Source organism: Ahaetulla prasina, chromosome 12 (genome assembly GCF_028640845.1).
Source record: "Ahaetulla prasina isolate Xishuangbanna chromosome 12, ASM2864084v1, whole genome shotgun sequence".
Lineage (NCBI taxonomy): Eukaryota > Metazoa > Chordata > Lepidosauria > Squamata > Colubridae > Ahaetulla > Ahaetulla prasina.
In genome coordinates this window covers 4,928,853-4,999,317 of record NC_080550.1, presented here as the reverse complement: position 1 = coordinate 4,999,317, position 70,465 = coordinate 4,928,853, and the positions used below count along the sequence as shown (strand labels likewise).

At 45.9% G+C, this 70,465-nt stretch overlaps 2 protein-coding genes and 1 long non-coding RNA gene across 7 annotated transcripts; 2 read left to right on the top strand and 1 right to left on the bottom strand.

Annotated features, from left to right (window-relative positions):
• Positions 1–10,709: 10,709 nt before the first annotated feature.
• LOC131184262 (uncharacterized) lies at positions 10,710–42,460 on the bottom strand. 4 transcript variants are annotated; one of them, XR_009151943.1, is made up of 8 exons: positions 42,110–42,460; positions 40,422–40,476; positions 31,440–31,842; positions 27,499–28,985; positions 26,013–26,072; positions 24,701–24,813; positions 15,011–15,096; positions 10,710–11,813 (listed from the first exon to the last, which is right to left on the bottom strand). It is a non-coding gene; the product is annotated as an uncharacterized LOC131184262 (long non-coding RNA). The 4 variants fall into 4 exon arrangements; XR_009151941.1 differs by lacking the exons at positions 10,710–11,813; positions 15,011–15,096 and adding exons at positions 13,903–14,954; positions 26,251–26,297; XR_009151944.1 differs by lacking the exons at positions 10,710–11,813; positions 15,011–15,096; positions 27,499–28,985 and adding an exon at positions 13,903–14,954.
• A 7,983-nt stretch (positions 42,461–50,443) lies between these two features.
• LOC131184109 (iroquois-class homeodomain protein IRX-5-like) lies at positions 50,444–51,575 on the top strand. The gene has a single exon (XM_058155078.1). The coding sequence runs from the start codon at positions 50,786–50,788 to the stop codon at positions 51,221–51,223; it is 438 nt and encodes a 145-aa protein (XP_058011061.1). The 5' UTR covers positions 50,444–50,785; the 3' UTR covers positions 51,224–51,575.
• Positions 51,576–53,408: 1,833 nt separating this feature from the next.
• IRX5 (iroquois homeobox 5) lies at positions 53,409–58,710 on the top strand. 2 transcript variants are annotated; one of them, XM_058155436.1, is made up of 3 exons: positions 53,409–53,962; positions 56,111–56,516; positions 57,026–58,707. In XM_058155436.1, the coding sequence occupies exons 1-3, from the start codon at positions 53,711–53,713 to the stop codon at positions 57,823–57,825; spliced, it is 1,458 nt and encodes a 485-aa protein (XP_058011419.1). In that variant the 5' UTR covers positions 53,409–53,710; the 3' UTR covers positions 57,826–58,707. The 2 variants fall into 2 exon arrangements, with proteins under 2 accessions (XP_058011419.1, XP_058011420.1); XM_058155437.1 differs by lacking the exon at positions 53,409–53,962 and adding an exon at positions 55,173–55,487 and having other exon boundaries at positions 57,026–58,710.
• Positions 58,711–70,465: the final 11,755 nt, after the last annotated feature.

The following is a 70,465-nucleotide window of genomic DNA, read 5'->3' as shown; positions in this document are numbered from 1 at the left end:
AAGAGAAGAAAGAAAGAAAGGAAGGAAGGAAGGGGAAAAGGGAGGGAGGAAGGAGTAGAGGGAGGGAGGGAGGGAAGGAGGAAGGGAAGGCAAGAGGAAGGAAAGAAGGAGGAAGGAAAGATTACACAGAGAAAGCGAAGGATGAAAGGAAAGGAAGGGGAGGGAAGGGGAGGGAGGGAGGAGTACAGAGAGAAAGGGAAGGATGAAGGGAAAGGAAGGGGAGGTGTACAGGGAGGAAGGGAAGGATGAAAGGAAGGGAAGGAGAAAGGGAAGGTGGGAGGAAGGAAGGAGTACAGAGAGAATGGGAAGGATGAAGGGAAAGAAAGGGAAGGGAAGGAGGGAAGGAGGGAGAGAAGGCAGGAAGGCAGGCAGGCAGGAAGGAAGGGAAACCAAAAGCAACAGATGAGCCTGTGCAACCCACACCCAAAAGAGCAACCTGAAGACCCACAAACAGTTCACGGGATGTATTTGTTTGTTTGTTTATTCATTTGATTCCTCCAGCCCTCCCCTCCCCCTCCCCCGCCCCACCAGCCCTTGGCGGTGATGGGAATACGAAACCGAGAGCACGCTTTAGCATTCTCAACTTTTCTCTCCAGCAAAAGAAAACCATCTAAAGCTCTTAAAATGAATGTATAAATAACATGCAAGTGTCTAGACAGGGTAGGTCAGTTACAAAGACACCGGGTCAGGCGAAATTGTCCATCAGCCAGACAAGCAGAACTGATTCTGATGCTAAGTAACAGTTTGGATATTCAGTATTCTATATATGCGAAAGGCTTCAGTGAGCATCGAATCTTCTCAACCCACTCCTTAAAAACACAGCTTTATGAAGCCAGGGGAAAAGCCATCCCCGCTATTTAGACATTAAAATTAATGCTCAAGGAAGGGGCAGCGACGCTTCCTAACAAGGGGTTAGAACCAACCTGTGTAATTGGCTTCTGGTCAAGCAACAAATAACAATTACACAGCGCCTGCTAAACAGCTAACCTAACCCGTACAACACTGACAGAATCTTAAACAGAAGCCAACACAACCGCAAGAGGAAACACAGGGCAGGGTTTCCTGCCCCTCTCCTCCTCTCTTTCTCCCCCCCATCCCAAACATCTCCCTCCTTTTTAAGACCCCGTTTGAGGGTGCTTTAAGGGTGTCCCGTTCCTGAGCTACTAGCTGAGGAAGAAGGAAAGGTTGCGATCTTTCTAAATATAGAAAACTCACAAGATTCGTTTTTCTCGCCGTAAACATGTATACACCCGAACTAGACTGAGCTGTGTCTCTGTGTTATATTAATATAGATGGGTATGTACATAATTTTTTATTTATTTGTATCTTACATAGTGTAACATTTAAGAGCTGTATGCACCGAAATTTCATTTTTAATGTATGCCAATTAGTGTACATTCAAAGTGACAATAAAGTATTCTATTCTATTCTATTCTATTCTATTCTATTCTATTCTATTCTATTCTATTCTATTCTATAAAATATGGGGAATATGAAAAGGGTTTAGAATAGGAGAAGGATTATGGGGCATTGGAGGTCATAACCCCTAGAAAGCCCCACATGGTATGTCAGTGAAAATTACTAGCAAATGATCCAATCCTAAAGGTAAAGGTAAAGGTTCCCCTCACACATATGTGCTAGTTGTTCCTGACTCTAGGGGGCGGTGCTCAACTCCATTTCAAAGCCGAAGAGCCAGCGCTGTCCGAAGACGTCTCCGTGGTCATGTGGCCGGCATGACTCAATGCCAAAGGCGCACGGAACGCTGTTCCCTTCCCACCAAAGGTGGTCCCTAATTTTCTACTTGCTTTCTTTACGTGCTTTCGAACTGCTAGGTTGGCAGAAGCTGGGACAAGTAACGGGAGCTCACCCTGTTACGCGGCACTAGGGATTCAAACCGCTGAACAGCCGACCTTTCGATCGACAAACTCAGCGTCTTAGCCACTGAGCTACCACATCCTAGGGATGCAATTTTTTTGGCGGCCTTTTAAGCAAATTGAAAAATTAACTCAGCTTGCTTAGGGCCTTTAATGCACCAACTTTTCATTTTAAAAAAAAATGCTATTTTTTCCCAATTTCAAACTTTTGTTTAGTTTATCCTTAAGAGGCTGAAGGAATATCCTCTGTCTGTTAACAACACAATTTTTTTTTTTTTTAGAAGAATAAAACAGCTTGTAAAGAGACTGAAGATTTTCTTTTCCCCTTTCCCAGACTGATTTTGATAGCCTAATTGGGAGAAATCACAATGTTCCCTTGGGCAATCTTGAACGACAATTTCGCATGGACCGTGGATACAAACAGTGAATTTCTCCTTTCCCGGCCAAACCTCTTAGAGAAATATTAAATCAAGCTTTGATAAATGATCCCGACAGGCGGATTTAATACTTTTACTTTTGAGCTGTGTTTTAAAACAGTTGCGTAAGTGTTAACATGTTTCCCTTTTTCTGGGCAAACGAACAGAATGCTTGCTTTTTTTTTTTTTTATGCTTTTCCACCGTGGCAAACGTCATCCTAATTGGTGATGCCGTGTTTATGTGGCTGATTTAATAGCCCTTGGGAGGTTTCTGGGAGAGAGCATCCAGGATATGCTATTCCAGCAATAGGAACTTTGGAAGACGCTAGGATGAAATTTTATCGACAGCGATTTGGCTAAACCTCTCAAACGTTCAACGGCGTTGCAGGCAGCTGAAGGAGTTCTCCAGTAAATGTCTATCGAGACTCTCAGTCATCCAAGTCATGGTTGTCCCCAAAATGTGTTTTTTTTTTTTCAAAAGTCAACTGGACTTTGTTTTCTTTGAAGATGTTTTGCTTCTCATCCCAGAAGCTTCGTCAGTTCTGACTGAATGGTGGAGAATGGAAGGATTTATATATTGTGCAGTCATTTGGTCATTAGTACTCTCTCTGAGAATCATTGAAGCCACTTTTTTTTTTTAATTTGCATTTATATCCGCCCTTCTCCGAAGACTCAGGGCGGCTTACACTATGTCAAGCAATAGTCTTCATCCTATTTGTATATTATATACAAAGTCAACTTTATTGCCCTCAACAATCTGGGTCCTCATTTTACCTACCCTATAAAGGATGGAAGGCTGAGTCAACCTTGGGCCTGGTGGGACTTGAACCTGCAGTAATTGCAAGCAGCTGCTGTTAATAACAGACTGTCTTACTGTCTTACCAGTCTAAGCCACCAGAGTTTTAGAGCAGGGTGTCAAACTTGGTCCCTTTAAGATTTGTGGACTTCAACTCCCAGAGTTCCTCAGCCAGCTTTGCTGGCTGAAGGACTCTGGGAGTTGAAGTCCACAAGTCTTAAAGGGACCAAGTTTGGACACCCCTGCCTTAGAGCTTTATCTGCCACCAGTCTGAGCCACCAGAGGCACTTGAAGGTTTATCTGAGTCTCCTGAGTCAGAATGCAAATGGATGTGGTGACCAAGGCCCAAGTATTGATTACTAAACACAATTCAGTCCTCAACAAACTTATTGTATTAAAACAGCTGAGAATTAATTCATTCATTCTCAGCTTCATCCAAAACAAAATTCTTAATAACAAGTCCATCGGCCTTATCACCAAACTTTGATGTCTTTGGCAACCTGCCAAAGGCTTTTCTTGGCAAAACCCCCACAAAGACCAAAAGACCCTGACAAGAAGCATGGGAATCAACGTTGCTTTTCTACAAAGAACCCAACGGCTCGTTGCTGTTCTTTTAAGCCTTATGGGAGTGGCCAATCATCTCCTGGCCTTACTCCTGAGTTGTCCTTTTTTCTTCAGCTCCTCTTGCCTTCTGGCAGATCTTCACATGCATGCACTAGGAACAGGCTCCTCCTATTCCTCTGCCTCTCTGCTGTCCGTCTCTGGAGGCTCCAGAGTCCATGCATCGCTCCCAGATGGCCCTGCCCCCATCTCTACCTCCAATGCAGAACCCTCGTCCGGGCCTTCCCCTGACTCCAGGACTGACCCATTGTCCTCCCTCACTGTCCGACTGCTGGTGGACCACAACAATGGGAGTGGAACCTTTTTGGAGCTGCTGAAAGGACTGGAGGAGTGTAAAGGAATATAAAACCGAAGAAGCCTCTTTGATGAGAAGTGAAACGTCTTCAAGGAAAAACAAAGGAAGTCCAACTGCCTTTTGAAAAAGCAGCTTTGAGAGTTGCAGGTACTCCTCAACTTATGACCACAACTGAGCCCACGATTTCTGTTGCTAAGCGAGATAGTTGTGGATTTGCTCCGTTTTACGACTTTTCTTTGCCACAGTCGTTAAGGAATCACTGCAGTTGTTAAATTAATCAAAGTGTTGTTAAGTCTTCCCCATTGACTAGGCTTGTCAGAAGGTCACAAAAGGGGATCACATGATGTTGCAGCCGTCATAAATATGAATCAATTGCCAAGCATCTGAATTTTGATCATGTGACCATACGGGGATGCTGCGAAGGTTGTAACTATGGAAAACGGGCATAAGTCACTTTTTTTTTTATGCTTTTCCACCGTGGCAAACGTCATCCTAATTGGTGATGCCGTGTTTATGTGGCTGATTTAATAGCCCTTGGGAGGTTTCTGGGAGAGAGCATCCAGGATATGCTATTCCAGCAATAGGAACTTTGGAAGACGCTAGGATGAAATTTTATCGACAGCGATTTGGCTAAACCTCTCAAACGTTCAACGGCGTTGCAGGCAGCTGAAGGAGTTCTCCAGTAAATGTCTATCGAGACTCTCAGTCATCCAAGTCATGGTTGTCCCCAAAATGTGTTTTTTTTTTTTCAAAAGTCAACTGGACTTTGTTTTCTTTGAAGATGTTTTGCTTCTCATCCCAGAAGCTTCGTCAGTTCTGACTGAATGGTGGAGAATGGAAGGATTTATATATTGTGCAGTCATTTGGTCATTAGTACTCTCTCTGAGAATCATTGAAGCCACTTTTTTTTTTAATTTGCATTTATATCCCGCCCTTCTCCGAAGACTCAGGGCGGCTTACACTATGTCAAGCAATAGTCTTCATCCTATTTGTATATTATATACAAAGTCAACTTTTATTGCCCTCAACAATCTGGGTCCTCATTTTACCTACCCTATAAAGGATGGAAGGCTGAGTCAACCTTGGGCCTGGTGGGACTTGAACCTGCAGTAATTGCAAGCAGCTGCTGTTAATAACAGACTGTCTTACTGTCTTACCAGTCTAAGCCACCAGAGCCCTTAGAGCAGGGGTGTCCAAACTTGGTCCCTTTAAGACTTGTGGACTTCAACTCCCAGAGTTCCTCAGCCAGCTTTGCTGGCTGAAGGACTCTGGGAGTTGAAGTCCACAAGTCTTAAAGGGACCAAGTTTGGACACCCCTGCCTTAGAGCTTTATCTGCCACCAGTCTGAGCCACCAGAGGCACTTGAAGGTTTATCTGAGTCTCCTGAGTCAGAATGCAAATGGATGTGGTGACCAAGGCCCAAGTATTGATTACTAAACACAATTCAGTCCTCAACAAACTTATTGTATTAAAACAGCTGAGAATTAATTCATTCATTCTCAGCTTCATCCAAAACAAAATTCTTAATAACAAGTCCATCGGCCTTATCACCAAACTTTGATGTCTTTGGCAACCTGCCAAAGGCTTTTCTTAACAAAACCCCACAAAGACCAAAAGACCCTGACAAGAAGCATGGGAATCAACGTTGCTTTTCTACAAAGAACCCAACGGCTCGTTGCTGTTCTTTTAAGCCTTATGGGAGTGGCCAATCATCTCCTGGCCTTACTCCTGAGTTGTCCTTTTTTCTTCAGCTCCTCTTGCCTTCTGGCAGATCTTCACATGCATGCACTAGGAACAGGCTCCTCCTATTCCTCTGCCTCTCTGCTGTCCGTCTCTGGAGGCTCCAGAGTCCATGCATCGCTCCCAGATGGCCCTGCCCCCATCTCTACCTCCAATGCAGAACCCTCGTCCGGGCCTTCCCCTGACTCCAGGACTGACCCATTGTCCTCCCTCACTGTCCGACTGCTGGTGGACCACAACAATGGGAGTGGAACCTTTTTGGAGCTGCTGAAAGGACTGGAGGAGTGTAAAGGAATATAAAACCGAAGAAGCCTCTTTGATGAGAAGTGAAACGTCTTCAAGGAAAAACAAAGGAAGTCCAACTGCCTTTTGAAAAAGCAGCTTTGAGAGTTGCAGGTACTCCTCAACTTATGACCACAACTGAGCCCACGATTTCTGTTGCTAAGCGAGATAGTTGTGGATTTGCTCCGTTTTACGACTTTTCTTTGCCACAGTCGTTAAGGAATCACTGCAGTTGTTAAATTAATCAAAGTGTTGTTAAGTCTTCCCCATTGACTAGGCTTGTCAGAAGGTCACAAAAGGGGATCACATGATGTTGCAGCCGTCATAAATATGAATCAATTGCCAAGCATCTGAATTTTGATCATGTGACCATACGGGGATGCTGCGAAGGTTGTAACTATGGAAAACGGGCATAAGTCACTTTTTTTTTTCCAACGTTGTAACTTTGAACTGTTGTAAGTCGAGGACTACCTGCGTAGCCTTTCAAAGCTTCATTTTCTCCCCCTACAATCCTGTAATGGTCCAGGAAATGCCTTAGGAAGAGGCAGAAAAATCCTGCAATGGACATGTTTTGTCTTGTCCTCGTAATCTTGACAATGCCAGCTATTTTTCCCCCCCTCCTCTTAGGACCTTTGCAAAACTTCTTAGTAAGTAACAAAGTCACATTCAAAGAAGGAGTGTGTGTGTGTGTGTGTGTGTGTGTGTTTAAAAAAAATGTTCCCTGCACCCAGTAGGTATCTGTAACAGCAGGTTTAATTTAAAATGAATATCGCTTTCTGGCTTTACCCAACTTCAAAGCGAGTTTCATAATGCCTCTCATTTTCTGTGTCTGTTTTATATCAGTCACAATTTCGTATCACCATTTCACTTCTCCTTGATACATATCATAAATTTTTTTGTAACTGGAAAGCACACTTAGGATATGGATCAAATTAAGGGTGGTTTTTCAACAGAACGCGGGGAGGGAAAGGACTAGAAGAAAGATAGTGGACATTGAGATTATTAACTCTCTCTCCCTCTCTTTTTCCTCATGTATTTGATGATATGTTGTTAAGGGCATGTTAAAGTGCTGCAGGATAATCCACACCACATACATCAATGAGAGTCTTTTTGAAAAATAAGAAAAATGGAGAGGCCTCAAATGAATTAAGGAAAGGAAGGAAGGAAGGAAGGAAGGAAGGAAGGAAGGAAGGAAGGAAGGAAGGAAGGAAGGAATTAATGTTAAAAATAGATTAAAACTGTGGTAACTCTCTTTTAACCCAGTCCCAAATCTTGCAAATAGAGACAAAGAACAACTGATACACAAAGTATTTTCACAAGAAACATTTAAATTATTTTAGTTCTTCATATTCCTAATCTGCTCAAAATAACTGGCATTTAGGCATCAAACAGATATTTCTACTATGGCAGAATCTATCTACGTCTAAGGAACGATCGTCAACCCTTCTTCATTATACTGGTAAACAACAAATCAACATTGTCTTTATTCTTCAGCCAATGATACAAAACACATCCCCTTAAATGTAGGAGTCCGAAACTCCACCCTGGCATGTGTCCTCAACACGTTCAATGTCTTCTGGAAAACCATGGCTGATGTGAGAAGTTTGTGCCATATTTCTTTCTGTCTCATTTCATGCCATTCATTTCACCCTTACCTTAGCTGAAGTGAGCCTGAAAAATACAACTGGGCATGAAGAACATACTGGTAGAACATCCATCATTTTTGTAGGTGACCCTCCCAAGTAACTTCTCACAGAATTGAGAGGAGCAGATCCTTCTTAGTACTCACACAAAACTTCCAGAGGTTGCTTTCCAGTGAAGAATTGAAAAGGCTCCCTTTTGGTACTTTATTTGGAGAGAGGTTAAGGCTGAGAACCCAGAGCCATGATGGAGAACCTACAGCACGTGTGCCCAAAGTGGCACGTGGAAACATCTTGCCTGGCATGCACAGCATCGCCCGGTTCTCTTCTGGGTTTCTGGCACACATGCACCCGTGATGATCAGCTGGCCTTTTTGCATGTGGCAGTGCTGGAAACTAGAAGAGCTGGTCTTCCATTTTCCAGCGTGAGCATGCGCGCTAGCCAGCTGATCGTCGCATGCGCATGTGCGCCAGAAACCCAGAAGAGTAGCTGGCTGAAACCAGAAGTTCAGTAGTGCACATGCACCCTGGGCAGCTCCTCTTCTGGGTTCTGGCCCAGATGCATGCAAGCTCCTTTTTTGGGACTCGGTGCTGAAAAGGTTCTCCATCACTGACCTAGAGACTACCAGTGGGTGACCTAAGACAATCAAAGAAGGGCTTAGCTTAAGCCCTTAAACTAAGACAATTCAAGAACATCTTCTAGTTATCCTAGATTAGTGATGGCTAAACGTTTTGCTGTCATGTGCCAAAAGCATAATTCAATGCCCCCCCCCGAAACCCCACCCACCTGTGCATGCACCCTCCCCCAAGCTCTCCCCACATTTGGCACATGATGGCATGGTGGGCCCAGTAAGCCCATTTTTTGCCCTCCCCAGGCTCCAGAGGCTTTCATGGAACCTGGGGCGGGCGAAAACAACCTTCCTCACTCCCTGGAGGCCCTCCAGAGGCCAGAAACAGCCCATTTCCTGATTACCATTGGGTCCAAAAGGCCTGAAAATCACGTGGCCGGTGTGCGCATGCACACTGGAGCTGAGCTAGGGCAACACTCATATGCCCACATGTGTCATAAGTTCGCCATCATGGTCCTGGATGCTGGCTACCTGTAGGCCATCAGGAGGTTGAGGTGTGCCTTCTGATTGATAAACTGACATGGCATTTCTCTCCTCTTTCTCCTACTTGAGGTGCCAACTTCTTCACACCTGCTTGCAGTTGTATTTGTAATACTGGTCTGTGGTCAGAACTTCAAATGTTTTGACATGAGTCTTCATGTTGAAGGTGATCCAGGGTGTCAACCTCTCGGTCTGAAAAGAAAACATCTTCCATCTGTAGAGACATTTGCTGTTGGCAACGTGTGCAAGCCATTCCATGCTCAAGTCACTGTAATCTGGGCACTCTGGTCATTAGCCATGCATAAAAGACAGTACGAGGGAGGAGGGGCATTCTGCACACTGCCTGCAACCCGGCACCAAGAAAAGGAACATTAAATTAGAGTGAGAGGTTATAAGTCTGACAGAAACTTGATCTGTATTCCCTAATTATAGTCTCCCTTTCACAAAACTGACACATGCAAAAATGTTAAGCCAAATTAGATGTTGTCTAATTAACCATCATATACAAGGCTTCAAAAAGAAAAAGAGAGAGAGAGAGAAAGAAAAGAAAAAGAAAGAAACGAGGGGGGATGGGAAGGAGAGATGGGAAAATTGAGAGGGAGGGGAGTTGTTACATGTTATTTAGCACAATTGTTCTTCCGACTTCCAAATCGTCGTTTAGCAAGGATTTCCCTCTTCTTCTTGGCCATATCCATCATCATCGGACGTTGGCGATCATATTGACGATCCTATTTTTATCAACACCCGCATGAAAAAGTGCTGCTGAGTTTTGTCCCAAACCGCTCCCTTAGATTTTGAAGCCATGATGTTCTTCTTTCCCTCTTGGTTAACTTTATACAAACTTAAGCAGCTCTAATTCCAAAATATGAATCTTTTAAAAGAAGATTTCTTCTCAAGTTCAATAACAAGAGATGCTTGTTAAATTTTTCATGCTCCGATGAGCAATGGTGGGTTTCAATTTTTTTTACTACCGGTTCTGTGGGTGTGGCTTGGGCGTGGCATGGCTTGGTGGGTGTGGCAGGAGAAGGATACTGTAAAATCTCCATTCCCACCCCACTCCAGGGGAAGGTTACTGCAAAATCCCCATTTTCTCCCGATCAGCTGGGACTCGGGAGGCAGAGAATAAATGGGGGTGGGGCCAATCAGACAGGGTATTTATTGGTTCTCTGAACTACTCAAAATTTCCGCTACCGGTTCTCCAGAACCTGGTCAGAACCTGCTGAATACCACCTCTGCCGATGAGGTGGGAGAACTTCTGGATCCACAAGGTGCTTTTTCAAGAGGCAACTAGACATTCTTGTTTTTCTTTGAAAATGTTTTGCTCCTCATCCAAGAAGCTTCTTCAGCTCTCAATATCTGAAGAAGAGCTGAAGAAGCTTCTTGGATGGGAAGAGAAACGTCTTCCAAGAAAAACCAGAAAGTCCATTTGCCTCCTGAAAAAGCACCTTTGGGACAACCATGACCTGGAGGACTGAGAATCTTCATAGGCAAGGGACAACTGGACTTCCTTTGTTTTTCTTTGAAGACATTTCGCTTTTCATCCAAGAAGCTTCTTCTGTTCAGTTCAGTCCAGGTGCCTCTTGAAAAAGCACCTAGGGACAGTCATGACCTGGATGACCTGGATGACTGACCAAAGGAGTTTTTTGCAAGTCATAGATCAGTGGAGAAAATCAAAGGAAATAGAGCTCAATATGTTTTCTTGCTTTCAAACTACCCTTTTTCCCCTAAAATAAGAGATCCCCTGATAATAAACCCAATCGGACTTTTGAGCGCATGTGCTAAAATAAGCCCCCCCTGAAAATAAGCCCTTCCCAAAAATATTTAAATGCATGCGCAGCTGGTCCCAGCCATTTCCTCTGGTTAGGGAGACAGAGCTGGAAATCAGGTAAGATGGCAAGAGGAGCCCCGTCTTGCTCCACGTGCCCCAAAATAATAAGACATCCCTGAAAATAAGGCCAAGCGTTTATTTCGGGGTTCAAAAAAAATATATAAAACAGGGTCTTATTTTCAGGAAAACATGGCATTGGCAATTGCACCTTGGTAGAACTCCATCTGAGTAATTAGTGCATGATTTCTCAACCTTGGCACGTTTAAGACAGATGAACCAACTCTCAGAATTCCACAGCCAGCCAGACTGAAAGTTACTAAGGTTGAGAAACAATCAATTAGTGAGTTCCTTTTCTGTTGGCCACAACTGCTGGGGTTGAGACATCACCTGGACCAGAAGTAGGCAAGTAGGAAGCGAAAGAGCTTGCCAATCCCAAGGCCTTGCCCAGTTTGTTCTTCACCCTTCTCATAAGACAGGTGTCCTCTTCGTGAATGAGTTCGCAGAAGATGTTGTGACCTATGCCCAAGCAGTTATTACCAGACACAATGAGTCCTAAACAAACATATTTTATTAGAACAGCTGAGAATGATTTCATTCTCAGCTTAGTCCAAATTACGTCAAAAACAAAGTCCTTCAGAAAAAGTCCTTCGGGCCTTATCACAAACCTTTGTCTTCTTTGGCACCCTGCCAAAGGCTTTTCTTGGCAAGAACCCCATGAAGTTCAGAAACAGGAGATGCCGACAAGAAACAATTGTAGCAATGTTGCTTTCCTACAAATAACCCAAGAGCCATTGCTGCTCTCTTAAGCCTTTTGGGAGTGGCCAATCATCTCCTGGCCTTTCTCCCGAGTCGTCCTTTTTGCTTTAGATGCTCTTGCCTACTGGCAGCTCTTTGCACTAGGAACAGGCTCCTCCTGTTCCTCTGCCTCTCTGCTGTCCGCCTCTGGAGGCTCTGGAGTCCATGCATCACTTCCAGATGGCCCTGGGCCCATCTCTGTCTCCAATGCAGAACCCTCATCCGGGCCTTCCTCTGACTCCAGGACTGGCCCATTGTCCTCCCCAGCCTCCTCACTGTCTGATTCCGCTGCCAGGTCCACAGGCTGCTGGCGGACCACAACAAAAGTCCCAAAAGTCATAGATCACCAATTGTGGTCTTCTGAAATTGCTGTCCCCAGACAAGATCATTGTGATAAGCTGATAGAATTCAGGATTCCCTAGAGCACAGAGGGATAAAAACCAGGGTTCAGGAATGAAAATGGTTCTCCTTTTAATGAAAATTGGGATAAGCTTGGTACCGAATGGAAGAAGACACTGTGCAACACAAGGAGCCCATTCAAAGAGCTGGTGGCTGGAGAAACATCCATGCTGAGCTGCTTATATTACTCCTGGATCCTAGATCATGGTTATTATACATTTCAAAAAGAAAACTCAAAAGAGAAATCAGTACTTCGCTGGCACTATTTGGTTCGATCCTCTTCCGTGTATCTTTCATCAGTTAGAAACATTTGTCACCGATGGTTTTTAGGAAGCAGAATATACTTTGGTTGTGAACTTTTCACAGCCCCGAAGCCTCTCACAATGGCATGAATCTTTGCAATCTGACACAAGGATCCCTGCTGGAAGCTCACTTTGGGATTTAACTGGACCCTGAGAAGCCAGGAAAGATGCAAATCGCCGGAGAAACAATGATACAATGAATTTCTAGCGGAGTCATGACGCCCACAGCTGATGCTTCTTACTCAACTTGTTCAAGGTAGCCCTCCAACAATTTTGGCCCAAACTTAGCCCAAGCTGACACTTCTTCCACAACAATTTAGTGGCGTTGGAATGTTTGTTGTCTTTTTCCTTTTTTTTAAAAAAAAGACCATGCTTTCTTAAAAGATATACCGATGTATCTCCTGCTCCTCTCCAACTCCCATGTGGCTAAGTCCTTCCTGTTGCCACATCGTTCTATATTTAAAAAGCAGGTATAATGTATTTGCTTTGCAACCTGTCATGTCTGATTTCCAGGATGAACTCACTGTACAAAAATGTTCTTGACAGATTACATCGGCTTTACTACACGAGTCCCACGGAAAAAAAAAGGCACACCGGAATGGAATGGCTACGATAGCGCAGTAAGGCCACCCAGATCTGAGTCATAAGTGAGGCTGTGTAAATTTGATTGATAAATAAGTATTATTCGAGAAACATCTAGAACTCTAATAGACCCTAACATATATAACGTATGTCCTAGATTTTTTTTTTTTGTGGTGGTGATTTCCACAAAATGTCCACAATCCTACAGGTTTCACACAAACAATGAAGGCAACTTCCACCACAAATCTTTAGAGTGGGACATTAAGGTCACAAAGTCCTTAGGTTTCATTTCTGGCATCTCAGATTAAAAGGATCTGAGGCTCTTGCCATGTCAGATCTCTGTTTCAGGTTTTGCAGGTCAAGGGAGATAATAGGTCAGGTTGCTGCTGAGACTTAGATGCGAAGTCTCCCTCCTTTGATTTTAAGCCTGGGATAGAGTGCTTTGAAAGTTTGAAATCTTTGTTGACAGGCTGTGACTTTGCTTCTTTGCAATTTTTTTTTCTCCAATAGCCCCCCTCTTTTTGACATTCTGGATAACAGCTGTACTTTCCCCCATCTCCTTCCAGGTAGATGTCGATGATAGATAGATAGATAGATAGATAGATAGATAGATAGATAGATAGATAGATAGATAGATAGACAGACAGACAGACAGACAGACAGACAGACAGACAGACAGACAGACAGACAGACAGATAGAAAGATAGACCTAGATGGATGGATGGATGGGTGGGTGGATAGACAGACAGACAGACAAACAGACAGACAGACAGACAGACAGACAGACAGATAGATAGATAGATGATATAGATAGATAGATAGATAGATAGATAGATAGATAGATAGATAGATAGATAGATAGATAGATAGATAGATAGATAGATAGATAGATAGATAGATAGATAGACAGACAGACAGACAGACAGACAGACAGACAGACAGACAGACAGACAGAAAGATAAACCTAGATGGATGGATGAGTGGGTGGGTGGATAGATAGACAGACAGACAGACAGACAGACAGATAGATAGATGATAGATAGATAGAAAGAAAGATAGACCTAGATGGATGGATGGGTGGGTGGATAGACAGACAGACAGACAGACAGATAGATAGATGGATGATATAGATAGATAGATAGGTAGACAGACAGACAGATAGATAGATAGAAAGATAGACCTAGATGGATGGATGAGTGGGTGGGTGGATAGATAGACAGACAGACAGACAGATAGATGATAGATAGATAGATAGATGATAGATAGATAGATAGATAGATAGATAGATAGATAGATAGATAGATAGAAAGAAAGATAGACCTAGATGGATGAATGGGTGGGTGGATAGACAGACAGACAGACAGACAGATAGATAGATAGATGGATGATATAGATAGATGATAGATAGATAGATAGATAGATAGATAGATAGATAGATAGATAGATAGACAGACAGACAGACAGACAGACAGACAGACAGACAGACAGACAGACAGATAGATATAGACAGATGATAGGTAGGTAGGTAGGTAGGTAGGTAGGTAGATGATAGGGAAAGAGAGAGAGATGGATGGATGGATGGACGGACGGACAGACGGACAGATGATAGCTAGCTAGCTAGCTAGATGATAGCTTGATGAGAGAGAGACAGACAGACAGGCAGACTGGAGGTTTTTAAGAAGAAACTAGACAGTCACTTGTTTGAAATGGTATAGGATCTCCTGCTTGAGCATAGGGCTGGATTAGAAGAACTCCAAGGTCCCTTCCAGCTCTATTCTGATTCTGATTCAGATAGATAAATAGATAGATGATAGGGAACAGATGATAGATTGTAATAGACAGATGATAGATAGATAGACAAATAGACATGATAGGAGAGAGAGAGGGAGGGAGGGAGAGAGAGAGAGAGAGAAATTGATTTTCAAGCAAAGAAAAAAAATCCCTTCCATCCCATCATGTCTGATTCTCAGAGAAAGTCTGGACTGGTCCTTGCAGTTTTCTTGGGAAGATTTCAGAAGTGGTTTGCCCTTGCTTCCCTTCCTAGGGATGAGAGGAAATGACTGGCCCAAGGTCACCCAAGGTAGCATATGTGGTCCTCGCGTAACCCTCCTGAGTCTGTAGTTAGGAGAGCAGCCAAGATTGCTGGCATGGCCCTTGTCTAATGATGTGGTCACGTGATCTCATCCTTTGCAACCACAATGCTTAGCGGCACCAATTCCGGGCTCAATTGCTGTCGTAACCTGAGGAACTTACCTGTATACGCGGACATGCACACTCTATTCAAAAGATAGAAAAGAAGAAAAGTGATATTAAGACGTGGAAATATTTTTACTTGTACCACTAAACTCATTAACTGGAAGGTCTCATCTGAACAGCTCTTGTGAAATTAAAAAAACCACAGACGGCCAAACAAAATTTCTGGGAATGACAAAAAAAAAAAAAAAAGCTTATTTTCACTTATCCAAGAAACAGGCGTTGAAAATAGAAAGCAGTCTCCAACAAATATCCCAAATCCAGATACTGTACACATCACACCGCAAGGATTGCAGACAACAAAGCATCTTTCTAGCTACTTCAGAAAGTGGTATGACCTAGGCCCAAGTAGTTATTACCAGACACAATCAGTCCTAAACAAACATGTGTTATTAAGAACATCTGAGAATTACTTCACTCTCAGCTTAGTCCAAATTAATTCCAAAACAAAGTCCTTCAGAAACAGTCCTTCGGCCTTATCACAAACCTTTCTCTTCTTTGGCACCCTGCCAAAAACTTTTCTTGGCAAGAACCCCACGAAGTTCAGAAACAGGAGACAAGAAACAATTGTAGCAATGTTGCTTTCCTACAAAGGGCCCAAGAGCTGTTGCTGCTCTTTTAAGCCTTAGGGCCAATCATCTCCTGGCCTTACTCCCGAGTTGTCCTTTTTGCTTTAGCTGCTCTTGCCATCTGGCAGCTCTTTGCGTGTGTGCACTAGGAACAGACTGCTCCTATTCCTCTGCCTCTCTGCTGTCCATCTCTGGAGGCTCCAGAGTCGCGCGTTGCTCCCAGATGGCCCTGGTCCCATCTCTGCCTCTGACGCACAGCCTTTGTCCGAGCCTTCCAGGACTGGCCCATTGTCCTCCCCAGCCTCCTCACTGTCCGACTCCGCTGCCAGCTCTGCAGGTTACTGGCAGACTACAAGAGAAAGTCTTGGGGTGCACTTTCTGTCTAGAGAGATATTTAGGGATATTCAGCCCCTGAATTCACCCCCTCTTCAGCTTTCATTTCCCCGACCGGCTTTTCAGAAAAGAAATATTTCAAAGATGAAGACATATTCAGAAGGTTGGGCTTAGGGTTTAAATCCACCCATAACCAAGTCTGCCGTAAACAATAAACTCCGAAAAAAAACCTCAGCAACAGGCAGCTGTTACAGGTCTCGACATGACCAAGTATTTTAAAAAACCCGAAAACTGAGAAGAGACCCAGATTCTAAACAAGGGTTGAAGCTTGGCTCAACCATCAGACTGGGTTTAAGCAAAGCGAAGGTCCTTTTATCCCATTTATTTTGTGATGAAACACCTTTGGTTTTCTGGACCCATTTCCCGACTGCAGCTCATTAAAGCCTCACAGCCCAGCTTTTCGTGTTGTTTTACCAAAAGCACTGATGCTTAAAATGTAATTAAACTTAAAAGAAACAAATCTTTGTGTTCTTATCCCTTCATCCACACCCCCTTTGGGGGGGGGGGGGGAAGTACACGCACACACATATATTTTTAAAAGCTGAGTAGTTGTGTGTGTTTGGTTTTTTTTCTAAAGAAAGAAAGGCCGGTTAGGGAAAAAGTCTATGTTTCAAGTCCTTACCCATGCAACGTTTGCTCAACTGTTTGGCACGGCAAGCACGTTTAAATACTTGGGGTAACAGCTCTTCCGGAGGGACTTCTGCTCGCAGATTTTTTTTTCCCAAATAATAACCCAGCAAGTCTAGCTGTCCGACAAGGTGTCTTATTGAAATATCCCAAGCTGTTTGGGCTGTCATAGCTGTCGGCTACGGCGTTTGCACTTACGCCGCGTTGCTTTCGTTGCAAAAAATAGAAATTTGTGTCCTTCGCGTTGTTACATTACTAATGCTAAATATTTAATTCCCCCAGGTGCTAATTATAAATGAGGACTGGCAACAACACAGATTCAACTTTTTAATAAGAATGGCGAGAGCCATCGCAGTCTCTCTCTCTCTCTCTCTCTCTCTTTCAATTAATTAAATACACAGTTTACCAATAACCTCTTGTCAGCTTGCCCTCCAAGACCCGCGCTAATTTGTGCGAAATAAAAACGGTTTGAAAAATTAACAGATATGCTCGTCTGCTCCCTGTTATTCTATTAATTTTAAAAGGGCTGTCGAAGCAAGAGACTATCCTAAGAGTTACAGACCCAGGGTGCAAAGCTGAATTTAAGGAGCTGGGGAAGAATGGAAAAGGGCATTCACAGGCTGAAAATGTTTAAAGGTAAGGGTAAAGGTTCCCCTTCCACATATGTGCTAGTCGTTCCCGACTCTAGGGGGTGGTGCTCATCTCCATTTCAAAGCCGAAGAGCCAGTGCTGTCCGAAGATGTCTCCATGGTCATGTGGCCGGCATGACTCAATGCCAAAGGCGCACGGAATGGTATTACCTTCCCACCAAAGTTGGTCCCTATTTTTCTACTTTTTTTTTAAAAGTGCTTTCCAACTGCTAGGTTGGCAGAAGCTGGGACAAGTCATGGGAGCTCACCCCGTTACGCGGCACCAGGGATTCGAACCGCTGAACTGCCAACCTTTCGATCGACAAGCTCAGCGCCTTAGCCACTGAGCCACCGCATCCCTTTTGAAAATGTTTACAAGAATCTAATTAGCCCAGAAGAAACTCAAGAAAGGAATGCAAGACGCATATCTGGTCTTGTGGTGACACGCCAGAATGCCCTCAGACATAACATATGTGATTGCTCACTATATATGTAGTCCTCGACTTACAACAGTTCACTTAGTGACCATTCCAAGTGGCAATAGCACTGAAAAAAGTCTTCAAATTTATCCATGGTCTATCAGCGGCCAGGGAGTCCATAACAAATATTGAGATCATTTTAAGGGTTGGGATATTGTTCCGAGCAAATTCAGTTTGGCTAACAGAATGAAATCTCGTCGCCAATTCTAATACATTTGCAACTGCAGGAAAGAGAGGCAGAAAGGAAGGAAGGAAGGAAGGAAGGAAGGAAGGAAGGAAGGAAGGAAGGAAGGAAGGAGAGAGAGAAATGATTATGATGATATCAGATCTCTATATCTCTATGTAAATATATCTACAAAGATAGATTTGTGGACCATTTGCTAGAATAATCTTACCTTGTTCTTTTCAAATCGAGTTAAGTATGGTCCTCCCTGGCTTGCTGGATTATACTCCGTCGACAAAGTCTGTATTTTGCACGCAACGTATGCAAAGGAATTAAACATTAGTGTCGCAAACTTCTTTACAAAGCCAGACATTGTGTCGTCACAGGTGTTTGGTTGTACAAGGAAAGTAAACACTTACCTGCCATGGGAGCATAGGGAATAGCTGAAAGCAGCATTTTAACACACATCGCTTGATACAAGGTTTTTTTTGGAGGGGGGCTTAATAATGCAAAATGACTGCCATAATCTTTGAAGATGCCCGTCAGATCGCTGTTAAAAGAATTCCCTGCTCTTAAATTCAATTATTCAATCCCTTTGCGGCTGATCAAGCTGATTGACTCCGTCGCCTTCGACAAGACCTAAGTTTAACTCACAGAGAATCATCTATTGCAGTGGTTCCCAACCTTTTCTTGTTTGAGGCACAACCTTTTCTTGTTTGAGGCACCCTTGGAAAGCCTTTCAAAAGTTCCCGGCACCCTTATAAGGAAATAGATATTTAAAATCTCCGTAGCTCAAAAGTTCCCGGCACCCTCAAAAGATCTCACGGCACCCCTTAGTGCCGCGGCACACTGGTTGGGAACCACTGATCTATTGTAATGTCCTTCCTGTTAAAGACTACTTCAGCTTTAATTGCAACAATACTAGAGCAACCAATAGATTTAAACTTAATGTCAACCGCTTTAATCTAGATTGCAGAAAATATGACTTTTTTAACAGAATCATCAGTGTTTGGAATACTTTACCTGACTCTGTGGTCTCTTCCCATAATCCTAAAAACTTTAACCAAAAACTTTCTACTATTGACCTCACCCATTCCTTAAGAGGACCATAAGGGGCGTGCATAAGCGCACAAACGTGCCTACCGTTCCTGTCCTATTGTTTTTCTTTTCTTCTTCATATATACATACATATATATATATATATATATTTATATATGTATGTATGTATGTATGTATGTATGTATGTATGTATGTGTATATAAGATACACATATATATATATTTGTTTGTTTTCTGAGGTTTTCGCGGGTGTTTGTATGTAGGTCTTTGGTTATTCGGGTTTTCTCCCGCGTAAAATTGGAAGTGTCTTGGCGACGTTTCGACGAAGTCTCATTCGTCATCTTCAGGCTTCAGCTTCGTGCTTCTGGGAGCAATGTGTGATTGCAGCTGTTTCTTCCTTTTTAACTGCTAGTGGGGGTTTGAACTGATTGGGTGGGAGCTTGGCTGTGCTCTGATTGGATGTGGGTTTTTTTGTGCTCTGATTGGCTGGGGGTGTGTCCTGTTTGGGTGGGGGCTTGGTTGTGCTCAAATTAGTCTGTGTTGCAGGGGGATCTGAGCTAGTGAGCTGCACTGCTGCTGTTTGGCTTCGTGTTCGTGGTCGTGCTACATCTTCGTAGTGGGTGTCAGTCTGCTGCATGTATGGATTGGAGGGGTTTGAAATGGCTAATGTTGCAGCTGCGGTCTGGCTTCTGGTCCTTGGTCGTGCTTCCTGATCAGTGTGGGTTTGGGTGTGCTTTCTGGGTGGATGTGTGGTGGTGACATCCTGTGTGGACCTCGTGAGTGTGGGTCTGGTGTCATTCCTCGTGTTAGGGACACGTTTGTCAATAAGGGCAGGTTTCAAATGGCTGGTAGGCGGAGGTATCATCTCGTTTGTTCATGCTGTGTGGGCGTTTTTCTATCTCGATGGCTTCTCTGATTATTCTGTTGTTAAAGTGTTCAGTTTTGGCGATAGTTCTGGTCTTTTTAAAGTCAATATCGTGTCCTGTGACTTTAAAGTGTTGGACCAGGGAAGAAGTTGGTTCCTCTTTTTTGAATGAGTTCTTGTGTTCTTCAATGCGTGCACTTATTCTTCTGTTGGTTTGTCCAATGTATGTGGTGGGGCAGGCGGTGCATGGGATTTCATATACTCCTTGATTTTCTAACTCAATTTTGTCTTTGGGGTTTCTTAGGATGGTGGATATTTTTTGGTTTGTGCAGAATGCTGTCTTGATGTTATGTTTGTGGAGGATCTTGCTGATTCTGTCTGTGGTGCCTTTTATATATTAACCAACCTACTCCAAGACCCTGCATACAAGCCCCTAAAAACAGACCCCACCACCTACCTAGAAAAAACCACTAGATCCAAAATAAAAGCCTCCCCCATCAGCGAAGAAATCCAACAAAGAATCATTCCCAGAGAGAAATCATCCAGATGCCCTAAGCTCTACGGCCTCCCCAAGATACACAAAGAAGGAACCCCACTCAGACCCATAGTCAGCTCCATAGGCTCACCTCTACAAAACCTAGCCAAATTTCTCGCCAAACAACTACAGCCCTATGCAGAATCCATCGCCTCACACGTAAAAAACTCATTCCAGTTCATAGAGATCATAAAGAAACAAAACTTACAGCCCAGCGACCTACTCGTGAGCTTTGATGTCATATCCCTCTTCACCCAAGTGCCAATCAAAGAAGCCTTGACAGCTATCCAAAACAAATATAACCCCCAAGCACATCCTAGATCTGACCAACCACTGCCTATCCAACACATACTTCATCTATAACGGACAAAAATACAAACAAATAGAAGGCGCACCCATGGGATCACCCTCTCACCTGTCATTGCCAACCTCTACATGGAACACTTTGAAACCCAAGCACTAGAAAAATCTGATCACAAACCCAAACTCTGGCTCAGATACGTAGACGACACCTTCATAATCTGGCCACACGGGAAAGAAAAACTTGAAAACTTCCTCACACACCTCAATAGCCTACACCCCAAAATACAGTTCACCATGGAAACAGAAGTTAACAACCAACTTCCTTCCTAGATGTCTTAGTCTACAAGAAACCCAATGGCTCCCTAGGACACACCATCTACCAGAAGAAAACACACACAAACCGCTATCTGCATGCACTCTCACACCACCACCCAGCACAGATCAACTCCGTAGCCAAGACACTCATCTCTAGAACAAAATGCTTAGCTGACGAACAACACCTAAAACCGAACTACACACTCTCACAAACGTACTAACATCCAATGGATTCCAGAGAAATAAGATTACCAAACTAATCCAAAAGAACCCCCACTAAAACCCAAGACAGAGAGCAAGAAAATGGCACAGCCCTCCTCCCATATATAAAAGGCACCACAGACAGAATCAGCAAGATCCTCCACAAACATAACATCAAGACAGCATTCTGCACAAACCAAAAATATCCACCATCCTAAGAAACCCCAAAGACAAAATTGAGTTAGAAAATCAAGGAGTATATGAAATCCCATGCACCGCCTGCCCCACCACATACATTGGACAAACCAACAGAAGAATAAGTGCACGATTGAAGAACACAAGAACTCATTCAAAAGAGGAACCAACTTCTTCCTGGTCCAACACTTTAAAGTCACAGGACACGATATTGACTTTAAAAGACCAGAACTATCGCCAAAACTGAACACTTTAACAACAGAATAATCAGAGAAGCCATCGAGATAGAAAAACGCCCACACAGCATGAACAAACGAGATGATACCTCCCGCCTACCAGCCATTTGGAAACCTGCCCTTATTGACAAACGTGTCCCTAACACGAGGAATGACACCAGACCCACACTCACGAGGTCCACACAGGATGTCACCACCACACATCCACCCAGAAAGCACACCCAAACCCACACTGATCAGGAAGCACGACCAAGGACCAGAAGCCAGACCGCAGCTGCAACATTAGCCATTTCAAACCCCTCCAATCCATACATGCAGCAGACTGACACCCACTACGAAGATGTAGCACGACCACGAACACGAAGCCAAACAGCAGCAGTGCAGCTCACTAGCTCAGATCCCCCTGCAACACAGACTAATTTGAGCACAACCAAGCCCCCACCCAAACAGGACACACCCCCAGCCAATCAGAGCACAAAAAAACCCACATCCAATCAGAGCACAGCCAAGCTCCCACCCAATCAGTTCAAACCCCCACTAGCAGTTAAAAAGGAAGAAACAGCTGCAATCACACATTGCTCCCAGAAGCACGAAGCTGAAGCCTGAAGATGACGAATGAGACTTCGTCGAAACGTCGCCAAGACACTTCCAATTTTACGCGGGAGAAAACCCGAATAACCAAAGACATATATATATATATATATATATATATATATATATATATATATATATATATATATATATATGCTTATACCTCCTAATATTTACTCATATATATGTTTATATACTATATAACCTTTCTGTATGATACTTACATATATTGTTGTGACAAAATAAATAAATAAATAAATAAATAAAAATATACTATCTCTGACAGGATAGTGGGGAAGGAATGGCAGGAGCTGAAGAAACTTCTTGGATGAGAAGCAAAACGTCTTCAAAAGAAAAAAAGAAAGAAAGTCCAGTTGCCTCCTGAAAAAAGCACCTTTGAGACAACCACGACATGGATGACTGAGGAATGTCTACAGACTTTTACCTATACAATTCGGGATGAACACCCTTTGAATGGCATGGGAGGAGGAATGGATTTCCAGAGGGGAAAAAAAATTGCAGACTACAGAAACCAATTGCACCACTCAGGTGACCCTGAGGACACAGATAAACCTCCAAGTGCTCCAACGACCCTCTAAAAAGATGCAAATGACCATCTGTTTGCAAGGAATATCAATCCTTCCATTCCCCACCATCCTGTCAGAGCTGAAGGAGCTTTTTGGATGAGAAGCGAAATGTCTTCAAAAGAAAAAAAACAACAACAACAAGGAAGTCCAGTTGCCTGCTGAAAAATCACCTTTGGGATTTCATGTCCTTGATTTTTTTAAAGTCCACTAGATAGAAGTCGCCCCCCCCCACAAGAAGACTTCCCTTGTAGAACAAAACAACCATACACAGATCTTAATCAGTGAGGTTGTTGTGGTCTGCCAGCAGCCAGCAGAGCTGGCAATGGAGTCGGACAGCAATGAAACTGAGGAAGAGCATGGGCCAATCCTGGAGGCTGGGGAAGGCCCGGATAAGGGCTCTGCGTCGGAGGCAGAGGTGGGGCCAGGGCCATCTGGGAGTGAGGTGTGGACTCCAAAGCCTCCAGAGGCTGACAGTAGTGAGGCAGAGGAACAGGAGGAGCCTGTTCCTAATGCACGCATGAGAAGAGCTGCCAGAAGGCAAGAGCAGCTAAAGCAAAGAGGACGATTCGGGAGTAGGGCCAAGAGATGATTGGCCCCTCCCATAAGGCTTAAAGGACCAGCAACAGCGTTTTGGCTCTTTGCCGGAAAACAACATTGATAGCTTCGTCTTGCTGCATTTATTTTGTATCGGTGTCTTCTGAACTTTTGCCAAGAAAGGCCTTTGGCAGTTTGCCTAATTGATTGGTGATAGGACTGAGGAATTTGTGTTGGGAGGAATTTGCTTTAATTTAGTTGAACTATACTGAGAATGAAGTAATTCTCAGCTGTTCGAATAAAGTTTGTTTGTTTTTTCACTGACTGAGTTTCCTACTACCTACTTGGGGCTGGGTCACAACAGAAGTTGGTAAGGATCTCTGAAGACAACGTTAAGATCTCAGCTGATACAAAGGGATGGACCCAGGAGCTAATTGGAAAATAAAATTTCTTTTTTTTAAAAAAAAAAATCCCGAGTATAAACAGTGGAACCGTCGTCACCTCCTACTACACAATTCAGGAGCCATCTGGCTGTTTTCTGTTGGCACCAAAGACAAGCCAGCACATCCTTTGGGCAGCTCCAGGAGACCCCTTCTGATGTCCCTAACACAAGGAAGGCTTGTTGCTGACATCCCTTCTACTTCCTTAGTAAACACGTTACAGTTTCTTTGCCGCAAGTGAGCCAAAATTGGAACTTCAGTTCAGAAGTGGCGATTTATAGCCTCGGTTAAAAAGGTAAATTGTGGGCTCTAGCCAAAACGGTTTTTTTTTTTTTTTGTAAGTGCGGTGAAAAGAGGAACTTCGAAACAAGCCAGGAGAGAAGGATCTAGAAATATTTACACACAGAATACAGCAATCATTGTAGAGCCAGGAAGTCTAGTCAAAAACCAACCTATTATTTGGAGTATTTATATCGGCATAAAATATGGATTCTGTCTACTCCAAGTTTACATTTTGTTTTCTATCTTGAGTACTGAACAAACACCATGGCAATCCTAAACTCTAATGCCTGCTCATTATGTGCACACAGAGGTATGATTTGAGTTGCTGACCTAATGTTATGCTCTCCTAAAGATATAGATATATATATATAAAATGCATTAGGCTCCCGTTATGCTGCCTTAATTAAGGATAACTACATGGTTCTTTCAGAGCCACACATGGTGGATTAAGAAGCAAGAGGAACAAGACTATTTCAGACCTTGTTTTCTGGAAGGAAAAGGATTAAAAATAATAATTAAAAATGTGTGTGGCGACTGGAGACTTCAGCAATATCCACATTTGATTCCGATTTGGCAATCTGGGACACGGAATTACTGACCATAATTTCTAAGGGGCTACAATTTTTAAAAAGCTATGGAGGAATCACAGGACGAGAGGCGTGAAGTCAACGGACTGGTGACATCGCCAACACCTTGGGTGGGAGCTACTTCACTCCGTATTGAGTGACTTCGCAACGACGAACACGCCCAGAAGTTTCTCCACAAACCTTCACAATTGTTGCCTTGCAGCTTCCATTCCCGAAATATCTCCGTCAAAGGGTCCAGTTTGTCAGGTGCCAGGTGGGAAAATATATATTTTTTACTGGGATTAGAAGTTTACCTGTTAAAGGGGGAAAAAAAATCTACGTATTTGTAAAAGGGATATCATGCAACAGCAATCCAACCAGTGGTGGGATTCAGCCGGTTTGCACAGGTTCGGTAGAACCGGTAGCTAACTTTTTGCGCAGTTCGACGAACCGGCTGAATAGCGTGCCTCACCACGCCCGGCCCCTCCCCTCCCAGCCAGTCCTCGCCTCACTGCTCACCTGCTTGCCGAGCCATCTGGCCGCTCGGCTGGCTGGGTGGTGGGTTGAGTAGCTGAGCATGACAAGGAGTGGCTGGGAGGGGAGGGGCAAGGCAGGGCCAGGCATGGCAAGGAGAGGCTGAGTGAGGTGAGGTGCCCCTCGACATGAGTGATGTCAAATTGGCCACGCCCACCCAGTCACATGACCACCCGGCCAAAGCTACCCAGTCGGTCATTAGGGCGGAGAACTGGTTGTTAAATTATTTGAATCCCACCACTGAATCCAACTATTCATTAGTTGCTTCATTCAGGTTTATCTCCATGGCTAGTACAGTGGGTACCTTGGTACTCAACTGCTTTGAAACTCATTGAATTTGGTACTTGATGCATTTCGATGAGAAAATGCAAGGGGTTCTCTGCCTGGTTGCTGGGTGGGCATGGCCAGGGTGGGCATTTTTGCCCACCCTGGGCTCTGGAGGCTCGGTGAGGGTGAAAACAGCCTTCCCAGGCTCCGGAGGCCCATTTCCGGCCTTCCCAAACTTCCGGTAGGCCTGTTTTTTCGCCCTCACTGAGCCCCTGCGTGCACCCTGCACTTACCTGCATCCAAAACAGGCCACATGGGGACTCCTGGGAGGGGAGGGGCAGGGTTTGGGGGGGGGGCAGCCAGGAGTGGGATTTGGGGGTTCTCCAAACTGCACCGAATCTTAGCTAGAGGTTCTCCCGAACCCCCAGCAGCCCGGCCCTGCTCTGTATAATCCACCATTCAGGACAGGCCCTGGGCTGCCTTCTCCCAGCTGGCTTCCGTTTTCTTTTACGCTAAGCCACACAACTGAAAGAAGTGGCCTTCAGAAGAACAACCCACAACCCCCCCCCCCCGCATAAAATACAGCAGGTCAGAATGGCAAACGGATCAAATGAAAGCAACCCGAACCCAAGCTGGAAATGAAATGTGCGCACGCAATAAATAAAGAGGAAGCGGGAAGCTTCCACTGTTTGTGAATTATGTACGAACTCACCAGCTCCGGCTGTTCCCGGCATCCCAAGGACATCAGCTGAGCTAGAAAACCAGAGCTCGCCTTACAAGAGTGGAATAAAATGAATTCATTTAGAAAAGAGCGGCCGAGATAGGTGCCTTCTATTTATTTGCAAAAAAAAAAAAAAAAGGCAAATAAGTCACGGAACCTTTTTTTCCCCTTTCTCCCCCCCCCCCCACCTTTCTTTCTTTCCATCGGAAAAGAAAAGAGAAATACCTACACATGTCCTTTGGTTTGTTTGTTTTTTCTTTAAAGATGCCAAGGATGCTGAAGTTAAAACGGATAAGACGGGTTTCAAGAAAAGATTGAGTTTTCAAAAAAAGAAATGGATTTATATAGATGTGTCTTTTTACAGATCAGGGTGGAATAAGCATAACAAATGCCCACAAAATGGAACGGTGGCATGAAGGAAAAATATCCTGCCATCTTTAGAGGAAAGAAAATAGACACGGGGGGTTTGTGTTTTCATTGTGCCTTCAGTTTAAAATGGGAAAGCAAAAGCTCAATCTTCAGTTTGCATCAGTTTCACAGTAATTATTATCGCTCACAATTTGGTTCTTTTTCCTACTAATAATCTCCTGTTACTTACATACATACATGCATACATACATACATACATGCATACATACATACATACACATACATACATACATACATATATATATATATATATATATATATATATATATATATATATATATATATATATATATGTTTTCTGAGGTTTTCACGGGTATTTGTATGTAGGTCTTTGGTTATTCGGGTTTTCTCCCGCGTAAAATTGGAAGTGTCTTGGCGACGTTTTGACGAAGTCTCATCGTCATCTTCAGGCTTCAGCTAGAAGCATGAAGCTGAAGCCTGAAGATGAGGAATGAGACTTCATCGAAACGTCGCCAAGACATTTCCAATTTTACGCGGGAGAAAACCCGAATAACCAAAGACCTACCTACACACACACACACACACACACACACACACACACATATATATATGTGGGTGTGTGGGTGTGTGGGTGTGTGGGTGGGTGTGGGTGTGGGTGTGGGTGTGGGTGCAGGCACACAATGCAAATGAAAAACCCTTCGTTAAACCTTTAATCAAAGAGATATTGGACACGCTTGGATTGCCGAAAACTTGTTCCAACTTTTTAAAGTGTTTGAAATTGAGCAGACAGTTGAATCCCAATTTTGTGTTATTAGTTTGCAAATAGCGCCCCAAACCCATTTAATACGATGCAGGAATTCTAAAAGATTTTATCCCCTAAATACTCCATGGGCACTTATAAAATTAAGTCATAAATGTCACAAGAGCATGCAGCACTGCTATAATGGAACTATGGAAAGCTAAAATAAAGGTTTTCCTGCTACATAATCCTTACAGTCATCCTTAATTTTCCACCAACAGCATTCACTCAGTAATAAAATGCTTTTCAGATCTCTCCTGAGCACAAAATAAGAATATAGATCTTTACCTTCGTTCTGTATCCCGGCTGTAAGAATATTTCCAAGAAACACATCTGGGGTCATTCATGTTAAAAGCAAGCAACCGTCCCATGTCTTGATTCCTTGATTCCATTCCTCCAGATGTTGCTAGGTTTTAAGCTTTGTCCCAGTGCTGACCACAAATTGGTCCTGCTTGGATCGATATTTTTTGGGAAGCAACCCTGTGGTCCTACCAGGTCAAACTCTTCCCTTGCGTTCTTCCCCAGATCCGTGGTGGATGGAGAGCCCAGAATTGCAAAGTCAACCATTCAATTCCCACAGAAGCGCTTGGAGACAGATTGCTAAGAATAAATTTGAGAGCATCTGATCGATGCTTCGATGCTTCGGTTATTTCCCCTTTCCCCAAAATTCCAACCTTTGAAGATTTCCGGTGTGAAGTCTTTGCTTTCCCACTTTCTCTTCAGATGACTTAACTCAGAAGGTTCCTTTATTTTAGAAGGTCGTTGTCCACTGAGGCTCTCAACAAAATCCAAACTGTCTCCCATTGTTCATCCATGAAAATACTTATAACGTTGCACATTTTCAACCGACGGCCATAAAGAAAAAAAATGCTTCTTTGCTACAAGCTAAGAAATGGGAAGGAGGGGGGAGAGAGAAGAAAGGAAGGAAAGAAGGAAGGAAGGAAGGAAGGAAGGAAGGGGGGAGGAATCTCTCTTTCTCCCCTTCCCTTGAAGATCCCATTTTCGTATTATTCAGGCTTCATTATGCTGAATCAATATTCGTTTAGTCACTGCAGTTATTGACATATTTTAAAATAAAAGTATACCCTTCAGCTACTGCAGTCATTACAGGTAATTTGTCTTGTCAGGGAGTAGGGAATATTATCTCGGCGTCTTTCAGAAGCCGACAGCCCATGGAAAGACATCCCCATGGTTACAACTGTAAATAATTTTCAGGCAAAAATATTGAAAAATCAATGGTTGTTTCCTGCAATCTGTCACAAACAAATCAATCATCATTCTGCCCCCCCTCACCTCCTCTCCATCACCAGCCGAGTGGAGATTTGGAGGAGATGAGTGAACAGGTGTAATTCTTGCCTGGTATCTCGCCGTTTCAAAGAAGAAAGGATGGTGGGGGAGAGAAAATCACAGCACATAATGGTGTCATCATTTAAACACTTAGCAGGGCCCAGCTACTGTCTCCATCACTCACAGCTCCAAACTGGGCAAGAGGCAACAGCTTTAGCTACACAAAACAAAGTGGCCATTGCAAATGCTTGCGGAATTAAGTCGGCGTTGTCCGATTGGGCTTACGGTCTCTCGGCTGCAGCTCCCAGCTTCTAGCCAATCAATAATGATTTGAGTCCCTATAAATTCGCCTCTGAAGATGGATTGTGCTCGGTAATGTAATCAGGCTTGCAGGTTGGATGCAGACAGAGGCAGGCAGGCTGGCGTTCACACTGGGGTAATCTGGCGTTTTTACCTTCGCTTCGTAACCTGCTTCCAATTTGCAGACTCTGAAGAGAGAGAAAGAGACAGAGACAGAGACAGAGAGAAAGAAAGAAAGAAAGAAAGAAAGAAAGAAAGAAAGAAAGAAAGAGGACGAGAAATTCCTAACTCAAGCTTGCTCTGGTGGTGTCACATTTCACCAACAAGCTTGTATCAGGCACTTCAAGTTTAAGGTTGAAGGCTATAAAGATGATAAGGCAGGTGCAGCAGAAGTAGTATGTTGAAGGTCCCACCTGCTAAGGAGCTACCACTGATGAGACCCCGCCGATGGGCCTTTTCTGCTGTTTTCCCCCACCCTGTTGAACACCACACCCACCCCTGAGATGAGACTGGCCCCATCCTTAATGTCCTTTCAGAAGTCCCTCAATATCTGGCTGTGTCCACAGGCTTCAGGGTGTCAAGGAAATGTTGGTTTTTAATGGGGTGGCTTCGTTGCTCATAGCTCCTAATGCTTCCTCCTTGCTTTTTAAAAAGAATATGAATGGTTTAAATTGTGGAATGTTTCTTTTTAATCTTGTCATGTTATAGATAGAGTGAATGTATGGGTAGAAAAATAGATGGATAGAGATGGATGGATGGATAGATGAATGGAGGATGGATGATAGATGGATGGATGATAGATGGAGGATAGATGTTAGAAGATAGATAGATAGATAGAGAGAGAGAGAGAGAGAGAGAGAGAGAGAGAGAGAGAGAGAGAGAGATAGTTATAGAGATAGAATGATAGATAGAAATAGAGAGAGAGATGAGAGAGAGAGAGAGGGAGGGAGAGGGGGAGATAGATAGATAGATAGATAGATAGATAGATAGATAGATAGATAGATAGATAGATAGATAGATACAGAGAGAGAGATAGTTCTAGAGATAGAGAGAATGATAGATAGAAATAAAGAGAGAGAGATGAGAGAGAGAGAGAGGGAGGGAGAGGGGGAGATAGATAGATAGATAGATAGATAGATAGATAGATAGATAGATAGATAGATAGATAGATAGATAGATAGATACAGAGAGAGAGAGAGAGAGAGAAAGTTATAGAGATAGAGAGAATGATAGATAGAAATAGAGAGAGAGAGAGAGATGAGAGAGAGAGAGGGAGGGAGAGGGGGAGATAGATAGGTAGGTAGGTAGGTAGGTAGATAGATAGATAGATAGATAGATAGATAGATAGATAGATAGATAGATAGATGGATGGATGGATGGATGGATGGATGGATGGATGGATGGATGGATGGATGGATGGATGGATGGATGGATGGATGGATGAGAGTGGCAGGCAGGCAGGCAGACAGACAGAAAATTATGTACTGCATGGCAAACAAAATGAGAAAGGCTTTATTTTTCTATGGATTTTTTCACTTTATGGATTTTCACTTCTATGGATTTATCAAAGGGGGAACTTACAGAGGCAAAAGGCAAACTCTTCTTTTAGACTTGCCCTTAGCAAAACATGCCATATCATAGTGATTTAGACATTTTTCTTCGGCCTGTCCTTCCGGAGGTTTCCCAAAGCTGCAAAATATTCATAAAGCCCCCCAGAGTTTCCCTCAGACGAGAGACGGGCGGCATACAAGTCTAATCCACAAACAAACAAACAAAATGGCCGACACAGTGCTGTGATTTGAAAAGTATCTTTCTGGGGAATACTTGCGAGCACCTATTAAAGGGGATGGGCTTCAAGCATAACATCGCCCCCAGCCCCTTTTCTTTTCTCCTTTCTAAATATCTATATCCTTTCATTTCACAAAGAAAACCTCAGTGTTGCCAGGTTGTGTATTTGGAGATCATTAGAATTGCTTACATCATAATTAGAATTATATATGTTGGGAATAATACCAGAGGGTAACGATAAAGAGACCACATATTTAATTTTACACACACTGACAGCGGCAAGGATTATATTTGCTAAATACCGGGAAAAATGAAAACACTCGGCCAGACGGAGAAGCGGTTCGGAAAATTTTAGAGTGTGCTGAAATGGATAGGTTAACTTTTACAATTAAAGATAAAGAAGACACAGGATACAACCGGATATGGAACAGCTTTCTATGAGTGTCTAGAGAAAATGGGTAGGAATTAGAGGGGGAAAAGACTATGAATGTATTAAAATAGAGATGGTTTTCAACTATAAGTATGATCATCTACAAAATGCAAATAGATATAAGAAAACCCAGTTTAAACTATTTGGTTATACTATTGCAATTATATCTAATACAGGTGTTATCATATTAGAGTTACTCTTACTAGTTACCGTTATGAGTTCATGTGCTGATATCTTTTTTTTTATTCTGGTCTTTGTTTGTGTAACTGACATACCCTGATTCATACACTGTATTCAAAAATGCTTATAAATAATATATATGTCAGAAAACAAATGTGTGTGTGTATGTATGTATATATATATATGTATATATGTATGTATGTATGTATACACACACACACACACACCATAAAAAATTGTTTACCTCTGGATGAATGTGATGCACGCTATTTCTTTATCATTCTTATTCTGTTTGGCAGACGGGATCCTTTCTTTTCCTTTCTCTTTTGAAGCAGTTGTTTTAAATATTGGTTCTCTTTTCTAACTTCTGTTTTTAATGATTGTGTTCACCGTTAGGAGGGCTTTGTAAGCAGAAAAGCAGAAAAATATATATTTTTTTGCCTTTTATTTAAAAAAAAATAGAATCAATAAATAAACAAAACCTGCTTGGCCTCCACTAGATGAAGCTGAATACTAAGCAATGCTAAAAAGCGTTAGGTGGCTCTCTTGTCTTCAACATAAACCGTGTTTTTCATCCGTTTCCATCCGTTTGACAGGTTCTCTGATGCTATTTCCACAGAGGATTCGGCTTAGCCTTGCTAGGTTCTCTGGAAGAGAAGAGAAGAGAAGAGAAGAGAAGAGAAGAGAAGAGAAGAGAAGAGAAGAGAAGAGGAGAGGAGAGGAGAGGAGAGGAGAGGAGAGGAGAGGAGAGGAGAGGAGAGGAGAGGAGAGGAGAAGAGAAGAGAAGAGAAGAGAAGAGAAGAGAAGAGGAAGAGAGAGGAGGAGGAGGAGAAGGAGAAGGAGAAGGAGAAGGAGAAGGAGAAGGGAAGAGAAGAGAAGAGATTAAAAGCTAATGGGTGAACCCACAACGACAACAAACCTACTGTGAAAATTATGGACAACTAAAGGTACAATCCTTGCATGGCGATGCCTCAAGCATCGTCTTCCAATTGTTTTTTGAAAATTCAGCTCTTCAGAGCCCTCGGAAAAACTATCTGCATTCAAATAATTTTGCCAACCGGCAAGAGGAGCAATAAAAGAAAAGGGAAAAGGGTGTGTCCCACTTTACAAGGGGAAAATGTGGTTGCTGAGAAGGGGGAAAAGAAGAAAATGCTCTCCGATGCTTCCATCAAGATGATCTAAAGAACTTTCTAAAGAACCCCTCATTTGAGCAATTTCAGATGGAGCAGCAGGGTTAACCAGAAAAAACGTTCACCCTAAAGGAGGAGGATTAACCTAAGAAAAGAGAAACACCTTTTAATCCATAGAAGTTTGGGGGATATAATAAATGTGTCATGATGAAAATATTTTGTACGTATTTTATTATGGGCCTCTGGTGGCTCAACAGACTAGGACAGTCTGTTATTAACACAGCTGCTTGCAATTACTGCAAGTTCAAGTCCCACCAGGCCCAAGGTTGACTCAGCCTTCCATCCTTTATAAGGTAGGTAAAATGAGGACCCAGATTGTTGGGGGCAATAAGTTGATTTTGTATATAAATATACAAATAGGATGAAGACTATTGCTAACATAGTGTAAGCCGCCCTGAGTCTTCGGAGAAGGGCAGGATATAAATGCAAATAATAATAATAAAAAATATTATCGTCATGATACATTTATTATAACCACCTAACTTCTATGGACTAAATCAGGGTGTTAAACTGGATTCTTCAAGGGCTGAATCAGCCTTGCAGTTCTCATCTGCAGGCCGGGGTGGAGGGGGTGGCAGGTCTTGTGGTCCGCCAGCAGCCTCCGGAACTGGCAGCGGACAGTGAGGAGGCTGGGGAGGACAATAGCCCAGTCCTGGAGTCAGGGCAAGGCCCGGACAAGGCCTCTGTGTTGGAGGCAGAGATGGGGCCAGGGAGCAATGCACGGACTCCGGAGCCTCCACAGGCAGATAGCAGAGAGGAAGAGGAACAGGAGGAGCCTGTTCCTAGTGCACGCATGCGAAGAGCTGCCAGAAGGCAAGAGCAGCTAAAGCAAAAAGGACGACTCGGGAGTAAGGCCAGGAGATGATTGGCCCCTCCCATAAGGCTTAAAAGAGCAGCAACAGCTCTTGGGTTCTTTGTAGGAAAGCAATGTTGCTACATTGGTTTCTAGTCGGCGTCTCTTGTTTCTGAACTTTGTGGGGCTTTGCCAAAAAAAGCCTTTGGAAGGGTGCCAAAGAAGAGAAAGGTTTGTGATAAGGCCGAAGGACTTTTTCTGAAGGACTTTGTTTTGGACTTAATTTGGACTAAGCTGAGAACGAAGTAATTTTCAGCTAATAAAATATGTTTGTTTAGGACTGATTGTGTCTGGTAATAACTACTTGGGCCTCGGTCACAACAGCCGGGGGGGGGGGCAAAATAGGGCATGGAGGGTCCACACGTGACCCCCCCCCCGTACCTTATTTTCACCCTCCATGGCCTCCTGGACCATTCTGCTGGCTGTTTTCAGGCCTGTTTTCAGCCCATTATTTGGCCTGTTTTTAGCCCATTTTTCTTTTTCAGCCCATTTTTGGCCAGCAGAATGCTGCAGGAGGCCATGGAGGGTAAAAATGAGGCACGCCCCTCCCCCCTGCATGCAGCCCATTTCAGCCACCAGAGGCACCGTGGGCTGGTCCTTTGATATTTCCAGGCCAGCCCCACAGGCTGGATTTAAGCACCCCATGGGCCAAATTCGACCCACAAGCCTTGAGTTTGGCACCACTGGACTAAATGGTATTTATGAGAGGTTCTTATGTCTTCCGTTGAGAAGTCAAATGATACTGAGATAATTCTTCCTCTAAAATAGAGTGTTAAGATAGGAGACTTATACATACATGTTTAACTCCTGTGTAATTGAAGCAACTCAACCAGCTAAGTGTATTTTCTTCCAGTTAAAACATTAGAAATACACAAACACACACACTTCCCAATTATCTGAAAAAAGATTTGTGAGAAATTAAAAAGATAAATGCTGCCCCAAACTTCAACCCTGCCCCAAAAGTTCAGCTCTATCTAAACTTCTTACCGCATCTCTTTATTGATACAAATAGCACCTCCGCTGATTGTATTTGTATTGTTTGCCTGTTTGTTTCCAGACTCGTTTTCAAAAATAGCTCTTGCTATCCACCTTTCCTAAAACCACAGGCGCTTGGAAAAAATATATATTTTCTTACTCAGAAATTACTACCTAGATTTCAATATGGGTGAGCTTGCAAGGTTAACCTTTAAAGCAAATATGCTTTGTGTGGAGAACTGAGGTCCACAGGAACTCAAAATAAAACCCTTCTCCATTGCCACACCTAGAAAGTGGAATTTTGTACCAAGGAAGAACCCTACGGCACCCTAAGAATTTCAAGCTGGAAGGGACTTTGGAGGTCTTCTAGTCCAACCCCCTATTCAAGCAGGAGACCCTATACCATTTCAGATAGGTGGCTGTCCAGTCTTTTCTTTAAAACCTCCAGTGATGAAGCACAACAGCTTCTGGTGGCAAGCTGTTCCACGGGTTACTTGCTTCGCTGCCAGGAAATTTCTCTTCAGTTCTAAGTTTCATCTAGAATAGAATAGAATAACAGAGTTGGAAGGGACCTTGGAGGTCTTCTAGTCCGACCCCCTGCTTAGGCAGGAAACCCTCCACCTCTTCAGACAAATGGTTATCCAACATCTTCTTAAAAACTTCCAGTGTTGGAGCATTCACAACTTCTGAAGGCAAGTTGTTCCACTGATTCATTGTTCTCACCGTCAGGAAATTTTCTCCTTTATTTGCAAGTATCTAAAGTCGTAACTCTTGCCTGGCTCATTCCTCCAAGATTTGGAATACCATCGTTCAACTCCCGATGATTTGTCGGTGGTTTAGATCATTATTATCCTGAGTTTTTGTACGGAATTTCAAACTCCCCCCACCCTCCTCCTTGGGTGTGTTTGTTTAAATTGACTGCAGCTTGGTGGCCTAATTTGCTGAGATCATTTTTTGAGATACGGTATCTCATGGGTTGGAAGATTCCTTTGAGAAGAACTGCTTTTGACAGCCCAACGTCAGCAATGACATTCCTAAGGAGACTTGGCCGATGCCAACTCAGCGGTCTTTCAGGTGTGCCTAGCCAAAAAAACTAAACCAAACCAACACCGACACCCAGATATGTCTTAATTATGATCTGTACTTGTTTCCAGGTATTTTAAACTGCCTCTTGGTTCTAGCGTCTGATAAGAGCAATTTGGGCCACTTTTTAACCGGCTCACCTCTTTTGCTAAGTCAAAATGGGTAATTTATTCCTCCACGGAGTATGCCAAAACATGCCCTCTGCTTCTCCTGAAAATTTTCTTTCCTCTGTGAAAGAGGATTCTGTATTGTCACCCTTATTCTTGGCGGGTGGGGTGGGGTGGGGAAGGCTTAGAGATTGCATAGAATCCCTTTGGGTTGTGTTTCTAAGTTTATTATTTTGCTGGGAAACAGCAGATTACATCTCTGTCTAGTTCTGTCTGTCTGTCTGTCTATCTATCTATCTATAGCTAGCTAGCTAGCTATATCATATCTACCGTATCTATCTATCTATCTATCTATCTATCTATCTATCTATCTATCTATCTATCTATCTATCTATCTATCTATCTATCTATCTATCTCATATCTACCATATCTATCTATCTATCTATCTATCTATCTATCTATCTATCTATCTATCTATCTATCTATCTATCTATCTATCTATCTACCTACCTACCTATATCATATCTACCGTATCTATCTATCTATCTATCTATCTATCTATCTATCTATCTATCTATCTATCTATCTATCTATCTATCTATCTATCTTTATCTAGAATAGAATAGAATAGAATAGAATAGAATAGAATAGAATAGAATAGAATAGAATAGAATAGAATAGAATAGAATAGAATTTTTTATTGGCCAAGTGTGATTGGACACACAAGGAATTTGCCTTTGGTGCATATACTCTCAGTTGTACATAAAAAGAAAAGATACATTCGTCAAGAATCATAAGGAACAACACTTAGTGATAGTCATAGGGTACAAATAAGCAATCAGGAAACCATCAATATCAATATCAATATTGATAGAAGCAACAAAGTTACAATCATACAGTCATAAGTGGAAGGAGATGGTCTCTCTCTCTCTCTCTCTCTCTCTCTCTCTCTCTCTCTCTCTCTCTCTCTCTCTCTCATCTACTATATGTACCCTATCTATCTATCTATCTATCTATCTATCTATCTATCTATCTATCTATCTTTTCAAGGGATATATTCCTCCCTCCATCTGCAACCTCCTTCTGATCTACTTCTCGATCTGGAAAGATCCCTTAGAGATGGTCCTTCCAGGTATTTTCTCAACAGGAAAGTCAAAACCAATATGGCTGCCGAAGCTAGTTTTCTGCAATGAATGATGGGACATTCAGCCCTGGGCCAGCCCCATGGATAAAACAACTGCTGAGTACCATTTTCTACCCTGAGAACGGCATCAAAATATCCATGGGAAGCACCAGAGAAAGGCCACCAAAAAAATGTAGGGCACAGCAAGTATCAGGGCTACCACCCTGCAGGCAATTAATATTCATAAAATGGTCACGTCTAGGCAGCTCCCTGAGATCTGATTTTTCTGTTTGCAGGGAAAGGCTGGTGTCAAGGAAGCCGGCTTCCTAAATGAGGTGCCATCTGGGGTAAGACAGTCTAGACAGGGTTTGACTCCTGAGGGAGAAAGAGATCTGGGTCCTTCCAGTACAAACATAGACCTCGACGCAACCTCAGCATTTCTGGATCGCAACTCAACATTCGGGACATCCTGCTCAGAATTCCCATCTGTCAAATCAAAGACACGTTTATGGTGGAAACCAAGAGATGGGAGTTGGGAAGGCGATGGCTAGAGCGCTGGGTTTTCGTCTAGAAGACATGGGTTCAGCTTTCCTGGAAGTTATTAACACTGTGGGTGGCCCATAGGGCAGAGGGGAAAATTCACACGCTTCTTTGTTGTAGCAGACAAGTTTTTTTTTTTTAATTTCATTTTGTCACAACAGTATACACAAACATTGTCATAAATAAAACAACATATCATGAAGAATATATATATATATATATATATATATATATATATATATATATATATATATATATATATATATATATATAAATATATGTAAAAAAATATGCATCAAATATATTAATTTCATATAATGAAGTGAACAATAGGACAGGAACGGTAGGCACTTTTGTGCTCTTATGCACGCCCCTTATAGTCCTCTTAGGAATGGGGTGAGGTCAATAGTAGAAAGTTTTTGGTTAAAGTTTTTAGGATTATGGGAAGAGACCACAGAGTCAGGTAATGAGTTCCAAGCATTAACAACTCTGTTACAGAAGTCATATTTTCTGCAATCAAGTTTGAAGCGGTTGACATTAAGCTTGAATCTATTTTTTGCTCTTGTAATATTGCAATTGAAGCTGAAGTAGTCTTTTACAGGAAGGACATTGCAATAGATGGTCATGTCGAAGTCGACGGAGTTGTAAGTTTTCTAATCCCAGGATTTCAAGCCTGGTGGTATAAGGTATTTTGTTGTTTTCGGAGGAGTGAAGAACTCTTCTAGTAAAATATTTCTGGACGCGTTTGATTGTATTTATGTCAGAGATGTGGTATGCGTTCCAGACGGATGAGCTGTATTCAAGAATAGGTCTGGCAAATGTTTTATATGCTCTAGTTAGTAGTGTAGAGTTTTTGGAAAAGAAAAACTTTTTGATGATGGAATAGTATCAATCTCCTGAGGAATTCCTCTCCTATTTTTCCCATAGTGGGAGAGGAGAAGGAAGGCTGGGCAGGAAGGGTGAGCATGAGAAGCCATAAAATGACTTTTTTTTTTTTTTGCAAAACAGGTACATGGCCCTGAGACAGGAAATTGGCCCATTTTTGCCTTCCATGAGCCTCTGAGAGGCCGTTTTTCCATTCCTCTGGGTTCTACGTGCCCCCTGACCTTACCTGGGATCCAAAACGGGCCGCATGGGAATTCCTGGGAAGGGTGGGATGGGGTGGGTGGGGCCAGCTGGTCATCGGAACTACCGGTTCACCGAGCAGGATGTAAAATTTACATCCGGTTCACCTGAATTTGGTCCGAACCGGCTGGATCCCACCTCTGCGACCATCATAAATGGGAATCAATTGTCAAGAAATCAAATGTAAATCATGTGACCTGCAACGGTCATAATGGTGAAGGATGGTCCCAAGTCTCTATTTTTCAGCGCCATTGCAAATCTCAAACGGTCCCAAAGCAAACTGTTGTAAGTCAAGAGCTACCTGCATAAGTCTAAGTTCTATTGCTATTAATAACCAGCTTTGTTAGCGATGTAAATTCTGGCCCCGACTGTGGTCGTAAGTCAAGGACTATCTATCCAGTCCAACCTTCGTCGTGAAGATGCCGACACACTACCCTGAAAATGTTTGTCAAAAAAAGAAGAGGGGGTCAAGCTATTCTCCAAAGCCCCTGAAGGCCAGACAAGGAATAATGGGTGGAAACTAATCAAGGAGAGAAGCAACCTGGACTTAAGGAGAAACTTCCTAACAGTGAGGACAATTAATCCATGGAACAGCTTGTCACCAGAAGTTGTGGGTGCTAGATTGGACAACCATTTGTCTGGAATGGTATAGGGCTTCCTGTCTAAACAGGGGGTTGGACTAGAAGATCTCCAAGGTCCCTTCCAATTGTGTTATTTTCTTATTCTGGGTCAACTTATTTTCCAAAGCATTAGGAAGGCAAGACAAGACAGGATGGATGGAAACTAATCAAGGAGAGAAGCAAGCTAGAACTAAGGAGAAATTTCCTGACAGTGAGAACAAATAATCAGCAGAACAGCTTGCTCCCAAAAGTTTTGGGTGCTCCAACACTGAAAATTTTTTAAGAAGAGATTGGACAACCATTTGTCTGAAATGCATAGGGATTGTTGCTTGAACTTGGGTTTGGACTAGAAGACCTCCAAGGTCCCTTCCAATTCTGTTATTCTAAACCCTTCTTTTAAAAAAAATAAACCAGTGAGAAAAGATGCACCAATTCAAAACCGCAATCAATTTCCACCTCATCTATTTTGAAAGGGAAGAAAACTTCCCAAGCATGATATTTATGGTTCTTCATGGTTTATCAAAGAGATCTGTGGAAGCAACAACCTACAACATCTAGGTGGAAGAAACTTCCCAGTCAAACTTCCCTTTTTCCTTTAATCAACTGGAGCCCAACAGCCCCACGAAAAGGAGATTAGATCTGGGTCTTTTCTCTCTATGGGCCGTGGGTTAAAAAAAATACATTGCCTTCTCAAGTGCATCTCACTCCAGCCTGGTCACGCACACAATCTATCAATGTGCAGATAAAGCATTAAAAAGAGAGAGAGATTTTGAAGAAATGCATTTTGCAGTTTGATGCAAAACAGAGGTGACAACCACAGCAGAGGAGGCTTTGACTAAATCGTTCAGTACTTCAAAAAATTATCTACCAGGCTTTCAGAAGCTGGAATTCCGGGAGGCGAGGAGATCTGTGGCCAAAGCAAAGGGGCAAAAGATGTTTACACAGGGAGTCCTCGATTTACGACCATCACAATTCAGCCCTAGATTTCTGTTGCTCAGCAAGACGTTGGTTCAGTGAGTTTTGCCTCCATTTTATGACCTTTCTTGCCCCAGGTTTCTGTTGTTAAGCGAGACATTGGTTCAGTGAGTTTTCCCTCTGTTTCACGACCTTTCTTGCCCCCAGGTTTCTGTGGCTAAGCGAGGCATTGGTTCAGTGAGTTTTCCCTCCGTTTTACGACCTTTCTTGCCACGGTTGTTAAGTGAATCACTACAGTTGTTCAGTTAGTCACCTGGTCGTTAAGTGAACCAGGTTTCCCCGTTGACTTGGCTGGTCAGAAGTTTGCAAAAAGGGATCATATGACACACACACACACACACACACACCGGGACACAGCAACGGTCATAAATAGAAACCAGTTGCCAAGATCAGGGGAATGTAGCAAAGGCCACAAATGTGAAAAATGGTCCTAAATCACAATTTCTCAGCATTGTTGCCGCTTCAGACAGTCGCTAAACAAACCGTTGTAAGTGGAGAACTACCTGTATATGCACACCCGTGTACCTGCCATACTTCCTTTCAAGAGCCTGAGTTACGGAGCCTGCAAACGTAACCATTTATTCGTTTAAACAAAAAGCACCCAAACAAAATTATGTGATAATAATTCTCTTACCTTTTTCCAAGTCATCAAATAAATGGAAACTCTTCCGAGACATTTCTACATTCTGCTATAGGAAGAAAGAGGCAAGAAGTAAATTAAGTTATTTGTTGGAATTTCTTTCTCCCTGTGTGCCCGTCTCTCTCTCTCTCTCTCTCTCTCTCTCATGCACAAGGCATTGTTAAATACACTAAAAATATCGCAGAAGATTTCTAATTTACTGATCCATATACACAGATGTGAATTATGATAGAAGCTTTTTGTGGATGGGGAATGAAAAGAAAGTGGGAGTTTGTTTTTTTTAAATGACCAGTAATTGTACCGCTTGCCTTTTAAAAACTGATCAAAGGGCACACCTGTGTGGATCGAGTGTGTAAGAATGCTGGTGTCTTTCTGGAAACATGCCATTTTTGTGCACGTTTCCAGAAACGAAATCTTACACAATCTTTTTTTTCCCCACAAGATGTGAATTTTAGCTTTCTTTTAAACAACAGATTGTTTTATTTTGAAATTAAGCAACGCACAGATGGGGGAAAAAATAATGATCTCTGGGGGGAAAAAATACCCTCCCTGCTCAAGATTCTGGAAGTTTGATTTAATTTAATCAAACTTAAATTAAGTTTGTTTTCGTTAACCACTTACTTTGGGAATGATAGACTTGTAAATGTCACGAGGTTACTGCAAGTATATACTATATGTGTGCAATAGCTATGGCAATTATGTACTAATACGTATTTTCTCTGGTTATGCTTGTTTGTTAATCTGCAATGTCTATGGAAATTGTCACCCATCCGCGTCCTGGTTGTCCCAAAGGTGTTTTTTCGAGAGGCAACTGAACTTTCTTGGTTTTTTCTTGAAGACGTTTCGCTTCTCATCTCAGAAGCTTCTTCAGCTCTGCGTGAGTTTTTCTTGCCGTTTAGAAACCCTTACTTGAAGATTAAAATGGTGCTAGCTAACTGAAATTCCTTTTAAACAACAACAATAAACACAATCCTCAATTAAACCAAGATCTAATTATAGTCCAAGCAGAACTTCACACCTTGCGCTGACCCAACTAATAGCGTGCGTTCAAAACAAGTCCTTTCAATGCAAAAGAAAAAAGTCCAAAAGTACTTTTTCCAAAAGGGAACTGGACTTTTGGGTGTTGTTGTTGTTGTTTTTCCCTTCAAATCTTTTCGCTTCTCATTCAAGAAGCTTCTTGGATGATAAGAAGAAGAACAGAAGAAAAAGCTTCTTGGATGAGATGCGAAACATTTTAAAGGGGGAGGAAAAAAAAACCTAGAAAGTCCAGTTGCCAAAACTGGGACAACCATGATCTGAATGATTGAGAACCTCCATAGACAATGCAAAGAACTGTGCTGACATATGGACACATTTGGCTGATTGGGCTCTCTGCAATTTTGGCACTCTGCCCAAACACATTTCCCACCTACCCCGGTGTGCATTTACAAACCACACACACACACGCAAAAAGAAAGAAAGACACAAACACGCAAACCTAATTGAAAACCCTCCTTTCAGAATAATCTGCAGACGCCTTCTCTGGCATAACCTTGCAACCACCCAGCCCACCGCCCTACAAAACCCACCCACGTGCGTCTAGACACCAAGTAAGCACAGTTTCAGCCTCGGAGCGGGGGCCCTGGAAACGCGCGCGCGCCCCATTCATTGTTCTCCGGGGTTCAGCAACGCCTGCGACTTACCCGCCTTCCCGCATTTTGCACGGCCCCCGCCAAGCTGCCGAGAGAGACAGAGAGAGAGAGCTGGGTGAGAAACCTTGCTTGACCCTCCTTTGCCTCTGCCCAGTCCAAGCAGCCGAGGAGCGGCCGAAGGATGCGCCGCGTATGCGGAGCGCCCCAGCCGCCGCCGCCGCCGCCACCAGCCGCCGCGAGCAGCCAGGACTGCAGACTGCAAAGGAAACGGGCTCTCTTTAGACAGCGAAGCGAGCGAGCAAGAGAGAGAGAGAGAGAAAGAGAGAGAGAGAGAGAAAAGAGAGAGAGGGAAGGAGAAGGATAGAGAGGGAGGAAGGAAGGAAGGAAGGAAGGAAGGAAGGAAGGAAGGAAGGAAGGAAGGAAGGAAGGAAGGAAGGAAGGAAGGAAGGAAGGAAGGATAGAGAGGGAAAGAAGGAAGGGAGAGGGAGGGAGAGAAGGAAGGAATGAAGTAAGGAGAAGGATAGAGAGGGAAACAAGGAAGGTGGAGGGAAGGAGGAAGAGAGGGAGGGAGGGAGGGAGGAAGGAAGGAAGGAAAGAAGGAAGGAAGGAAGGAAGGAAGGAAGGAAGGAAGGAAGGAAGGAAGGAAAACCAAAAAAGAAAAAGTCACAGCCGAATAGCCGGCGCTGCCATCCTCAACTTGCCCTTTGCAAAGTCCCGATCCCGATGCAAAGAAACTCCTTTTGCAATGCGGGCCAATTGGGAAGGGGGACACTGGCAGTGGGGGGAGGGGAAGGCAAGGCAAAGGATGCGCTGCAAAGGCAAGGCAAGGAGATGGAAGGGGGGGGAGTTGGAGGAAGGATTCCCCGAGTCCAGGGTTGCAACAAAAAAAAAAAAGAGGAGGAGGAGGATGCGTGGCTCTGCTCCTCCCCCTAGAGGTGACCTGTTCTGCAAACTGGCTCACCTGGGCGCTCCGGGAAGCGCCAGCCCAGAAACGCAGAAAAGCAAAGGAAAAGAAGAAAAAAAGAAAAAAAGAGGGGGAAGAAAGGAGGGAGGAGAAGCCACCTTCGTCGCAAGCTCCCTCGGGACCCCAACGCCTCCGCCCTGCCCACCTTTGCGAGGGCCACCCCGAGTGGCAGCTGAGGAACCAATCGGGAGGGACCCTTCGGCCACCCCCGCCGGAGGCGCCAGCCAATGAGCAGGTTGGGCGACCCGCACGCAGCAGAGAGGCGTGTGGGTAACGTAGTCCCGAAACCTGGCGGCTGCTTTTCCTCCAAACGCCGGTTGAGTTTCTTCTTCCAATTTAATTCGTTCTTTCCAAATAAAAATTTAAAAAAAAGTCTCCGTCTTTTTCCACCCCGCCTCTTTACGTGAAAATGACAGGTGCCTATAAACCAGATTTCGGATGCACCGATTTGAAAGAGAGTTATTTCGTGGTAAATCCCTGCTGTAATATCTCTCACAGAGGATGGTAATATATAGAATAATCTTTCCTGCCTTGTTTGAATCAATATTGATTCCTGGTGACGCCTGGATAAGCCTCGGCAGATATCTTGGCCAGGTTTCTGAAATGGCCATAATATTACTTTATTCTATTTGATTTTATTATTTTATTTTATATATGGCATGTACAGAGGCCATGCAATCACTGATAACACAACACGAATAAAACAGACACAAATATACCTTTAAATATTTAAAGGTATATTTGTGTCTGTTTTATTCGTGTTGTGTATCAGTGATTGCATAGATAGATAGATAGATAGATAGATAGATAGATAGATAGATAGATAGATAGATAGATAGATAGATAGATAGATAGATAGATAGATAGTGTGTGTGTGTGTGTGTGTCCAAGTAAGGGTATGGCTAGCTGCTGAGAGCTAAATAGTTCGAAATAGATTTATACTAGTCTCCTTTATTTCTTTGTCAGCAAATATAAATTTGGTATAAAATGGTTTGTTATGAATGCGACTGCCTGTACCTAAAGAAGCTAACCACCTAACTACTTCTGGTATGGTTACTTTAATTTTTGGGCTTGTTACTTTAATTATAATAAATAGTAACCTGTGAATATTAATAGTGAACCTCCTGGGGCTTCGTCTGGCACCCTTTGGCTCATGGGACACCCTTTGGCTCATGGGACTTCGAAGGAGTTGTACCTGCAGTGCAAATGCTTCAATCCAGGGTGGAGTAAACAAGAGCACGCAAAATCCAGCTGTAGTTCCCTTATTTTCTGTTTAAATGTATGCCATCCCTCCCCAAATGACTTTCAGAACTTAGCCAGGCATGTAGCTGGCTGAGCAAAGCCTATTATAGGGAGCTGCAATTCGAAAAACGCACCAAAGTATAAAGAGAGGCGGAAATGGGATGAGAAGTTGTTAACAGAAACTATTATTTCTTGGGATGAGAAGTTGTTAACAGAAACTATTATTTCTTGGTGCAACGCCTGTCCCGAAACACTTTTCGGCTAGCTAGCATTTTCACTTTCTTCCCAAAACAACAACCTCGGGAGGTAGCTTGGGCTGAAGGACCAGGGTTAGTTTCAGACCAAGCCTTGAGCTTCCGTGCCTGATTCTTGCTTTCACTCGAATTCCTGGTTCTGAGTGGAGACCAGGGTGAGTCTGAGAGAGGAAGGGGGCAGGTGGAGGGTTTTGCCTGAAATGATAAGAGGGAAAGGAAAGCTTGAGTAACAGGGAGAGTTTCTTGGGACTTGTAACTGGGTGTCCAGTCTAGAACTGGATTAGGCATTGTGGCCTTGCCCCAGCGGTTGAGTTTAGGGTGCCTCATTCTTGTAAGAATGAATGCTCTCTGTTTCCCAAACCCTGTCTACCATTTCAGGATGAACCTATTCAGATTAGATATTTTAGTTTTGGTTTTTTTTTATTTGAATTTATATCCCGCCCTTCTCCCCCTTCTCCGAAGACTCAGGGCGGCTTACATTGTGTTAAGCAATAGTCTTCATCCATTTGTATATGATATACAAAGTCAACTTTTATTGCCCCCAACAATCTGGGTCCTCATTTTACCTACCTTATAAAGGATGGAAGGCTGAGTCAACCTTGGGCCTGGTGGGACTTGAACCTGCAGTAATTGCAGGCAGCTGTGTTAATAACAGACTGCTTAGTCTGTTGAGCCACCAGAGGCCCTGTATTGTCTTCCTCCTCCTCCACTTCCTTCTCCTGTTCCTCTTCTTCCTTCCTTCCTCTTTCCTTATTTCTTCCCTGCTTCCTTGCTTTTCACCCTTTCTTCCTCTATCCTTCCACTCCTTCCCTTTCTTCCTTCTCTTCCTCCTTCCTTCTTCTATCCTCCTCCCTCCTCTTCCTTTCTTCCTTTCTTTCTTCCTTCCATCCATCCATCCTTTTTTCCTTCCTTTCTTCTTCTTTTCTTCTTTCTTCCTTCTCTCTTCCTTATTCCTCTATCCTCCTCCCTCCCGCCAAACCTTCTCTCTCTCTCTCTCTCATACACACACACACACATTTCTTTATCTTTAGCAAATGCTGATAACTTAGGATCAATTAAAGTTGATCCGAAGGCCTTAGAATCTGTTGTGATTACTGGTATTCGTGTTACTCTTCTCCAGCCAAAAATGTGCACCCTTCAGGTACAAGCCCATAAAAAGGATGTAGTTGCTGCAGTCAGAGAAAGGAAAAGGAACCAATACATATGCAATGGGGGAGGAGGAGGAGGAGGAGGAGGAGAGAAGAAGAAGAAGAAGAAGAAGAAGAAGAAGAAGAAGAAGAAGAAGAAGAAGAAGAAGAAGAAGAAGAAGAAGAAGAAGAAGAAGAGGAGGAGGAGGAGGAGGAGGAGGAGGAGGGGGAGGAGGAGGAGGAGGAGGAGGAGAGAAGAAGAAGAAGAAGAAGAAGAAGAAGAAGAAGAAGAAGAAGAAGAAGAAGAAGAAGAAGAAGAAGAAGAAGAAGAAGAAGAACAAGAGGAGGAGGAGGAGGAGGAGGAGGAGGAGGAGGAGGAGGAGGAGGAGGAGGAGGAGGAGAAGGAGGAGGAGGAGGAAGAACAAGACATAAATTAGTTGTCTGAGACGAGAGATTCATCCAGCCCCCGCCCCCACCAATCCTTTTCTTCTGTCTCTTTGATTCGGAAAAATGACAAAACCATTCACCCCCTCCCCCCGGGAAAGTTTTGATCAGAGATTTCAATATCTAGAATTTGGTGGGTTTTTCGAAATGCCACCCTCAATCCAAGAAATTGGTAGCCTCAGGTTTGTTTGCTCTTCTTTAATTGGGATGGGGAGGAGACAGACGCGGCCGCTGCTTTGGGGGGTCTTAATTGGACGGTCCCCGAGCGGGTGGGGGAGTGGAAAGAGAAATGGCGAGGAGGGGGAGAAGCGAGGAGGGGACATGCTGGGGACATCTTATTAAATTCATGGATCTTACTTCCGAGTAAATCCGACAGACTCCAACTTAAAACTTTTATTTGGTGGAGCCCAGTTGTATCCTCCTGTACTTGCAAGGTAGCCTCCGTGCCTGCGTTACTTGGGAGTAAAAAACCCCGGTTCCCGTTTAAGCAAAAGAAACTTCTGTCCGCGGATAAGCAGGCTTGGGTCGGCACCTTAGCCCCAAGCCGCAACTCTCTTTAAGGAAGAAACGGGGCCGGTGGTTTTCAACGATTATTAACAATAAATCCTTCTCTTCCGAGGGCCGAGAGTGAACCACGGATTTTTCGACCCTGCCAGTTGCGCGGGGATCGATCTGGCGACGTCGTTAATCCCGGCCTCACTTCGCGGAGAACTTTCTGAGGTCGCTTGGACGTCCAGGCGTGGGTGGAGAGGCGTCCAAAATGTAGTCTTCCCCGAAGATCCCAGCCTTTCCCGACTAAGACCCACAGACACACCGCTTGGTTGAAGGGGGGGAAAAAAAATTCGGACGCCCCCAAATACGCTTCCCAGCCGATTCTGCGCTCAGAGCGCTACTACTCCGAGCTTTTCCCTTCTCGGTCTCCTGGGAATTTTGCCTTTCTCAGCACATCTCCCTGCGTGTGGCGCGCTCTCTCTCTCTCTCTGCGCGTGTGTGTGCGTGTGTGCGTGCGTGCGCGCGACCCCCCCCCCCCGACTAAAGGAAAAAAGAAATAAAAAAACCCGACCTGACCAATCGAATCTTTCGCAAGTTTGGCAAAGACTTAAAGCGACCCCAGAACTTCTGCGAGCCTAGCTCTTGCGCCCCCCAGATTTGACTGCTGCCAGGCGCAAACCTCGCGCTCCTCCACCTCTCGAAAGAACTTTTAGATGTCCCCAAAAGGAATCTCGCCCACCCACCCACCCACCCACCGGCGTTGGATGGGGGAGTCCAGTCCCAGACAAGCCTCCTTCGCCAAGCGGGCTAGCTTTGCAGGCCGGCCCTTGGCCCCTGTACACCAAGGTGGGCCCCGCGCGGGCTTAGGGGTGGGCTTTCTTTTCTGAGGGTGTGGGGAAGGTCGTTTCTTAGGCTGAAAGGGAAACTTCGGAAGCTCAGCAGCCGGAGATGGAAAGGGGACTTTCGACTGGGGGAACTTTCGGTTGGAAAGACGGGTCCGTTTTCGTGGGGGTTAGACAGATAATCAGAGCTGGCTTTCCTGCGAAAAGCAGGGGGGGAGGGGGAAGGGAGGGGCAGAGAGAGAGCGAGAGAGAGGGAGAGAGGGAAAGAGAAAGAAAGAAAGAAAGAAAGAAAGAAAGAAAGAAAGAAAGAAAGAAAGAAAGAAAGAAAGAAAGAAAGAAAGAAAGTTAACTGGCATATTGATTAGACAGATGTCAGAGCAGCCTCTCCTGCAAAACGGAGTATGGGGGGAGGGAGAGGGGGGGGAGGGAGAGAGAGAAAGAAGGAAAGAGAAAGAAAGAAAGAAAAAGGAAGGAAGGAAGGAAGGAAGGAAGAGAAAGAAAGAAAGAGAAAGAAAGAAAGAAAGAGAAAGAAAGAAAGAAAGAAAGAAAGAAAGAAAGAAAGAAAGAAAAAGAAGGAAGGAAAGAAAGTTAACTGGCATATTGGTTAGACATGTCAGAGCTGCCTCTTCTGCAAAAGGGAGGATGGACTGGAGGGACAGAGGGAGGGAGGGAGAGAGAGAGGGAGGGAGGGAGGGAGAGAGACAGAGAACAGGACTCGATCCTACTGGGTAATAGATATCTGCTAGAATCAAAGGAGATTACATTCTGCGATCGGCATGGACTTTCTCCGCTCCATCTGGTTTTAATCTGCTTTGGCTACTACCCTTTTATGGAGTTTAAGTGGGAGTGGGGTGGGGTGGAGAAAAGGAAAGATACCTGGATTATTATTTCTTTTTTTTTCTTCCCCTGAGATGCCCCGGCCAAGCTTAGCCCAAGCAGGCCGTTCCGCAGCCGCCTTCTCTCTCCAGCCGCCCTCCGTGGCTTTTCCTGGGCTCCCCACCCCCCTCTTCCCCCACCCCCTTTTTCTTTCCTGCCAAAGGGGACAGAAACCCAACCCGACCTTCTGCTACTGTCACAACAAGCGGGCGGGGGATGGGTGGGGGGTGGACGGGACACTGTTCGTTTTTCCACTTTGGACAACTTGGCAAAGGGGCGCCCGTCTGCGCCGGGTCTCTGGGGAAGAGCTGGTTGGCGAGATTTCGCCCCTTCCCCTGCCTACCTGGTGGGCCGGAGGAACAACAGACCCTGGCGTGGGCCCCGGGTGACAGAAACACGGGGGTGGGGGGGTGGGGGGGGATCTCACGTTCTTGCCTCTTTTGAGAGAAATGGAAGAGGGAGATAACTTTGGGCAGCCGCCTTGATCCAAATCAGAGAGATAGTTAAGCACCTAACCACGTTCGGTTTCCAGTCACGGTTTATTTATCGGCTGTTATTATAAAGTAACGTAGTAATGAAACGGGTTAAGGATCGCTTCGTTTCAAACAGAAGATCCTGGGAATCGCTCCGTCGCCAGAACATCTTCCCAGACACCCTTAAAAGAGTAGAAAGGAGCGACCAACTCTAACTCCATCTGGCCAACCGTCAGTCAATAACTGAACCGTTGTAATTTTAAACAACTAAATCCCCAGGCCCGGTCTGTGGAGGCGGCTGTGCTTGAGAAACAGAAGGGAGAAGAAGGGAAACGGAGCAAATCAGAATTGGATTCCACTGGAATAATGGGGCGGTGGGGGAAGCTTTCTGGGCCCTAAAGGGGGATCATTTTACCCAGGGGCAAAAATAATAATAAAAAATCCTTCGTGGGAAAATAGCGACAACGAGAATAACAACAATAGCAAAGACATTAGTAGGAAGCTGTAAGGCAGGTAGGACAGCAAAGCGAAGTGCTGGGAAAAAACTGTTTTCCCGTCTTTTTTTTCGACACATGGCTTTTGATTTAGTTGGACTTCTTTTTACTTCCTTATTCCCGGATTTGCTGATTCGAAACTCCTTCCTTCCTTCCTTCCCTTTCTTTTTTACCTTTTTGCCTTCCTTTAATTTCTCTGCTCCCTCTCTCCTATCTACCTTCCTTCCTTCCTTCCTTCCTTCCTTCCTTCCTTCCTTCCTTCCCTCGCTTTTTCACCTTTCTGCCTTCCTTCCTTTAATTTCTCTCCTCCCTCTCTCCTATCTACCTTCCTTCCTTCCTTCCTTCCTTCCCTCACCTTTCTGCCTTCCTACCTTTAATTTCTCTCCTCCTTCCCTCCTGCCTTCCTGCCTTCCTGCCTTCCTTCCTTCCTTCCTTCCTTCCTGTCTATTTCATCAAGCCAACGCATTCGCATTCCAGTGCAGGCCCGCCAGCGGGAGAACGAGCGAGCGAGGACCCAGCCGGCATGCTCGTTGCCATAAATCAAAAGAGAAATTGCGCTGATGGTGTATTTAGCAAATGAAGAAAGTTGGAGGTGATCTTTGCTAAACAGCTTGGCTGTTGATTGCCAGAGGCCGGCGCAATTGAGCAGGCAAGAGAAGAGGGGGGCGGGGGAGAGAGAGAGAGAGAGAGAGAGGAAGGGGGAGAGAGAGGGAGAGAGAAAGAGAGAGAGAGAGAGGAAGGGAAAGATGGAGGGGGGGCATTTAGCTGCTTGGGTTTGGCCAGCACAGCTCCAATCAGCCTCTTCGGATTTCTTTTACTTTTACTTCTCTCTCCCTTCTCCTCCCGCCCCCCCCACAACCCGTCCACTCCCCGCCTCTCCCTCCCTCTTTCCTCCACCCCACCCCACCCCCAGTCTCTCGCTCCGCCAACATCCCCCCCCCCGCGGTAGGCGGCGCTTGGGCGCGTTGCGTCGGAGGCGTCAGAATCCTCAATTCCCAACTTCGCTTCTTGGCAGGACCTTTGGCGGAGCGCGCACAGGGAAAGGGGGGCGACGGGCGGGCGAGCGAGCGGTCAAGAAGGCAGGCGAGAGAACGAGCGATCCGGGAGCCCAAGCGAAGAAAAGCGCCCTTTCCTTGTCCAGCGGAGGGCGGGAGGGAGGGAGGGCGGGGGAGCGGGAACCGAGGAGAAGACGCCTGCAAAGAGGAAGAGGAGGAGGAGGAAGAGGAGGAGGAAGAAGAAGAAGGGGGGCCCCCGAAAGGTGCCGCGCGCCGGAGACTCCAGCCAGAGCCGCTGCGGAGGGGAGGCGGCGAAGTGGGGCTCTCCGCCGGTCGTTGGCAGAGCTGCCCGCCGCGGCAAAGCTCCGACAAGGCGCTCCGGAGAGAGCCAGCGAGGAGAGAGCCAGGATCCGGAACGCCAAAGCCCAGAGACCGGACCGGCGCTGCGCTTGGCGGCGGCTGCAGCAGCTGCTTGCGCGGCTGGCTGGGGCTGGCTGGCGGAGCTCTGCCAGCAGCTTCCGGCCATGTCGTATCCTCAGGGTTACTTGTACCAGCCGTCCGCGTCGTTGGCCCTCTACTCCTGCCCTGCTTACAGCACCAGCGTGATCTCCGGTCCGCGGACGGATGAACTGGGCAGATCGTCGTCCGGCTCGGCTTTTTCCCCCTACGCCGGCTCCACCGCCTTCAGCGCTCCTTCGCCCGGCTACAACTCGCACCTCCAGTACGGCACAGACCCGGCGGCGGCGGCAGCCGCGGCTGCCTTCTCTTCCTACGTGGTAAGCACCGTTCCCCCGACCCTTCCTTCCTTCCTTCCTTCGTTCCTCGGCGCTGGTTGGAAGGAGGCAGGAGTAGGCAGGGGGCTCAGGCAAGGAGAGACCCCGAGGTCAGGAGCAGAGGGGAGGCGAGGAGGACGCCGAGAGCTGGGGCTTTGGTCGAGGGCTTGCAAAAATGACTCTGGCTGAAGGGAAAGGGAGAAAGGAAGCCGAGAGCAGAGGGAAGGCTGGCCGGCCGCCTGGAGGTTCAATCAGGGCCCTTCCTTACGAAGTCTCGGGCCCACCGGCTTCTCTTACTCGAAGACAGGTTGCTTCCGAGTCTGCTTCGGTTCCAATCAGGACAATTTTGTCCTTACGGGAGATCCTAAGGGAGAATTGCTGCCTGCTACCCCTCCAGGAAAAGCCCAAGCAGTTCTGGGCTGCAGTAGCCTGTTTATTCGGGAGTCAGTAAAGTGTAGGGGGGGGTGTGTGAAACGGGTTTTCTGGGTATGAGAAACCAAGCGCCCTGATCTTTCGGATTGGGATCTAAATAGCGAAGGGGAGGTGAAGAGGGGGTTGGCAATTCGAAGAGGGAAAAGAGAGAGAAGGAGAGAAAGAAAAGAGAGAGAGAGAGAGAGAAAGGAGAGACTGACAGAGAGAGGGAAAAGAGAAAGAGAGGAGAGAAAGAGAGAAGAAGAAGAAAGAAAAAGAGAGGAAGTCAGAAAGAGAGAAAAAGAAAAAGAAAGAGAAAAGAAAGAGAAAAAGGAGAGAGACAGAGAGAGACAAGAAAAGAAGGAAGGAAGGAAGGAAGAAAAAAGAGAAAGAAAAAAGAAAGGGAGAAGGAAAGAAAAAGAAAGAAAGAAAGAAAGAAAAAGAAAGAAAGAAAGAAGAGAAAAATTCAGCACGTCGTCTGGTTAGCTTTTCAGAGATTCCCCCATACCATCACTTTATTTTTGTCCATGCACGTCGGAACACTCTGCTCCCACCACCCGCCCCCATCCCCCCTGACCTCCTTTGAATTCAAGTCAGGTCAATCAGTTTAGACGCCCATCAGTTTGGCTGCCGAAGAAGGGGACGGGGGAGAGGGGGGTGGTGAGGGAGGAAACCGGTCAGATTTCGCCCTTGCTCTTTTCCGCCGCGGTTGTTGAATCAAGCGCCAAGTCGCTTGAAGAAACCCACCGCCGCCGTGCTCATAAAATAGGTTTTAAAAGAAGAGAGAGAGAGAGAGAGAAGGAGAGACTGACAGAGAGGGAAAAGAGAGAGAGAGGAGAGAAAGAAAAGAAAGAAAAGAGAGGAAGTCAGAAAGAGAGAAAGAAAAGAAAGAGAAAAGAAAGAGAAAAGGAGAGAGACAGAGAGAGACAAGAAAGAAGGAAGGAAGGAAGAAAAAGAAAGAAAAGAAAGGAGAAGGAAGAAAGAAAGAAAGAAAGAAAAGAAAGAAAGAAAGAAAGAAGAGAAAAATTCAGCACGTCGTCTGGTTAGCTTTTCAGAGATTCCCCCATACCATCACTTTATTTTTGTCCATGCACGTCGGAACACTCTGCTCCCACCACCCGCCCCCATCCCCCCTGACCTCCTTTGAATTCAAGTCAGGTCAATCAGTTTAGACGCCCATCAGTTTGGCTGCCGAAGAAGGGGACGGGGGAGAGGGGGGTGGTGAGGGGAGTGAAACCGGTCAGATTTCGCCCCTTGCTCTTTTTCCGCCGCGGCTAGTTGAATCCAAGCGCCAAGTCGCTTGAAGAAACCCACCGCCGCCGTGCTCATAAAAATAGGTTTTTTTTTAAAAAAAGAAGAGATTTCCCGAAGGGACCTGCTGCACCGGGTTAGGGTCCTTACCAAACCGTACCCGGAAATCTTTAGGGGAGAAACCCAGAGAAATAAAGCAAAACCGTCCCGCGTTTCTTTTTCGCCCTGCGGATAACGCCTCGGGCGCTGCCTGCCTTCCCCGGGCACCCGCCAAACAGCCCGGATCCATTTTTAAGGCAACCGCCTTAGGCCTCGTGGGGGTGGCGTGGGGGAGAGAAATACCCCGAGACTCAACTCTCATCTGAATCCGGTTTCAAACCAGATGTAGCCGACGCCCGGGCACTTTCCTCGCCCCGTTTCTTCTAGGGTTGGTTTTCTGTTCTTTTCTTTCTCCCTCCCCCCTCCCCTTTCCCTCTGCCTGCTTTAAGAACTCTCTATTAGGGTGGGTGGGTAGGTTTAAAAAATGAAAATAAAAATCGAGAAGCGGAGAGTTTGGGCAAAAGGTTGCCTTTAATTAAAGGTTGGGGGGAAGAGAAGAGGCGGGGTGTATAATTTGTTGCTGTTTTACAGGCGGATAATCCGGCGTAGAGGGAAGCCGGGGTTCGGGGAGCGGGAACCGAGGAGAAGACGCCTGCAAAGAGGAAGAGGAGGAGGAGGAAGAGGAGGAGGAAGAAGAAGGGGGGCCCCCGAAAGGTGCCGCGCGCCGGAGACTCCAGCCAGAGCCGCTGCGGAGGGGAGGCGGCGAAGTGGGGCTCTCCGCCGGTCGTTGGCAGAGCTGCCCGCCGCGGCAAAGCTCCGACAAGGCGCTCCGGAGAGAGCCAGCGAGGAGAGAGCCAGGATCCGGAACGCCAAAGCCCAGAGACCGGACCGGCGCTGCGCTTGGCGGCGGCTGCAGCAGCTGCTTGCGCGGCTGGCTGGGGCTGGCTGGCGGAGCTCTGCCAGCAGCTTCCGGCCATGTCGTATCCTCAGGGTTACTTGTACCAGCCGTCCGCGTCGTTGGCCCTCTACTCCTGCCCTGCTTACAGCACCAGCGTGATCTCCGGTCCGCGGACGGATGAACTGGGCAGATCGTCGTCCGGCTCGGCTTTTTCCCCCTACGCCGGCTCCACCGCCTTCAGCGCTCCTTCGCCCGGCTACAACTCGCACCTCCAGTACGGCACAGACCCGGCGGCGGCGGCAGCCGCGGCTGCCTTCTCTTCCTACGTGGTAAGCACTGTTCCCCGACCCTTCCTTCCTTCCTTCCTTCGTTCCTCGGCGCTGGTTGGAAGGAGGCAGGAGTAGGCAGGGGCTCAGGCAAGGAGAGACCCGAGGTCAGGAGCAGAGGGAGGCGAGGAGGACGCCGAGAGCTGGGGCTTTGGTCGAGGGCTTGCAAAATGACTCTGGCTGAAGGGAAAGGGAGAAAGGAAGCCGAGAGCAGAGGGAAGGCTGGCCGGCCGCCTGGAGGTTCAATCAGGGCCCTTCCTTACGAAGTCTCGGGCCCACCGGCTTCTCTTACTCGAAGACAGGTTGCTTCCGAGTCTGCTTCGGTTCCAATCAGGACAATTTTGTCCTTACGGGAGATCCTAAGGGAGAATTGCTGCCTGCTACCCCTCCAGGAAAAGCCCAAGCAGTTCTGGGCTGCAGTAGCCTGTTTATTCGGGAGTCAGTAAAGTGTAGGGGGGGGTGTGTGAAACGGGTTTTCTGGGTATGAGAAACCAAGCGCCCTGATCTTTCGGATTGGGATCTAAATAGCGAAGGGGAGGTGAAGAGGGGGTTGGCAATTCGAAGAGGGAAAAGAGAGAGAGAAGGAGAGAAAGAAAAAAGAAGAGAGAGAGAGAGAGAGAAAGGAGAGACTGACAGAGAGAGGGAAAAGAGAAAGAGAGGAGAGAAAGAGAGAAGAAGAAGAAAGAAAAAGAGAGGAAGTCAGAAAGAGAGAAAAAGAAAAAGAAAGAAAGAGAGAGAGACAGAGAGAGACAAGAAAAGAAGGAAGGAAGGAAGGAAGAAAAAAGAGAAAGAAAAAAGAAAGGGAGAAGGAAAGAAAAAGAAAGAAAGAAAGAAAGAAAAAGAAAGAAAGAAAGAAAGAAAGAAAGAAGAGAAAAATTCAGCACGTCGTCTGGTTAGCTTTTCAGAGATTCCCCCATACCATCACTTTATTTTTGTCCATGCACGTCGGAACACTCTGCTCCCACCACCCGCCCCCATCCCCCCTGACCTCCTTTGAATTCAAGTCAGGTCAATCAGTTTAGACGCCCATCAGTTTGGCTGCCGAAGAAGGGGACGGGGGAGAGGGGGGTGGTGAGGGGAGTGAAACCGGTCAGATTTCGCCCCTTGCTCTTTTTCCGCCGCGGCTAGTTGAATCCAAGCGCCAAGTCGCTTGAAGAAACCCACCGCCGCCGTGCTCATAAAAATAGGTTTTTTTTAAAAAAAAGAAGAGATTTCCCGAAGGGACCTGCTGCACCGGGTTAGGGTCCTTACCAAACCGTACCCGGAAATCTTTAGGGGAGAAACCCAGAGAAATAAAGCAAAACCGTCCCGCGTTTCTTTTTCGCCCTGCGGATAACGCCTCGGGCGCTGCCTGCCTTCCCCGGGCACCCGCCAAACAGCCCGGATCCATTTTTAAGGCAACCGCCTTAGGCCTCGTGGGGGTGGCGTGGGGGAGAGAAATACCCCGAGACTCAACTCTCATCTGAATCCGGTTTCAAACCAGATGTAGCCGACGCCCGGGCACTTTCCTCGCCCCGTTTCTTCTAGGGTTGGTTTTCTGTTCTTTTCTTTCTCCCTCCCCCCTCCCCTTTCCCTCTGCCTGCTTTAAGAACTCTCTATTAGGGTGGGTGGGTAGGTTTAAAAAATGAAAATAAAAATCGAGAAGCGGAGAGTTTGGGCAAAAGGTTGCCTTTAATTAAAGGTTGGGGGGAAGAGAAGAGGCGGGGTGTATAATTTGTTGCTGTTTTACAGGCGGATAATCCGGCGTAGAGGGAAGCCGGGGTTCGGGGGAGCGGGGAAGGGGCTGTAGCAAAAGTAGCGGTGGATAAAACGCTGTAGTGGCGGCCGGCATCTTTTTCTGCCCCTGTTCAGACGTTCGGCCAGACCCGCGTGATGTATATATATCTATATATCTTGTCGAGGTTTTCTTTTAGGCCGGTTTATTCGTTATTATTACCGTGGGGGTCGTTATGAGAGTTATTATTATGTGAGTGGCAGGGTGCGGGGGAGGGGAGTTAGGGAAGGGCAGGAGAAAAGCTCTCTTAGTTGTAAATATTGTACCATCCAAAGCTGCGGCGTTTTCAGCCCGCGTGAGGTTTTTTTTCCCCCGCGGGCCTCCTTCTCACTTGGGCCTGCTTCGCCTCTCCTTCCCCTTCTCGTCTCTCTCTGCAGGGCTCGCCCTACGACCACACGCCCGGCATGGCGGGTTCCTTGGGATACCACCCTTACGCCGCTCCCCTGGGCTCCTACCCTTACGGGGACCCGGCTTACCGCAAGAACGCCACGCGGGACGCCACGGCCACGCTGAAGGCCTGGCTGAACGAGCACCGCAAGAACCCTTACCCGACCAAGGGCGAGAAGATCATGCTGGCCATCATCACTAAGATGACCCTCACCCAGGTCTCCACCTGGTTCGCCAACGCCCGGCGCCGCCTCAAGAAAGAGAACAAGATGACCTGGACGCCGCGGAACCGCAGCGAGGATGAGGAAGAAGAAGAGAACATCGACTTGGAGAAAAACGACGACGAGGAACCGGCTAAACTCGAGGAGAAGGGGGACCCCGAGACGGGTCAGCTCGGTAAGAGCCGCCACCTCTTCTTCGTCCTCCTCCTGCCTTGCCCCGAACGCAGCTGGCTTAGTTGCGGGGCTTGTTGGAGGCCTTGAAAAGGCGCTTAGATGGGGAGACGGGTGGCTGGAGAAGAGGCGTGGGGTGGTCGGTGTTCCCATTTTCAAGCCGGGGTCCTCTGGAGGACGGCGGGGTGTGTGTGTGGGGGGAGAAGTGTGTGTGTCGGGAGGGAGAGAGAGAAAGTAAGAAAGGAAAAGAGACAGAAAGAAAGAAAGAAAGAAAGAAAGAAAGAAAGAAAGAAAGAAAGAAAGAAAGAAAGGCTCTTTTTCCTAGGGGGTTAGACGGCTTAGCCAACTCAGGGTGCCAACTCGGGGTTCCTACCCAACTCCATCTGCTTGGTGGGAAAGCACAGGCGGAGGAATGATTTGGGGTGTCAGATTCCGGGTGGCCTAAAGGCCAGCGTTGAGCCTGCAGAAGTCTGACAGCGGCCCCCGGGGGGCCTCTCGGGCTTTTTTCCGCAGGCACCGCAGACCCCAAAGGCGTCGGAGGGGGCAAAGACACCGACGGCGCCTCCAGCGACTCGGATTGTAAGGAAAGCCCCGAGCAGACGCTTCGGAAAGAAGCCGCCGCCGCCGCCTCCTGTGCCTCGCCGCCTTTGGTGCACTGCGGATCCGCCGGCCGCCTGCTACTCCAAGCTCACCAGCACCATCACCAGCAGCAGCTCTTGCATCCCGGGGCCGGCAGCGAGGACCCCCCGCCGCCGCCCCCTCCTTCCCAGTACAGACCCCCTTCGACGGACCTGCACCCCAGCCTGCCTTCCAGCCACGTCACGTCGGTCATCCACACGCCCCAAGCGCCTCCGCAGGCGGCCGGCCCGGGGGCTCTTTCCAAGCCCAAGCTCTGGTCCCTGGCGGAGATCGCCACCTCGGCGGACAAGGCCAAGGAAGGGGGCAGCGGTGAGACGCCCCCACAAACTCCTTCGGGCTTAAGCGGGCCGGCAGCGCAATCCCCGACGGCACGCTCGCCTTCCGCCGCCCCTTGCCCCTTCCCCAACGGCGCCCCCTCGGTGCTCCCGCGACCCCTCTATTACGCCACCAGCCCTTTTTACCCCGGCTACACGAACTACGCTTCCTTCGGACACCTGCACGGCAACGCGGCCCAGGCGGGCGCGCCCAACCCCCATTTTAACGGATTAAACCAGACCCTTTTGAACAGAGCCGAGAGCTTGGCGAAAGACGCGAAGATGCTTCGAAGTCAGAGCCAGTACGACTTTAGCAAAGAGTCGCCTTACGAACTCAAGAAAGGTATGTCGCACCTTTAAAACCTCCAACTTAAGCTGAGCTCCAAAACGGGACTTGTGGATTTGGGCCCGCCTTTTATTCGGGGGAAGAGAAAGTTATGGTTTCCCCCCCCCACTCTTCCGCAGCTCTTAACAGTGATTTTCTGCTATTTTCTTTTTTTTTTTTTCATCGTGAGCGATTTTTCCACATTTCTTTCCCATCGAGCCCGTCTTGATTGTTTTTTTTCCCCTCTCCCACCCGCTGCCAAAAGAGGGGGAGGAAGGGTGGAAGAGAAAGAAAGAAAGGGGGGGGGAGAGAGAGAGAGAGAGAGAGAGAGAGAGAGAGATGAAAAGAACAAGGAAAGTTCTGGCCAATCCGCTTTATTATTTATTTGAAAACGCAGCTTTTAGAAGTCTTAAGCAGAACTGCAAGGCGCGGTGGGTTTGCGGAGAACCCCTCTCGCAAACGCGGGGGGGGGGGGGAGGAGGAGAGGGGAAAGACAGAGGCGATTTGTATGAAATCTTATTCTGTATATTTAATGTAGCTTTTTTTTGTATTTAAATCGGTTATACGGTATCTTTGAAGTAAATTATGAAATCCAACCACTTTGTACAGTCATAATGTCGCCTTTTGGTTCTCTCTGCATAGATATCTCTAAATATAGATATATGCACATACACACAGGCGCGTTTGTGTCTTCTCCCAAAATTGTTTATGTGCGCGCGGGCGTGTATGTGTGTGTCTATCTGCTTACTGAGTTATTAGCAGCATAATATTATCATCTGAAATTAACAACTGTCCATGCGGAAGCTGTGCTATTAGGTGTCAATCACAGACGGTCTCAGTCCAGTGTGAAATCAAAGCATAGATTTATTTTTATATGCATTAAAATGGAAAAAACAAACATTTTGAAAAGGAAAGAAATACCGACTTTTTTTGGGGAGGGATGGTGGGGGGAATGGCAATTCAAATGCAACAAACAAAGAAAAGAGGGGGGAACAAATGAACAAAGGAAATATTCTAATGAATTTTTTTCCCACCTCCTTTAGGTTGAGAAGGCGAAAAATTATCATTATTGCCAGGAAAAGCCGGAAAAAATCGATTTTGGGGAGGTCGTGTATCTAGTACCGGATTTGGGGAAAGTTGATCTAGGAATAGATTTGGGGGGTTGAGGGAGGTGGAAGGGGCCAGTGGTTATGAGAAATATTTCACCTGGGTGGATACATTTACCCAGACCAAGAAACTCTTCAAATGTTGCTGATTTCAACTAGGAATTGTAGCCCCAAAGCCATATCTTCTGGAAACGGCCGGGGGTGGGTGGGTGGGTGCTACCGTTTGGACGTGTGAACGCGCCGGTCGGTGGCTGGTCGGTGGACCAGCCTCACCCCACAGATTTCCACTTCTTGGTAGATTTTCCAAGGGGGGGGTGGGGTGGGAATCGGTTCTTGGGAAAGGGACGCGACGCATGGAGGACGGTGTGTTGTGTGTGTGCCGACGCCGGCCCCAGCCTAGGGTTTGGGGGTCGTTGGGGGAGTCTCGGGTGGGAGAAACAATGCAAAAGGAGGGCTAGAAATAGAAGAAGTCGCGGCTTTTTCACGCCTCGCGATCCTTTAGGCGGGTTCTTTAGAAGTCGCCCCCCCCCCAAAAGTCTTTTATTTTAATCCTTCCCGGCTTTTTAAGCAAAGCTTTTTTTCCCCTCTTTTTTTCCCGGTGAAGTTCGCGAAGGAGGTTCGATTTTACAGCCGATTTGTTTTGTTTGTTTGTTTTTTCCGTTAGCGGTTCTGCTGCACTAAAAATACCCGGGAGAGCCGCGGGGTTGTGTGAATCCATGTCCGCTTGGCCTGGCGCTTCTGTTTCTTTCCTCGCTTGCTACCATAGCGCTCTCGAGGCTGCCCTCTCTCTCTCTCTCTCTCTCTCTCTCTCTCTTTCTCTCTTTCTTTCTCTCTCTCTCTCTCTCTGTCTCTCTCTTTCTGCGCCTGGCTAAAGTTTGCACAGTCAGGGAAGATGAAATGATTTGCCCCCCCCACCCCCACCCCTTGGTTCCATCCTGCCAAAGGCGCGGATGGGGACTTCTGGGAGCGGGGAGGGGGGTGGCGCAGATGAGTGCGCGCAAATGGAGGGTAAGCAAGGGTCGCCTTGGACCGCTTCCCAAATTCACAGGTAGGTGTCACACTTGTGCCGAATTTCAAACGGAGCCCTTCCGACGGGTGCAAAAGGAGACAGATCCCAGGTTTCACCCACCGAACCTCCGTGCCCCCCCCCCGTCTCGCGCGCCCCGAATTAATGAAACTGAAAAGAAGCGCCTTTGCCATTCAGTTCTCTCCAACGGCAGGTTGAGACTGGAAAGGAGGGGAGATCGGAAAGATAAATCTCCGATTTATTTAATCGTTTGGAACGGAGGAAAAATTAACCCCTTGGGTTCTTGATTTCGCCTCTCTCACGCACGCACGCACACAAACACACACGCACGCACCCCCTACAAGATCATCTGAAGCCCCGAATTGCCTTTCGGCTCTTCGATTTACTTTTTTTTTTTTTTTTGAGAGGGGCACAGCTGGGAACCTCAAGTTTTCATGTGCCCTCTCCCAAAACCCCCCTTGAGGGCAATCCCCAGGCCTTCCTTCTCTTCCTATTTATTTCATTGAAAGGGGGAAAAGAGGAGAAGCGCAGGCCTGGAAGACTGTCTTTAGCAATATTTAATATTAAATTTAGAACCGACCAAAAACGAAGTCCGAGTTGTTTTATGGCCTGGTTTGACCCCTCTACTTGTTGGTCTCCCTCCCTCCCTCCCTCCCTCCCTCCCTCCCTCCCTTCCTTCCCTTCCCTGCCTCCCTCCCTCCCTCCCTCCCTTCTCTGCCTCCCCCGCAGGCCATTTAAATAGAAAATGTTCCCTGGAGACCACAAACTCCTGCGCCTTCGTAGTTCAGGAGGAAGGGTGAAAACCAGTCACTCTTTTCCTAGAAACAAGAAAGAAAGTGGGAAAGAGAGAAAGAGAGTGGGGGAAGAGAGAGAGAGAGAGAAAGAGAAAGAGGGAGGAGAGAGGGAGAGAAAAAGAGAGATTAACAGGCAGATAGTCTTTTTATTTTACTTTTGGATTGAAAGGAGGGGAGGGAAACTGATGGGAAACTAATAGAATAAAGAGAATAAAAATAATAAAGAGAGAAAGAGAGAGAGAAAGAGAAAGGAAGGAAGGAAGGAAGGAAGGAAGGAAGGAAGGAAGGAAGGAAGGATCCTCCTTCCAGAAGATGCGGCGATCTTAAGGGGGTCGGGTGGGACCCCAAAGAAACAGAAGGAAAAGCAACCGTAGTCCCTGCAAATAGGTTCCAGTAGAGGCGGATCCCAGCCTAGGTTAATTCTACTGGGATCCAGTCTTAAGAACTAGATCTGTGCAGAGAGACTCCGCTTTACTGAAGAGTAACTCTCTTATTGAGGTTGAACGCATGGCGGCCGAGTCTAAAATTTGTCTTGGATTCCGCACCCTCAGTCTGCAAAATGGTCCCGACCCTGGCGCGGTTCGCTCTAAAACAGTCCCAGGTTAAAGTTACCACGATTTCCTTGTGGCTGTGGCTGGGTATGTAAGCGTGCGTGTGTCAAACAACTCCTGTTCCCTTGGAATAATAGAGAAGGATAAGGTAGGATCGTCGGCCTGATTGCGCCTTCGGTCCTTCGTTCCCTTCTCCCTGCTTTAGGATCCTCAGTGGATTTCCGCACCCGGGAAAAGTGACTCGGGAAGCAGCTGCGCAGCTGTTGTGCAAAGGAGGGTTGGGTGGATGTCGGTTTCTAGCAACTTTAGCCGCCCCTTTCGTTGCTCTGGGTTGTATCTCGGGACCACGGAGGTAGCTGGCACGTTGAGATGCTCTGCGTGTTTGTTGACTTGGCGTTTGTGCGGTAAATGCTCCTCGGTTGTTTCTGACGGTCCCCTCGACTCGCCTAATGAGCTGTTAATTAGCTGAGCCTCAGCTATTCAACTGTTAACTGTCCCTTACAACTCAGCCGCTCTTTCCCTAACTCTCAGGATGGCTGTGAAGCCATTTGTCACAAACACAAGGCCGAGTCGGGTTCCCACGACGCAACGACTTTGTAACCCTCCCAATTCTACCTAAAGCGTCGTGAGGCTGAAGCGCTGAAGGATACTTTCGGACCGTCCTCCTCCTCCTCCTCCTCCTCCTCCTCCTCCTCCTCCTCCTCCTCCTCCTCCCCCCCTTTGACTCAACCAGGATTCAGTGAACCCCGAGTTAAAGCATCGTGGAAAACCAGCATGGCCATTGCAGAGCTAACTATTTCTGCCCACTGCCAGCAGTTCGATCCTGACCTGCTCAAGGTTGACTCAGCCTTCCGTCCATCCTTCCGAGGTCGTTAAAACGAGGACCCAGATTATTTGGGGTGGGGGGGGCAAGGTACTGACTCTTAGAGAAACCACTCAGAGGGGGCCCTGAAGCGGTGTATAAGTCTAAGCGCTATTGCTATGGCTTGGTTCAGCCTGCAAACTGACTTTAAAGAAACCTTTGGCTTGTTGGAGGCACAAGCGGAGTTGCCAGAGACTATTCTGATCTGTTTATAAAAAAAAAAATATAAAGAATGACCCGCAAAGCAATGGCCAGATCAGTTGTCTGAAGTGTGAGAAAAGACGCGGGGGAGGGGAGAGGGGAGGGGGAGGGTGTGAGCCAGTAGCCAAAAAAAACATACAGAGTTCGGTTTGGTCCCAAGCGAATCGGGTGGATTTGCTTTTCTTCCTTTAAGGAAGGGAAACGGCGCGTTTCTCCGAGGGGGCGAGAGGAGATGACCCACGCCCAGTTCCAATTCAGACGGACACCTTTGAAACTCGGAGTCAAGCTCTTAAAAAAAAAAAAGTGGTAGCCTTACGGGTTTGAATGCGAAGGGTGTCGCAAAAGAAAGCGCGCTTAAACTTCGCGGTTGCTTGTCCTAGTTAGGACAGCGACTTGGAGCTAAGGGAACGGGTGTACGTGTGTATCCTTTCTTTCCAAACTCGGGTGACTATTCGGGACAGGATTGGTCCCAAGGAAAGCCGAGGAAACTTGTCCATAGAATAAGCTCTAGATTAAATGGCTCTCATTAGCCATCTGCGTTTAATGCTGGTTTTCATTTGTATCAAGCCTGCATTATTATTTTTGCAAACAGTTGAAGGGTTGGCTGTATTCAACACATCTCCCTCCTCCTATTCCCCCCCCCGCGCAACAACAACCCTTGTGGGGTAAGTTGGGCTGAGAGAGAGAGAGTGAGTGACTGACTGGCCCCAGATCGCCCCCGCTAGCTTTCATGGCTAGAGCGGGACTTGAACCCAAAACTCTCCCGCTTTCTAGCCCAGTGGCGTTAGCTAACTATAGACCAAACTATCTCTTAAGGTGCCTCTTCCAACGGAAATAAGCCCACTTTCCTTTCTGTTTGTTCTTCGCCTCCCGGTCCTGCATTGTCTACTTAAAAGCTTAACTAGAATTGTTGCAAAGGATTTGTTATCCCGTCTTCCTTTATTCTTCCTCCTCCTATTATGGACTTCCTCGCCCAGTTGAAACTTAATTAGCACGGGCACCTAGACCTTATGAAGTGCTTTCTGGAGATGATTGATCTTTCGGGGATAGGTTTTGTGGTGGTTCCACACACAGGGACACCTCATCCTGCCTGCTGTATTTATTCTCGGATCTGCAAACGCCCGAAGTCTAACGAAATTCGGATTCACATCCTTCCCCACTGCGATGAATAGAATAGAATAGAATAATAGAATAGAATAGAATAGAATAGAATAACAAATATGGAATGGAATGGAATAGAATAGAATAGAATAGAATAGAATAGAATAGAATAGAATAGAATAGAATAGAATAGAATAGAATTTTTTATTGGCCAAGTGTGATTGGACATACAAGGAATTTGTCTTTGGTGCATATGCTCTCATTGTACATTAAAAGAAAAGATACGTTCATCGAGACTCATAAGGCCCAGCACTTCATGATAGTCATAGGGAACAAATAAGCAATCAGGAATTATCAATATAAATCGTAAGGATACAAGCAACAAAGTTACGGTCACAAGTGGAAGGAGATGGGTGATGGGAACGATGAGAAGATTAATAGTAGTGCAGATTTAGTAAATAGTTTGACAGTGTTGAGGGAATTATTTGTTTAGCAGAGTGATGGCCTTCAGGAAAAAACTGTTCTTGTGTCTAGTTGTTCTGGTGTGCAGTGCTCTATAGCATTGTTTTGAGGGTAGGAGTTAAAACAGTTTATGTCCCGGATGTGAGGGGTCTGTAAATATTTCCACAGCCCTCTTTTTGACTCGTGCAGTATACAGGTCCTCCATGGAAGGCAGGTTGGCAGCCATTGTTTTTTCTGCAGTTTCCCAAAAGCAATCTTCAGAAAGGTGGGGTGTGTGTGTGTGTGTGTGTTTAACGGATAATCAACGGGACGGTTGGTTTAAGTTTTATCTGGCTGAAAGACCGAGAGCAATTGTCCCAAAGCGAGGTGGGCTCTTTCAGTGACGGAAACTTGATGCTCGAAGGCCGGGGGTGGGGGGCGAGAAAGAAACGTCCTTCCATCGAGGCTCGTTATAAAATCAGACGGCGTGGAGTTTTTGATCGCCAAAGCAGCAGAATCGTTTTTAAAAGGCGGCGCGCGAGTGAAATTGTTTTAAAAATAATAATAATAATAATAATAAATTCGGACCTGCGGTGGAGGGCTGAGCCTGGAAGTTATGAGCAGACCGAAGACGGCGAATTTAATATTAGGAAAGGGTCTTATTAACTGGGAAGATGATTCCGACCTTACGTGTCGACCTAAAGAGGGGGTGAAGAAGTCCGCCGTTGGCTCTGCAGACGTGCTTGGTCCAACTTCTGATCTATGGGAAAATAAATAAATAAGCAGGAAGTTCACGCCACCTGCTAGCCTTGACCCTGGGTTTAAAACGACAAACTCTGCACTGCTTCGTTTTTCGCCCTAAATAGCAGCTTGTCCGGATCTCGCTACCAGATACGAGCCCCCTCCAGAACGCCTTCGTTTGGGCAGAAATCAGTAGATATAGATATAAAGGGTTGGGAAGGGGACCTTGGAGGTCTTCTAGTCCACCCCGCTGCCCAAGGCAGAAGACTCTATATACCATCTCTGATAAATTGACTGTCCAACTTTTTTTCGGGGGGAAACTTTGCCTCTTCCTTTCTTAACCCAGGGCTCGAGTCTAAAGACGGCGTATATAACCCGATGTTAAAACCAGACGATTTGATTCGGCGCAAACCAGCCAGACAATTTGATTTTTTCAAATAACAACAACAACAACAACAACAATAATAATAATAAACAACTGGGATTGAGTTTGAAGAAAGGAGGATTTACTAAAAGGGAGAAGAAAGTTTTCAGGCGCGGGTGTTGTAAAAAGGAAACCCGTCCCCGATGCAGGATTTGCAAAGAGACTAGGTGGCTCGGTGGCTAAGACACTGAGCTCGTCGATCAGAAAGTTCGGCGGTTCGAGTCCCTAGTACACGCCGCCTGCGTGACCAGGGAGTTGGACTAGATGGCCTCCAAGGTCCCTCCCGTTACTGTTAGGCACAGGGTTGAGTCCGCATAAACGAACCTCAATCCGAATTTAGTCCCGTGGAAGTTTAAAAAAGGGGAGACGGTTCGGGCACTTCAGAACGACTCATCGGGAGTCCAGGGCTAGCAAAAAGTCAAAATAATAATAATAATAATAATAAATAAATCTTGACTTTTTAGGGGTGCTTATTGGATTTCAATGGTGCCCCAGCAGACAGATCCCTCCCGCCCCCCGCCCCCCACGAAACACCGCTTAAAACACACCAAGTTTTGCGTCCAAGTAAACTCGGTTGTTTTCTTGCGGGACACAAACTAGGTGACAATTTGCGCAGCGAGGCAGTGTTGAAGTTACTTAAGTTTGGGGTCGCGAAACGTCTGCCAGAACCTCCCTCCACACACACACAAGCTCAGAGAGCAACCACCAAGGAGGCCACCGTTCAACCCCGAGCTACGAATATTCTCCTTTATTCGAGGACCGGCTCAGATCCCCAAAAGTTTAGAAAAGGATCGAAAACCGAAGCAAAGAGGCCTGTGAAATCTAGTTTAGGAAGGCAACACCGCCGCCTATGGGTCTTCTGTCCCAGGCCAGAAAAAGAAAAAAAGCAACGTAGCAACGTTTTTCTGAACTCAATACAAGATTTCTGCATAATTCCCGCAGAGCCCAGACTGCTGGGCTGCTCTCCTGCTCCGAAATAAACCGCCGGAGGGTCCAATCCAGGGGTGAAATCCAGCAGGTTCTGGAGAACCGATAGCGGAAATTTTGAGCAGTTCGGAGAACCGACAAATACCATCTCTGGCTGGCCCCCGAGTGGGGTGGGAATGGGGATTTTGCAGTATCCTCCTGCCGCGCCCACCACACCACGCCTACAGAACTGGTAGTAAAGAAAAAAAAATTGGATTTAACCACTGGTCCAATCCACCGCTTCACCCCCAACCTGGTTCAGCAACTTGGCGAGAAAACTCCTTTGCTTTAAAGGGGGGCGGGAGCTCAACTGGGTCTTCAAATCCGGGAGTCCCTTATCTGCATGTCCTGCCTGGAATTCCACCCCACCCACCCTCCGCACCCATAAATGCCCCAAGCGTTGCGGGAGAATCCCCTTCGTATGAAACCCAAGCAAAACTTTCGATGAAGTTTGTTTTACAATCACCCTTTTCTGTGATTTTCTGCAGCTGAAATTCAGGAGTTTGTACAGTTTCATTTTTTCCCCTGGGATATTCCACATCGCTACTTATGGGTTTCCAATCTCGCCCCACTCCTGCCCCATATTTGGGTAGCTTTTCCTGACTTTCATCAGGGCCTGAAAAGAAGCCGGTTTTCAAACTGTGTTTGTTTGTGGTTGTGTGTGTGTGTGTGTGTGCAGTACATGCTCAGAACCAAACGATTTAAAATCCTGTAACAAAACCCAACTCCTCCTCTATGCATATATACAGGTAGTCCTTGACTTATTTGTTTATTTTCAGCTTTTAGTGATGCGGAAGTGACCATTCTTCATACTTACGACCAAAAAATACCAAAAAAACATTGCAACATCTCTATCTTTACATGATCCAAATTCAGATGCTTGGTAACTGGCTCATATTTATTTATGATGGTTGCAGGATTCATGTGATTCCCCATTTGTGACCTCCTGACAAGCCCAGTCAATGGGGAAGCCCAGATTCACTTAACGACCAGGTTGTAAAATGGGCCAAAGCTCACTTAACGGATGTCTTGCTTAGCGATGGAAATGTTGGGCTCAATTGTGGTCATAAGTCGAGGTTCACCTGTGGTTTCCTTCTTCCTCTTTTTAAAAGGAGGCCTTATGCAAATAAGACACTCACTTGGTTTTCCTTGTGACTTTTGCGGCTTTCCCTAATAGCCTGCGGCCTTTTTCCTTAAATTTGCGAAGGATATTTTTAAATATGCTTTTTTTTTTTTAAGAGAAGGGAAGAAAGACAGCCTGCTCTCTGATTTGTTTGCAAAAAGGTGGAGGAACCGGTTCGGTTGCGGGTTGGAGGTAAAAAAAAGGCAGTTCAGACAGCGGTCAGAGACGGTGGCTAAACTGGATGGCCAGGAAGGGGAGAGCCCTTGATATCCAATTCAGCTTCCAAACCAACCTGATTTTTTTTTCCTTCCCACCAGCTGGGGAGAAAAGTTCCGGTTCAGCTTTCAAAGATCCAGGAAATCCAGGAAATGGAACCGGGTCAGTTCAAACTTCTGGGTTCGAAGCCTTTTCAAGTCAAGAGTTTCCCATAATCTGAATTTTTTTCTCTTTACTAGGAAGTTTTTGCATCCCATGAGTTCCACTCAATCCCCTCCTGCCCCCAAGAGAGAGTCTTTTTCTAGTTCTGTTTTATTTATTGCTTCTATGGAACTTGGATGGGACTTTCAGGTCAAAATCTCTTCTCTCTCTCTCTCTCTCTCTCTCTCTCTCTCTCTCTCTCTCTCTCTCTCTCTCTCTCTCTCTCTCTCTCTCTCTCTCTCTCTCTCTCTCTCTCTCATCTACTTTTCCACCCATTAATTTTTCAAGGTGCCTTTCTTGGGGCGGCTGGCCACAGAGAACTCCTAAATGAATTTGGGGATGGAGTTTAGGATTGTGGATTGGCCTAGTTGAGTTGGCTGCAGTGGATTTTAACATCTGAGTGAAGGGCTGTTTCAGATCTGTCTGCTGTCTCCTGGGACCCCCATTGAAATCCAGGAAGGATCACCGCTTGATCCTGTCCAACTTGCACTGAATAGGTCAAGCTTGACTTGAGGCCCGCCAGGCCTTTGGGATATTAGGGGAATGAAGGAGTGTGTGTGTGTTTGTTGTATTGGGGAGGGTGGGCACGAAATAAGGGGAATTTATATTGGTTGCTTTGCTTGAAGCAGGCAAATATCTTGACTATGATAGCTGGTCAGACTCTTACTTCTGAGTAAATGAATGCTCAGGTTGCTTCAGGTGAGGAGAAAAAAAAAGAGCTGCTTGAGCATAATAATTCTTACTTGATTAGTCATCCTGAGCTTCCTCAACCTTTAGGAAGACTTCCTTCCTTCCTTCCTTCTCTCCCTCCTCCCTCCCTCCTTCATCTCACCGCATAACTCCTTCCTTCCTTCCTTCCTTCCTTTTTTCCTTCCTTCCTGCCACCCACCCACCCACCCTATTTTCCTTCCTTCCTTCCTTCCTTCCTTCCCTCCCTCCCTCCAACCTTCTTCTCACCCCATAACTCCTTCCTTCCTTCCTTTTTTCCTCCCGCCCTCCCTCCTTCTCACCCCATAACTCCTTCCTTCCTTCCTTTTTCCTTCCTTCCTGTCACCCACCCACCCACCCTATTTTCTTTCTTTCTTTCCTTCTTTCCTTCTTTCCTTCTTTCCTTCCTTCCTTCCTTCCTTCCTTCCTTCCTTCCTTCCTTCCTTCCACCCTTCCTTCCTTCCTTCCTCCCTCCCTCCTTCCCTCCCTCCCTGCCTGCCTTCCTCCCTCCTTTCTTTTTTTCCTCCTTCCCTCCCTCTTCCTCTGTCCCTTGGAAATCTTTCATAAACCAGATCCTGTACAATATTCCATTTGCTGGGATTGCACATCTCACCAAACCACCATTTAACCACAGAGGCTGGGATTGCTCTCAAGAGAGGCAAAACTCGTCTGGGCTTTGACTGCTTTGTGGTTTTGTGCCCCTGGGGCAAATGCATTGTGGGTTCTCTGGCCCAAAGGAGTTTAGATGCCAGAGGAGGGTTGCTCGTGGATCAGTTCTAGAGAAGTTGGAAGGAGCACCCTGGAATGAGTGGGTGGCAGATCAGGGCTCCTGGGTCAAACTGGAGGGGGAGATCATTTTCTCTAACATAACTGCAGCAGACCTGGGAGAATTTGTGGGAGTGATTTCTGGATAAAAAGGCTCCAAATGTGGTTGCGCAGAGCTCCACTTTATGGGCAAATATTAATAATTGTGTTTTTCTTGTGTTCTCTGCCCCCTCTCCTGGCCATGCCATCTTCACAACTTTGGCTGCTTTGAAGAGACTGCTTGATATGGAGGAATCTGATGAGTGACACAACTGTCAGGATTTGAAAAGAATTCCAGCCCACAATTTCCCCTTTTCTCGTAGTAAGGCAGCCTCTTCTGATTGGATTGACTTGGCTAACATTTTTGATGTAATGGCAAGGGATGGTGGGGCTTGAAGTCCCAACAGACCAGCCGCCCTGCTGTTACTTTGGTCCTCAACTCCCATAATCCATGCTGCCTAAGAGTTTCTTTTTTGGTTTTCCTGAAATTTGGAAGAGCAGGAAGGGTTTCTCATGGGAAACTCCAACTCCCATCAGGCCCAGCCAGCAGGTCAAGGATGATGGATACTACAGCCCTAGTAAGGCCATAAGGTTCCCAAAATTGCCCTGAAAGAATTGTCTATGATTTCAAACATAGATCAAACTCCAAAAGGCAAGATTTGGGACTGGTTACTTACAAGCAGGCCTGGCTGGAGATTTGAATCCCCTCTGAATCGACTCCACTTTGGGGTGACCTTCACAGAATGTCAGCCCACAAATCCGAAGTCCACTCCAGATTGGTGGCACTGAGACTGGGAACAACAGAACGACGACTGTGATTTACTAAGGAATTATTTAATTGTAGGTTGTCTTCGACTTACAACCCTAACTGAGCCCCAAATTTCCATCGCTAAGGGAGACAGTCGTTACGTCAGCTTTGTCCTGTTTTATGACTTTTCTTGCCACCGTTGCTGAAGGGAATCACTGCAGCTGACAAGTCAGTAACAGGGTGGTTAAATTAATCTGGCTTCCTCTATTGACTTTGCTTGTCAGGATGTCACCAATCGGGATCACGTGAACCCAACCGTCCTAAGTACATGCCAGTTGCCAGCACAAATTGTGATCCCGTGACCATGGGGCTAAAAGTTAAAAGTGTGAAAAACCAGCTTTGTCATTTTTTCCCAGTGCCATTGCAACTCCCAGTCACTAAACAAATGTATGTAAATCGAGGACTATATATTGTGCAATTATTGTGAGCTGGAGTATATGTATATATATATTGTCTGCAGGTGTCCATTGTGTGAATAGTAGCGGTCACTTTCCTGTGATCCTCTCCAAATTTTACTCAGGTATTACTTTCAGGGAAGAGTTGACTCCACACAGCCTTTTTGAGTTGAAAGAGGAACTGCCCAATTCAGTTTAGGTTTATG

Excerpts from the sequence above, each read along its gene's own strand:
- LOC131184109 (XM_058155078.1), top strand. The coding sequence starts at position 50,786 with ATGTCGTATCCTCAGGGTTACTTGTACCAGCCGTCCGCGTCGTTGGCC.
- IRX5 (XM_058155436.1), top strand. The coding sequence starts at position 53,711 with ATGTCGTATCCTCAGGGTTACTTGTACCAGCCGTCCGCGTCGTTGGCC. Across the intron at positions 53,963-56,110 it reads CTGCCTTCTCTTCCTACGTG|GGCTCGCCCTACGACCACAC; the intron begins GTAAGCACTGTT and ends CTCTCTCTGCAG. Across the intron at positions 56,517-57,025 it reads CCCCGAGACGGGTCAGCTCG|GCACCGCAGACCCCAAAGGC; the intron begins GTAAGAGCCGCC and ends TTTTTTCCGCAG.